We start from the raw sequence: 72,089 nt of genomic DNA, 5'->3' as shown, positions 1-72,089 counted from the left end.
AGAGCATGTAGCTATTTTCTGTGTTTTGTGAATTCAACTGCAATATTGGGGTGCGCCCCTGGAAGGCTGTAAATTTGTTGGAGCAATGTGCTCTGAAATTGGAATATTCCGTTTCTTGTCTAAAAATTGAGATTTTGCAAAGTTTTGTAAACTGGATCCGGTATCTCAGAATTTGTAAACTAAGGGCTTGAAGCCCCAAGTCTGTAAATTCCCTAATCTTGGGTTTTCCTATTTCTTTTTCAAGATTGCTATTTGTACCTGTTACTTTATTATTTCACCAAGTGAACAGTTTGTTAAGTTTGAGATTCGAAAAGAAATATAACCTATGTTAAAATTTTAAATTAATTTTTGATATCGTAGTTAGACCCATTCCACCCAGCACCTTCTTTCACCTCTTTCTGCTCCACGGATATCTCCGTAACATGTTGTAAGTGAGAATTTTTTTTACGTCGCACCGACAAGGATAGGTCTTATGCCGACAATGGGATAAGACAGGGCTAGAAGTAGGAAGGAAGCGCCCGTGGTATTGATTAAAGTACAGTCTCTGAATTTGCCTGGTGTTGTGATAGTACATATATCACACCCCAGAATTATATGTAGAAGTTATAGATATTATTGTCAGTATTCGATTTATTATTATTATTATTATTATTATTATTATTTCATTTGTATATTTTGCCATTTATATTGGTAAGCTGGAAGATATCCACATATGTAGGTATGAGTAATTTGTTTTGCACGAGTGGGAAAACATTGCTTTAATAACTCTGGTAATTTGAATGAGTCATATGGCTACCCCAGTGTGTGTTGTGATGTACTTGTGTCGGGAAATTCATGAGTCATGTATATATCCCAGCCTGATGAGATGAGCTTGTTGTTGTATTAGGAAAGTTTGGTGATTCATGGAATATACCCCAGAGTTTGTTATTGTCTTGGGAAGAAGAGGTAGTTCAGGGCTTGGTCTTGACTAGAGATCACTCATGATTGGTGGGCAAGCACCAATCCAGACGTATCATCTGAGAGGAGGGGGATGTTGATGTCTATAAAGGTTGATCATACGGCGGCAACCGGGGAGATTGTAAGAAACATTGTAAGGGTGATTGTAGAGGTGATTTTAAAGGAACGAGAAGGAAGATGACTACAACTACAACTACAACTGACGCACTGTACGGGTAGGAAGTGGTGCTGATACACGGTACTGGTGTGACACGGCTGCAATGGACTGGACTTCAAACGTTCGTGGAGCGTAGTCTTGTTATGTTTGTGGAAAGTGGCTGATTGTGGAGAGTGCTTGCGCATTAAGTATTGTAGCACTTGTGGCGGCCTAGCATTATATGTTGGTGAAAGCTATCTCAGACTTTCCATAATTTATGTTGAGGATCGACAGACGTGTGTATATATCTTTACAAGTGTTAAAATATGTGAACACAGTAGTACAAGGTACAGTATCTGTGTGATGTGATAACTGCCGATTATGAGAATCGGTAAGTCGAATTGATATAGAGACAGTGAAGGGTATTTATCTTCATACATGTACATTGTTCATCGGATCATCTACAAATGGTAGCTTAGTTCTCGCTTTCGTTTTCCCACGATTTTCATTATTATTATTGTTGTTGTTGTAAATATGGAGTCTTCCAGCAATATTTTATGTGTGTATTATATGTATAATGTTGTATGTTGATGAGGTGCTCATGCACGGAATTTGTTCAGAATATAGTTAGCTATTTTAGAATCAGTGTTATTGATGAACCTAGGTGCAGATCCTACCTAATTAGTCGTTTTCAGGAGGTTAGGTAAGTCCTGCAGCAGATGTACCAGTACGCAGCATTATGTACACGCCCTGGGATATAAAGTTTATCATGCTCTTATCTAAATTCGAGGGATCCATTCTGGTGAACTCTGGCGCCCATACTACGGACATTTCGGTTAATTATGCTTATTAATTTTATTAAGCTTTAGAGTAATTTTATTTATATATTTTTATTCATGATTTTAATTATTATTATCATCAAGAAAGTTACAGTGTGAAAATGGGAAACCACAGCTATAGGATAATACGAGAACTGGAAGAGATCCAAAGGAAAGCAGCACGATTTGTTCTTAGTGATTCCGATAAAAGATTAGTGTTACGACAATGTTGCAAACATTGTGCTGGGAAGACTTAGGAATAAGGAGAAGAGCTGCTCGAATAAACGGTATATTCCGAGCTGTCAATTGAGACATGAAGACAAACGAATAAGCCTGACTGGAGCTTTTAAAGGCAGGAAAGATAAAGTTGGAATTCAAGAATACACACTAGGGGAAATATAATTTTATAGAAAGTGAGATTAGGGATTGGATTAATTGATCAAGAGAAATGTCCCATAGATTTCCAAATTCTTTGAAATAATTTAAGAGAAGGCTAGGTAAACAACTGATAGGGAATCCGCCACCTGGGCGACGGTCCTAAATGCAGACCAATGACTGAAAATTCGATTTTTATTTAAATAGGTTTCTGACGCGACGACGGGCCGTAAAAAGGCAAAGGAATAATTAAGAACGTAGACAAATTCAAATATCCGGGGGAATGGATACAGGAAAACAGACAGGACAAAAAATAGAATAAGGCAGGAATTTGGAACTGGCATATAATCTGACACAAAACGTGTACAAGAAGTCAGTATCGATGAGAACGGAATTAAATCAGTACAATACCGTCGTTCCCCCTGTGGGTGGGGGCGATCGAATAACACCCACGGTATACCCTGTCTGTCGTAAGAGGAGACTAAAAGGTCCCCAGGGACTCCGAACTATGGAGCGTGGGTCGGCGACCACGGGGCCCTTAGCTGAGTCCTGGCATTGCTTCCACTTACTTGTGTGCCAGGCTCCTCACTTTCATCTATCGTATCCGATCTCTCTCGGTCAACTCTTATTCTTTTCCAATCCCGACGCTATTAGGTGTCCGAGGGCTAGGGAGTCTTTCATTTTCACGCCCTTCGTGGCCCTTGTCTTCCTTTGGCCGATATCTTCATTTTTCGAAGTGGCGGATCCCTTCCAATTTTTTCCCTCTGATTAGTGTTATATAGAGGATGGTTGCCTAGTTGCACTTCCTCTTAAAACAGTAATCACCCCCACCACCACCACAACCACCACAATACCGTCGCAAGGCCAGAAGCATCATACCATCCGAAACTCACAAGAGAAAAAGAGAAGCTGAAGAGATGAGAAAGAGTGGACAATCCTCTGAAGGATATTAGCCCTAGAAAATCGGGCGACACCTGGAACAATAGGCGAATGAGAGACTGGGTTTACAGACCAATGAACTTAGAGACGAAATCAGATAAATGCTCCTATTATTTTCCGGGTATGTCCTTCGTAGGATGAACTACAACAAGTTGACGACGAGGATCTGGGATTACACCTAGAAGGAAATGACAAAAGTCCAAGATGAACTAGGCCTAAATATAGAACACGTAGTCTAAATGACAGATGCATGTAGGCCTACTGCAGAATAATAGACACCTCAAAGAGTATAAGAAACTCGAAAAAGCCCTAACAGATCGACAGAGGGACGTCATGAGTCAGAGCATAACGAGAGAGGAAGCAGAGAAGCATATAAGTTAAACATGGTCCCCAGGAGGTCCAAACGATAATAATAAAATACGATTTCTACCGTGGACTTAATTCTAGTTGCTGGAGGACGTGAAAATTTGTCATCGAATTAACCCGGTGTCAGAGGGAGCTGAATAAGCCAGGTTTTAGTGTATCTGAAACTAAATTACGTCCTGATTTAAAACATATTGACATATTCCTCGCGGCCAGATTGAAAGACTTGTTTTGTCGATGGATGATAGCGATGTTGTACGTCATACGGTAGTCAAGAGTGATGAATGGAGATAAAAGAAGGTTTTGTGAAAGATGTAAGATGGTTACTCCAATAAATAACAATCAGTACAGCGACCTCTGGTGTTACCGAAGCGATGTTTACGGAGCTAATTGCGATTACTGGTGCTGTGTGGCCTACAGAGGGTCCGCCACCGTTTAGCTCTACACCAAGAAGCAATTTCCATACATTTGAGAGAAGAGTAAATCAAATTTGGCGGTTGGAGCTAAGCGCCTGGAGCGGCTCCTTTGATGTCTGCCGCCTTCAAGAAAGGCCGGTAATTTAGCTAATGAATTACCGCAGTACAGCCAGGGCCACAACTACTGCCACTTGAGCTGAACCGAGCCGCTAATTATTTCTATTCTCTTCCTGCCGGCGGGACTGAAGGACAATAGTGGTTCTCTTACTCCGTAAGTAAAGAGAGCAACAAATATTACACTAACTTGCTAAAAATGTAGCGTAACCAAAATATTTCTAGAACAAAGAATTCAGTCAGTGCGTGGTGACATGGTACAGGAACCCGTCAAAAACTGTACTTTCTACGCAGAAAATATTTATGAATACTGGACAAAAAAACTAGTCCTTTCACTTTACGACGACAACCACATCACCACTGGCATCACCATCATCACGAACAGTAAATTTTACAAGATTATTTTATTCGAAAATATTCTCGCAGCATTTATGTTTTTATTTTTTATGTTTTTACAATTGACTTTATGTCGCACCGACACAGATAAGTCTTTTGGCGAGAATGGGCTAGGAAAGGACTAGGAATGGGAAGGAAGCGGCCTTGGCCTTAATTAAAGTACAGGTGGTGGTGGTGGTGATTATTGTTTTAAGAGGAAGTACAACTAGGCAACCATCCTCTATATAACACTAATCAGAGGGAAAAATGGAAGGGGTCCAACACTTCGAAAAATGAAGGTATCGGCCAAAGGAAGTCAAGGGCTGCGAAGGGCATGAAAATGAAAGACTCCCTAGCCCTCGCAAACCTAATAGCGTCGGGGTCAGAAAAGAACAAGAGTTGACCAAGGGAGGTCGGATAGGATAGATGAAAGTGAGGAGCCTGGCACAAGTAAGTGGAAACAATGCCAGGACTCAGCTGAGGGCCCCGTGGTCGCCAACCCACGCTCCATATAATTAAAGTACATTTTCCTGGTGTGAAAGACTATCTTCAGGACTGCCAACTAACTATCTCCCGAATGCAAGCTCACAGCTGTGCGTCGCTAAACGCAAGGCCAAATCGCTCGGTCATTTATAGTTTGCCATGATGGCAAAGAGTATCCACAACATGCTGGATCTATAATAAACTCTCGATTCAACGGGCTTCGCATTTAACGGACATAATCCGACAAACATCCTGATAAAGAAAACACATCAATTAAATAATACGATGCTAAAAACAAGAGAAATAGATGAGTCAGAGAAAAGAAAATTCTGAGAAAGATCTGTGGGCCGTTGAAAACGAAGAAAGGAGAGATTAGGAGAACGAGGAATAAAAATCTATACAAGGACGAAGAAAACGATATGATCAGAAAGAGCAAAGATAGATCGCGATAACAGAATATAAGGTACACTGCAGCTGTCAGACGGTGGTGATTGGTGGTGGTGATTATTGTTTTAAGAGGAAGTACAACTAGGCAACCATCCTCTATATAACACTAATCAGAGGGAAAATATGGAAGGGATCCGACACTTCGAAAAATGAAGATATCGGCCAAAGGAAGACAAGGGCCACGAAGGGCGTGAAAATGAAAGACTCCCTAGCCCTCGCAAACCTAATAGCGTCGGGGTCGGAAAAGAACAAGAGTTGACCAAGGGAGGTCGGATAGCCCTTTCAGACCTGAAAGAAAACTGGAGGTCTGAATTTTTGTTTGTACGTCAAGAACTGACTAAAATGCTGCTCAATACACATATTAATAGTTTATTTTACAAAATAAAAACTAACATCCTAAAAACAGGACCCACACAATTGTGCGTATCAAAATTCAAAACCTCGTTGTATCACGTACGATGGTGTAGCTTCAAAATTTACGTTCACTAACCAATGTACACACTTCATTGAATATATTTCGGTATTCAGTAAAGCTTCTAGATTAATATAAACGCAGTAAATAAATACTTACTTTCGGCACTACTGCTTCCTGCCATCTCGCCGATCAATTGTGCTTTTTAAACTCTTCTTCCTTCGGCCTGGCGGTCAAGCGCATACTAAAATCAATTGAAATACATGCCACGTGTCCTGCACAATCACTGCAGTCCGGTGTAGCGCCGAAAAAAAACATCAAATACGGTCAGGGATAACTAAAATACGAACCCGCACAATTGTGCGTACTCGGTCTGAAAGGGATAGGATAGATGAAAGTGAGGAGCCTGGCACAAGTAAGTGGAAGCAATGCCAGGACTCAGCTAACGGCCCCGTGGTCGCCAACCCACGCTCCAAAGTTCAGAGCCCCTGGGGCCCCTTTTAGTCGCCTCTTACGACAGGCAGGGGATACCGTGAGTGTTATTCTACCGCCCCCACCCACAGGGGGAGCAGCTGCCAGAGAGTTGATACAAAACATCAAGGGCTTCCCGGAAAAGGAGAAAAGGATGACGCGTCCGGCCCCACGGTGTAGGGGGCAACGCGTCCGCCTGTCACCCGGTAGCCCTGGGTTTGATTCCCGGTCGGGTCAGGGTTTTTAAATTGTACATGATTAACGTCTGCATGGAAGAAGGGAGGAAACAGCAAAGTGAAAGGATGAAGAGGTATTGGAAAGCCGGAAAGGAAGCATGAAGATGACTTTGCGCAGTCCTTAGGTTGCCAAAACTGAGGAGAAGAAGAAGTAGCGATAGGCAGTATTTACAGTTTGCAACTTCGGATATATTCGCGAATATCTTCGTGATATTTCGTGCGCACTAGTTTGCGTGTGTCGATGTGCTTACTTTCGTAGCGTTCGGTAGCATAGCCTAATGTTGTATAATTTTAAGGGGCTGAAGACATTAGCTAATGGCTGAAGGCGAATTCGATTTTAGAGATTTTGAAACCTCTGACTTTCATGAAATTTTGAAGCAGACTGGTGAAAAGACCAGTGACAAGGACACTGATTGATGGCTAGACATGATAGAAGGTGATCCTGGCTAGCACATTCTAAATCAGGAGGAGATTCCTGAACACATTCTAAGGGGTGATCGAAGAGAAGAAGATAATGAAGGAACGGCTTCAGCTAGTCCGAAAATATTGGTGGTTAGGGAATATCATCATCATCATCATCATCATCTGTTTACCCTCCAGGGTCGGCTTTTCCCTCGGACACAGCGAGGGATCCCACCTCTACCGCTTCAAGGTCAGTGTCCTGGAGCTTCAGACGCTTGGTCGGGGGATACAACTGGTGAGAATGACCAGTACCTCGCCCAGGCGGCCTCACCTGCTATGCTGAACAGTGGCCTTGTGGAGGGATGGGAAGATTGGATGGGACAGGCAAGGAAGAGGGAAGGAAGCGGCCGTGGCCTTAAGTTAGGTACCATCCCGGCATTCGCCTGGAGGAGAAGTGGGGAACCACGGAAAACCACTTCCAGGATGGCTGAGGTGGGAATCGAACCCACCTCTACTCAGTTGACCTCCCGAGGCTGAGTGGACCCCGTTCCAGCCCTCGTACCACTTTTCAAATTTCGTGGCAGAGCCGGGAATCGAACCCGGGCCTCCGGGGGTGGCAGCTAATCACACTAAGGTTAGGGAATATATTGGCGACATTATCTCGTTTATGGGTGCCTCATCAGATCGAGAGATGAGTGCTTATATTGGGAACATGTTCGGTAATTTTTCATTATCAGGAAACAGTGTACAAGTGGAAAGTAACTGGTCTATTTTTTTAAAAGCCGAATCTGTAAAATGTATCCTATCTAAATTTTCCCCCATTAAAATTAATAATACTATTGAAGACCTATCATTGGTATCGGTATGACAAACACTGGTTACCTAATTATCACGGTGTCAGGTTTCTGCTCTCGAAAAATTGTTTACGCCTGTCAATCGGCGGCCCTGGGTTCGATTCCCGGCCGGGTCAGGGTTTTTAAATTGTACATGATTAATATCCATGGCCTGGGGTCTGGTGTTTGTGTCGTCCTCAATGTTCCTTTCCTCACATTCAACACACTACACTTCCGCAATTTCAAAATACAGGCAGGTTCGTAACATATGGTGCAAAGTAGAGGCAAAAGATCTTCTTAGGTCGATGCGCCGAATAAATAGCATTAAAAACTGATAGACCCCCAGCCCAAAAACATACCCACGTTATAATGCAGCATATGACACATAGAAGATATTTTCTGTCAGTGACGGCACTGTAAATTGAACAGACTAGTGATATTCAAACTTTTCGTTTGGCATTCCCCCAAAATACAATTGATTTACCTTCGTACAGCCGAAATATGTCCGGCTCCATCGCTAAATGGATAACATGGTTTGGTCATAGGGGTCCCGGGTTCGATTCCCGGCAGGGTCGGGAATTTTAACCATAACTGGTTAATTTCTCAGGACGGGGGCTGGGTGTTTGTGTCGTTTTCATCATCAGTTCATCCTCATCACGACGCGCAGGTCACCTACGGGAGTCAAATGGAAAGACCTGCACCTGGCGAGCCGAACATGTCCTCGGAGACTCCCGGCACTAAAAGCCATACCGTACGCCATTTTCTTCAGCCGATGTATGAGTATATTGTGGTTATACCAGAAATAAGAAATGATTGTTGTATGACAAATAATAATAATAATAATAATAATAATAATAATAATAATAATAATAATAATAATAATGCCTCAAGACAAACACTAACGGGCACAAAATCTAAAGTGAAATTTATGGGAGAAATTTCAGAACCCTTCGACATTCAAACAGGTGTGAGACAAGGTGATGGACTCTCTCCTATTCTGTTCAACGTCGTCCTAGACAAGGTTATGGAAGAATGGGAGAAGGAACTCAAGAAACGTGAATCTTGGAAACCGATCCGATTGGGCTTTCCCAAAAACCACCTCTACGTACCATACCTTGCATTTGCGGACGATCTGGCGATTTTAACAGAGGATGAGGAGACTGCCATCAAGCAGCTTGAGATACTTAAGGAATCTGCAGAAAAAGTGGGACTACAGATTTCATTTGAGAAAACTAAATTCTTCTGTTCAAAGACAGATATCACGAGCCTGAGAACAAAATACGGTAAAATCGACCGGGTCTCGTACTTTAAATACCTCGGAGAATTCATCGAACCGACAGGCCTTGAGAAGATCTCACAGCAAAACCGTCTCCAAAAAGTCAAGAAGGCATTAGGGTTAGTTCAAGACATCTACAACAAAAAATGCATGCCAAGACAGACAAAAATTCAGCATTACAACACAGTCATAAAACCAACAGTCCTTTACGCAAGTGAAACATTGCCACTTAACAGTAAACAAGAATTAGAAGAAATAAAAAAGCAAGAGAGGAAGATCATCAGGAAAATCCTAGGAGCAAGATATACCCAAGATGGTTACAGGCTACAATCAATCAAAACAACAGAAAAAGTTTCAAACATTGAAATTGACATTAAGAAAAGACGAATGATATTCTTTGGACACCTCACAAGATTACCAGAAAATCGACTGTCAAAAAGAATACTAAATTATGTTAGCTCACTTAAGAATTCAACACCTTGGCTGGACGAACTTTGAAAGGACCTCAAAAACGCAAACATATGTGCAACAGACATTTTAGAAAGAGACACCTTCAGACACAAAGTCAACAAGTGGGAAGTTACATCAGAGCAACCAAAGCAAAAACAGTGCAGACCGAAATGGTCGGAAGAACGTAAACAAGCCTTCTTAGAGAGAATGAAAGCCTATTGGAAGAACAAGAAGAACCCAAAGAAAGCTTGATTGAGTTGTTTGCTTAACGTCTTCCATTATTGGGAGAATACGCTAATAATAATAATAATAATAATAATAATAATAATAATAATAATAATAATAATAATAATTAGGTTATCCCGCTTGCACAAGGTCCCTGCGCGCACTGATGCATGAAAGAGTTGTGGCCGGGGATTTAAGGTCACATGCCCTTCCTGACAGCACGGGATTTTCAACTGAAAATTCCACCCCAGCGACACCAGGAATCAAACCACGATCGCCGGGGTGACAGGTAAGCATCTAACCCGCTAAACTACCCTGCTCCCCAATAATAATGTATTATGTATCACCGGGCGAGTTGGCCGTGCGATTAGGGGCGCGCAGCTGTGAGCTTGCATCCGGGAGATAGTGGGTTCTAATCCCACTGTCGGCAGTCCTGAAGACGGTTTTCCGGAATTTCCCATTTTCACACCAGGTAAATGCTGGGGCTGTACCTTAATTAAGGCCACGGCCGATACCTTCCAACTCCTAGGCCTTTCTTATCTCATCGTCGCTAAAGGACCTATCTGTGTCGGTGCGACGTAAAGCCACTAGCAAAAAATATTACATATCGTCACTGAACAAAGGAAACCTCGTAACTCTTCGGAGTAAAGTTGAGAGAACCCAAAACTGAGCGGTCAGCAATGGCCAGAGAACTGCTCCTGGCACTTTCATTGCGTAACGATAGCCCAATTATTCCACCATTCAAGTCTTCTGTTCCCTTCTCAGGCAACGCGGCAATCCTTCACGAGACAGATGGAGAAACGCGGTTTTCTCGCGAGTGGAATTTCGAGGATTTTTTGCCTAGCAACGATATAAATAAGTTTCGAGTATAATTATTAATGCAACAATAAGACTACCATCTATATATATAAAATAAGAGTTTTGTCTGTACATTGCTCAGAATTTGAAAAGAATGGTATTTCTGTCTCAGTCAAGTCCATAGAAACAAGAAAATGTATTTTTTACTTTTCCGTAATTTCTGTCTGTCTGTCTGTCTGTCTGTCTGTCTGTCTGTCTGTATGTATGTACACGCATCACGAGAAAACTGCTGAAGAGAATTTAATGAAAATCGGTATGTAAAGTCGGAGGATGAGCCGCTACAATCTAGGATATAAATAATTTTATTCACGCTGAGTGAAATGGTAGTTTAGGGGAAGGCCTTAAATTTAATTATCGAATATTTATATTATTAGCGGTCCTATCGATAAATACTATATAACTAAAGTTATATAGAATTCAATTTCCAGTCATTTATGTCTTATACATTTTTACCGTACCGGCTTTGATAACACAGATATTAATGAATTTGTATTTTTGTTGCTAAGTCCGTATCAACGCCGAGCCACGAGGAAATGGGTTAACAGAATTTAATGAAAACCGCTATATAGAGTCGGGGATAAGAAACTACAGTCCAGGCAGTAAATAATTTTATTTTCCCCGAGATGAAATGGTAGTTTAGGGGAAAGCGCCTAAAATTTAATTTTAAATACCGGTACCAATGTTATTGGTGCTATAGGAAAGTACGGTACTACATAACAAAAGTTGTAGACAATACAATTTCCGATCATTTATGTTTCATTCAGTTTTACTGTACCGACTATGATAAGTGTGGTACTTCAGAAGGCCTACAATATCCAAAGCGCTTAACACTGATCAACAATTACTTTACACTGACCATTGTTTGTTGTGATGTTCTTCGTTTCTTATGGTGCTGCTCAACTCCGATAGATGGGATTACTACTGCATACCGAGTATAACAGCCTGACTGAACATTGGCGGGAAATAGCTGGGGAGTTGGGAAACTTTCTTCTTTAGTATGCCATTCCTCTGGTTCATACATTTTCTGATACTGCAAGGAACGTAACACACTGGTTCGTCATAGCATTCACCAGTATTCAGTAATCGGGAGATAGTGGGTTCGAGCCCCACTGTCGGCAGCCCTGAAAATGGTTTTCCGTGGTTTCCCATTTTCACCAGGCAAATGCCGGGACTGTACCTTAATTAAGGCCACGGCCGCTTCCTTCAACTTCCTAGGCCTTTCCTAACCCATCGTCGCCATAACACATATCTGTGTCGGTGCGACGTAAAGCAAAAAATAAATAAATAAATAAATGTAAATAGCATCATAGCATTCGAGCTATTCAGTCCCTACTCTGAGGCACTGACTGGAATGAGTAGTGTGCATTTTTAACGGAATAATGACAGAGGAGTGTTCATGGCAGTCTGCGACCTGGTTGTTCCAGCTCTGGAACTTTGGACTCTTAGATCGGCACCGTAGTACTGTTCGTTGAAAGTGAGAAAGTGTGCGGTTTTTTATTTGATCGAGTATTTTATATGATAACATTGCTTTCAATCGCTAAATTCCTACTGACGTTTTTGTAATGACCTATGTTGAATTCAGTTAGGAAAACCACCAAGTCGGTCTTTCTGAGAATCCCGTTGCGAAGCACGGGTACATCAGCTAGTTGTACTAATAAACTGTTACTGAAGACAAAAGAAGTGAATGAGTGGATTTCGAAACAAAACATTAAAAAAGAGCAAAATAGCATGAGTAAGTATTTTTAAAGCAGTGTGTAGTGGTAGACAAAAACACTGAATCAAAACAAGATTTTATTGAAAACGAGCAGGTTCAACTCTTTTCTGAACTGCTCACTGGAAACAGTTGGAAGCTACGATAAATTTGTGTACCCCTTGTGATGACTCCGCATACTACACTTTGAATACGACCAAAAGAGACTGCTCATTCACTCAAGAAATGGGAAAACTGTGACAAGAAAACTAGACCAACTGATGACTGCTCTCTCCTCAGAAGAAGCAATTTAAACCCTAGGCTAACTGCTTCGAACTTAACTCGCGAATTGGACTCCTAGCAGATGAAAGGAAAGCCCACAAACCTCCAAAGAAACACCTTATAACAGGAGAAATGGCTAGAAAACGAAGTCTTAGGCATTACACACTAGAGCATTGGAATAACTTTTGAAGTGGACGTGCTGAGGATTCAATAAATGCACCAAGCGAGGAATGAGCGACACATTTCAATACATTTGAAATATAACGTAAAACACGCCGTGAAGGAGATTTTTGGAGGTATTCTAATAGGTGACATGGTAAAAAGTGACTTGACATTCAGAAATCTTACTTAAAAGGATATTGATCAAGCCAACCTACAGTACACTGGCATAGACATTATACTGTATAGGCTTTTGGGCTTATGCCGTGTCAAGAATATCAGGTGAAATTCTTTACGTTTCGCAGAGAACAGGGACACCGGCTATCAATAAGTAATACCTGGTTGCCAGCCATTAAGAATTTACGTAGGTAGTTCCCTTCCCTGTCCGTTCACTACTGTTATTTCGTCTCGGTGTTTTCCAAATCCCCGTACGTTCCTCATCGCCAGATGTTTAATTCCAGACATATGTCATACACCTGTCAATGTCATATCATATGTTACGTACACACGTTACGTGAACCGCTTAGTCTGTTTCTGATGGTTCGGTCAGCTTCCGCTTCGAACGCTAGCGTTGTGCCACGTCCTGGGAGCCATCTGGTGGCGAATGAACGTACCATTTCCACTTCTATTATAACGTCTAAATTCAAAGAGGCATTGTTTAAGAAGCCTTTCTCGTGGACAGTCGAGATTTCTTCTAATGGCGCAGAGCACGGTTCTCAGCGAAACGTTAAGAATTTCACCTTATTTTCTTGACACGGCATAAGCCCAAAAGCCTATACAGTATCATGTCTATAAGTACGGGGCGTGAAAGCATCAATGGCAATAGTACACTGGCATGTTTCATGTTTTAAGATCCATAACCATGATATTTAAATATACAGATGGAAAATCTTGCACACTGTTATGAATAGTGTGTTTATGAAGGCTTTGTTAAGACCAAATTGTTAAGAATAGTTAGCAATTAATAATAATAATAATAATAATAATAATAATAATAATAATAATAATAATTCGAGCTCATACCCATGGGTTAAAGAATATTGTTTTCAAGTTACATCAGTCTATTACACTTGCGTCAACGTCAGCTGACAAACTTATTACAAACGGATTTTAAACAACGTATTTTTTCGCACAATTTTTGCCTGTGTCACATTTAGCATAAGTTTGTGTGTTAATCAATACTCCTTGATTTTACATTATTTATTTTCAGTAACATCTGCTTCAGAATGGTGGAAAAGCTAATTTTTTCTTCTCTCGTAAAATTCGCATTTTACGACTTTTTATCTTTCGCATGTCAATGCCACAAATGTTAATTACAGTATCGTAAAGAAATATAGAACAAAAATTCGCCATGAGCTATTTTTGCTAACCGTAAGAGAGATACATCAAAATTTTGTTGTTGTTGTTGTTGTTATTTGCTTTACGTCGCACCGACACAGATAGGTCTTATGACGACGATGGGATAGGAAAGGCCTAGGAATGGGAAGGAAGAGGCCGTGACCTTAGTTAAGGTACAGCCCCAGCATTTGCCTGGTTTGAAAATGGGAAACCGCGGAAAACCATCTTCTGGGCTGCCGACAGTGGGGTTCGAACCCACTATCTCCCGGATGCGACCTCACAGCTGCGCGCCCCTAACCGTATGGCCAACTCGCCCGGCAATTCTGAAGAACACCCCTCCTGGTAAAATGTTTAGACACCTCAAAGCTACTTGACCTGTAATACCAAGTTCCATTAAAATCCGCCCATCCACTTTCCCCTGATGTTGTAACAGACACGGACAAGTATTAAACTGATCTTGACATAGGTCATTATAATGACGTCAACATTCTTGTCAGAATACAATATTAAATGACTGGAATATCACGGGTAAAAGCAACGCTATCATATGAAATGCTCGATCGAATGAAAAACGACATATTTTCTCACTTTTAACGAACAGTAGGCTACTATGCTGCCATTCTAGCAGTGCCAAGCTCAGAGCTGCAAAGACCAGGTCGCAGACAGCCGTGACCACTCCTCTGCTGTAGGGATCGAATAGCAGTACTGGAATACTATGATGAACCAGTGTGTTCCATGCCAGTAGTTATCAGAGGAATGACATGAAAAAAAAAAAAAAAAACAACATATAACTCCCCAACCACTTCACGCCAATGTTCAGGCAGGCTGTTTTACTCGGAACGCAGCAGTAATCCCATCAATGGGAGATGAGTGGCAGCAGAAGAGACACAGCACATCACAACAAACAATGGTCAATGTAATGTTACTGACGATCAATTTTGTGAGTTTTCTATATTGTACGCCTTCTCATTTAGTTTTCTTACGAGTCTGTGATATTAGGGCGTGCAGTGTAAAGGGAGGTCTTCTTTCATGACTCCTTTTTGTCTTGTTCTTCAAGCGATCGTTTCTTCACGAATTTTTCTTTTTATAATCATCTTCAAGAGGAGTGTGTGTGTGAGGATCTTCAAAATGCAGAAGTATTCTGTTAGCAGTATGTAAAGATTGTTGGTTACAAGGTTATTGTCCGGATAGAGGAGGTGTCAAATGCCAAAGAAGTATTAAAATTTACATATTATAACAATGACATTTACAATAAGATACAAAAGTTGAAAACTAGAAAAACGGCTGGAATTTTTTTTTTTTGCTAGGGGCTTTACGTCGCGCCGACACAGATAGGTCTTATGGCGACGATGGGATAGGAAAGGCCTAGGAGTTGGAAGGAAGCGGCCGTGGCATTAATTAAGGTACAGCCCCAGCATTTGCCTGGTGTGAAAATGGGAAACCACGGAAAACCATTTTCAGGGCTACCGATAGTGGGATTCGAACCTACTATCTCCCGGATGCAAGCTCACAGCCGCGCGCACGGCTGGAATTGATAAGATTTCTGGGGATGTATTAAAGACAATGGGTTAGGATATAGTACCATATCTGAAGTACTTATTTGATTATTGTTTACATGAAGGAGTTAAAACAATTGAATGGAGAGTTGCTATAGTAGCCCCTGTGTATAAAGGAAAGGGTGATAGACATAAAGCTGAAAATTACAGGCCAGCCAATTTGACATGCATTGCATGTAAGCCTTGGGAAAGCATTCTTTCTGATTATATTAGAAATGTTTGCGAACTTAATAACGGGTTCGATAGAAGGCAGTTCGAGTTAAGGAAAGCTTATTCCACCGAAGCTCAACTTGTAGGATTCCAGCAAGATATAGCAGATATCTTGGATTCAGGAGGTCAAATGGACTGTATAGCGTTTGACCTGCATAAAGCATTTGGAAGGTGGATCATGGGAGACTATTGGCAAAAATGAGTGCAATGTGACTAGAGAAAAGAGTGACTGAATGGGTTGCTATATTTCTAGAAAATAGATCTCAGAGAATTAGAGTAGACGAAGCTTTATCTGACCCTGTAATAATTAAGAGGGGAATTCCTCAAGGCAGTATTATTGGACCTTTATGTGTTCATATATAAGTAAATGATATGAGTAAAGAAGTGGAATCGGAGATAAGGCTTTTCGCAGATGATGTATAGAATAATAAATAAGTTACAAGATTGTGAGCGGCTGCAGGGTGACCTTGATAGTGTTGTGAGATGGACGGTGGGCAATGGTATGATGATAAACGGGGTTAAAAGTCAGGTTGTGAGTTTCACAAATAGGAAAAGTTCTCTCAGTTTTAATTACAGCGTTGATTGAGTGAAAGTTCCTTATGGGGATCACTGTAAGTATCTAGGTGTTAATATAAGGAAAGACCTTCATTGGGGTAGTCACATAAATGGGATTGTAAATAAAGGGTATAGATCTCTGCAGAGGTTATGAGGGTATTTAGGGGTTGTAGTAAGGATGTAAAGAGTAGGGCATATAAATCTCTGGTAAGACCCCAACTAGAGTATGGTTGCAGCACATGGGACCCTTACCAGGATTACTTAATTCAAGAACTGGAAAAAATCCAAACAAAAGCAACTCGATTTGTTCTGGGTGATTCCCGACAAAATAGTAGCGTTACAAAAATGTTGCAAAGTTTGGGTTGGAAGACTTGGGAGAAAGAAGACGAGCTGCTCGTCTAAGTGGTATGTTGCAAGCTGTCAGTGGAGAAATGGCGTGGATTGATATTTGTAGACGAATAAGTTTGAGTGGTGTCTTTAAAAGTAGGAAAGATCACAATATGAAGATAAAGTTGGAATTCAAGAGGACAAATTAGGGCAAATATTCGTTTATGGGAAGGGGGGTTAGGTATTGGAACAACTTACCAAGGTTGATGTTCAATACATGTCCAATTTCTTTGCAATAATTTAAGAAAAGGCTAGGAAAACAAACAGATAGGGAATATGCCACTAGGCGACTGTCCTAAATGCAGATCAGTATTGACTGACTGATTGATTGATTGATTGATTGATTGATTGATTGATTGATTGATTGATTGATTGATTGATTGATTGATTGATTGATTGATTGATTTCACTTCTTTTGTCGATATGGACCGACGCTGCCTGCTGTCAGTTCTTGATGGATACAGTACTTTTGCTTCCATCTCTTGGCACAAGCCAGAGCAAAGTGTAGCTTCCACTGAAGTCCCAGTCTCATCCATGGCTGTGACAATATGAAAGCTGCTGGGGTATGAGTGGTGCTGAGTAATGACATTCAGAGGACAACCAGTGCGTCTGAGTGTCATGAAAGGTAGGCCTATTGCTCATAGGGTTAGTTGTGCTACAATAGCACTGTCTAGTCCAGTGAGGAAAGCAATGGCAAACTACCTCACTCCTCGTCTTGCCTAGTATGCCTCATTTTGGTACTACCATTGGTTTTTGTGGTTTTCCTATAACTGCATAACCTTTGGTGGTGCTATTTGAGGATTCAACCAGCCTCTGGGCTGATGACCTAACAGACAGACATGGACCGACGATCACACGGTTTTACACTTTAAGACAAAGACAGAATCTATCGCCTGTTCACACGATTGCACAATATTACCATGTTACCAATGCTTGGCGTTGATACGGACTAAACAATAAAAGTCTAAATTCATGAGTTCTGGTACCATAGTCGGTACGGTAAAACTGTGTAAGACATAAATGTTCGGAAAGTGTATTCTCTGTAAGTTTTGTTACGTAGTACTTTCCGATACCATAGGTATTTAAACATTAAATTTTATGCGCCTTCCACTAAACTACCATTCCGTCCAGCGTGAAAGAAATTTTGTCATTGATGCTTTCACGGCCCATACTTATAGACATGATACTGTATAGGCTTTTGGGCTTATGCCGTGTCAAGAAAATAAGGTGAAATTCTTAACGTTTCGCAGAGAACTGTGCTCTGCGTCCTCAGAAGAAATCTCGACTGTCCACGAGAAAGGCTTCTTAAACAATGACACTTTGAATTTGGACCTGGTGGCGAATGAGCGTACCATTTCCAATTCTATTACAACGTCCAATTTCACTCAGCGTGAATTAAATTATTTATAGCCTAGTGCCTTTGTCCCCAATTTTCATTAAATCCTCTTCAACTATTTTCTCGTGATGCGCGTATTTACAGACAGACAGACAGACGGACAGACGGACACACAGACAGACAGACAGACAGACAGACAGACAGACAGACAGACAGACAGACAGACAGACAGACAGACAGACAGACAGACAGACAGACAGACAGACAGACAGACAGACAGACAGACAATTAAAAAGTGTATTTCCTTGTCATTGTGGACACGACCAATACAGAAATACCTTTCTTTTTAAATTCGATGCAATGTACGAAAAAGAACCCACTTATTTATATAGGCTATAGACGTCGGACTGAATGGCTCAGACAGATCGCTGGCTTTATGAGCCCAAGTTAACAGGTTCGATCTTAGCTCAGTCTGGTGGTATTTGAAGGTGATAAAATACATCAATCTCGTGTCGGTAGATATACCAACAAGTAAAAGAAATTCTGAAGGACTAAATTCCGCCACTTCGGCGTCTCCGAAAACCATAAAAGTAGTTATTGGGACGTAAAACCAATAATATTATTGTTATTTGCCTCCCGGTTCTCGTGGGTTTCAAAGGATAACCTTATGACGTAAATTTTCCAGATATGGCAACAATTAATTGATCACGAGAAAGGACTCATAATGGCCAAGCGCGGAAGACAAAAAGGAAATCTTCCGACAGTAAATTATAAACTGGAGTAATTCGCATTTTTGCTGAAGCCAGTTTCGCAGAACCCCTGACTCACACCAGCCTCTTCCTTGAAACAAGGTATTGTGCAACGCTGAATTTACGAGCGAACAGGTTGAGACCTACAGCCAATTTCCTGGAACAGCTCGTTATATGGAACTTTATTATAAAGTCCCTTTTGATGTTAGAGCTTGCCACTTCCGCTGACCATTTCTTATAGATAAGTGTTTATTTTCGAGTTAAACTGTGTTGATCTCCAGGTGAATTATAAGATGTAGAAAGGAAATATCTAACAAAAATATATTTTTTGGGAGAGACGTAAAACTTCATAGACCTTTTCCATTTCAAAATAATCATATTTAATTTAACTCTACAAAGTATCTTTTGAAATAGAAATTAAAAAAAGAAAGAAATCGGCGAAGGCAGTGAATTTTTAAAGACGTCAACATGTCTAGAATAACATATATATTTCATCATTTTGTTTAATTTATTATACACTAGCATGTACCCGCGGCTTCGCCCGCGTTTATTAATTCAGCAGTTAGGTGCAGAGAGGGATCCCACCTCTGCCGCCTCAAAGGCAGTGTCCTGGAGCGTGAGACTTTGGGTCGGGATACAACTGGGTTGGAGGACCAGTACCTCGCCCAGGCAGCCTCACCTGCTATGTTGAACAGAGTCCTTGTTGGGGGATGAGAAAATCGGAAGGGATAGACAAGGGAGAGGGAAGGAAGCGGCCGTGGCCTTAAGTTAGGTACCGTCCCGGCATTTGCCTGGAGGAAAAGTGGGCAACCACGGAAAACCACTTCGAGGATGGCTGAGAAGGGAATCGAACCCCCCTCTACTCAGTTGACCTCACGAGGCTGATTGGACCCCATTCCAGCACTCGTACCACTTTTCAAATTTCGTGGCAGAGACAGGAATCGAACGCGGGACTTCAGGGGTGGTAGCTAATCACGCTAACCACTATACTACAGAGGCGGCCTAGATGTTACCATTTATTTAAAAACACAATAAAATAGGCCTATTACGTTTATTAAGACACATCGTTTTTACATAAATTGCATGAATTACATTATTTTATTCTTAATTAGAGTACAGTATATTGTTTCTTGCAATGCTTAAGATACCGGGTTTGTGGATGGTACTAATAATATTAAAACAATACAGAAGACCATATTATATTGCAATTATTGGACCTTTATGTTTTCTTATATATAAATGATATGAGTAAAGAAGTGTAATCAGAGGTAAGGCTTTTTGCGGATGATGTTATTCCGTATAGAGTAATAAATAAGTTAGAAGATTGTGAGCAACTGCAATGTGACCTCGATACTATTACGAAATGGACAGCAGGCAATGGTATGATGACAAACGGGGTTAAGAGTCAGGTTGTGAGTTTCACAAATGAAAAAGCCTCTCAGATTTAATTACTGAATTGATGGGGTGAATCTTCACTTTGGGGATCATTGTAAGTAAGTTGTCTAGGTGTTAACCCTCGAGCACACGCGCCAGATCTTAGGACGCAGATAGACGCGTGGAGGTGCTTTCCGCCCCACATATCATTGTATTGTAAAATATGAATTACTGTATTAATTGGAGATTTTAAGATGGATTATGCAAGAATGACCCTTTCTGCGGGGATCCAGCCAGAAATGTACAAGAGCCGGGAGAGCACAGAAAAGTTATTTATACATTTCACTAGGAAATAAACTGACCTGGGGTGGATTCCACCCCATACGCGTGTGTTTGAGGGTTAATATAAGGAAATATCTTCATTGGGGTAATCGCATAAACGGGATTGTAAATGAAGGGTACAGATCTCTGCACATGGGTATGAGGGTGTTTAGGGGTCGTAGTAGGGATGTAAAAGAGAGGGCATATAAGTCTCTGGTAAGACCCCAACTAGAGTATGGTTCCAGCGTATGAGACCCTCAACAGCTATTACTTGATTCAAGAACTGGAAAAAATCCAAAGAAAAGCAGCTTGATTTGTTCTGGGTGATTTTTGACAAAAGAGTAAAGCAAAGCAAAGCAAAGCAAAGTCACCTCCGTACAGGCCATGAAGGCCTTTGGAGTGGTGGAATGTAAAGGCTTCCACTGTTCGTAACCTCGGCACTGGATGGGGTGGAGTGGTTAGCTCTACGCCCGGCCGCCTTTGCTCCCAGGAATTAACCTGGAACTCATTTTTGGTGTAGGCTGAGTAAACCTCAGGACCATATGCACCTCCGGAATTGGAAATCTCGTTTCTTAAATTTTACGACTTCCTGACGGGGATCGAAAAAAGAGTAGCGTTACAAAAATGTTGCAAAGTTTGGGCTGGGAAGAATTGGAAGAAAGAAGAAGAGCTGCTCGTCTAAGTGGTATGTTCTGAGCTGTATGCGGATAGATGGCGTGGAATGACATTAGTAGACGAATAAGTTTGAGTGACGTCTTTAAAAGTACGAAAGATCACGATATAAAGATAAAGTTGGAATTCAAGAGGACAAATTGGGGCAAATATTCGTTTATAGGAAGGGGAGTTAGGGATTGGCATAACTTACCAAGGGAGATGTTTCTTCAAAATCATTTAAGAAACGGCTAGGGAAACAACAGATGGGGAATCTGCCAACTGGGCAACTGCCCTAAATGCAGATTAGTAGTGATTGAATTGAAAAAAATAATTTTTGCGTGTAGAGCTTCCGAATACACTAAATCAAGTGTCCCTCCATTTGGAGCTAAGTTGTAGTGTGTTAGTCTTTCTACCTCTTGAACAAGCCAAGTACAGTTAACCACGAGAAGTACGGTTTCCGAAGATCTAGTCCTGCTGCTTAAGGCAATTGTCCTTGTGGCTTGTTGAAGCTCAAACGAACAGGGAACTACAGACATCTAAAGTGAAATGGTATAACCGAATGGATGATTTGAAGTGTTTCTAAACGTGTCGAAAGACGAAAACAGTGTCCTTGTGCGTGTTATCAAGCAGTGGAAGTGTTTGTTAAATAATAATTATGCCTTTGTGTTCCGTTCTGAGTTGTAGATCGGGATAGATTAATATACCCGGTGTTAGACACATCCCAGCGTGCCAAAAATCAAAAAAACAAAAAACAAAACGGATTTAATGACTTGAAGTGACGGTTCTTCTGAAGAGCAAAGGAAATCCGGAGCTCCGGAAATCACCTAAGTCTTCTCGCAAACTTTCAAAACCAGCGGTCACCTGCTGATGGTATTTTATTTTAAGCATCTTTAAAGCGCAGCACAATATTGTGACCGTTCACCATCATGCTATGGACATGTTAGGAGGTCTGGCTAATTATATGTGCCGTTTTCCGCAACATCCTGTGACATATAATGCAGTAGTTAGCATTCTGAATGTCGAACCGGGGTATGATTCGCGATACGCCAGCCCGAAGGAGCAGTTTTCTGCGATGTAACAAGAGAAGGATAGCGCAGTATTGCTAAACCTTGAAACCGCGCTCTCTTTCCGAGCGAGCGAGAAGGGAAGATAACGCTACGCACGGAGATGGAGGTTATTGGAGACTGGGCCGAATTAAGGTGTGTTAACCTTTGAAAAATAAATGCCCACTATAAATTCAACACGGCATTCATTAGTACCACTTCACCATAATTTAAGAAAAAGAGGAATAAGAAGAATACATCTATATGAAATAATTTTTCTAAATTTATAAATCAGGTCCCATTCGAACCAATGTATTTTATGCTGACTGTCAATGCATATAAATACAATACTTAAATAATGGATCAGTAATGACGCCTATCATACAGTAGTACGCAGATGAAAGGTGACTACTGAAATCTGACAACATGTGGGAAAAAGTGGGAGATATTGCATGATGAAACATGACGCGTGATTTTCCAAAAGGACGCTTTGAAAATTATGAATGACCTACTGATCGCTTTGGTTTCACATATGTTCAGTAGAAAGTAGAGGTCATAAGCTTTAATTCGACTGTTATCACGTCGTTCAAAGACTCCGATTACCGGACCGCCATTTTCAACAGAAACATAATTCATTTCCCCCCTGACCATTTGTCCGGAGGTTATAAGTATAACCAGGACCCAGGTACTGTATCTCATTCTCATCCGTGTAGCTGCAGTGGTAACACGTTACCTCATTGTCGTCTGTGTAGTTGCAGCTCAACACATTAGAAGTGGACCTGGATATCAGTGATTTGGATATCAGTGTACAAAGTGTTGTGCCATTGAAGAAACACATCACTGTGATGTAAATATTTTTACGGAATAAGCCGTGTGGTACAAGTTAATGCACATAATTGCCGAATAGAAGCCTTAATTTGGCATTTTAACATCACAATCGTTGAAGACAGTCAGTTATGACTTATGGTGCAATAACCAACGGAGGGCAAACGCTTCAGGTTATTTGGCGTGGTGAGACACTTAATTAATACATATAAATGTTAATTATCACCGCTCCTGAGCATTTAAGAACGAGTGACATTTTGTAAAAATTAAATAACTGTTCTTGACAAAATTAATATTCGCATCCTCCAGGGACATTCGTTGTGATAGTCTGTGTGACGGTCAGGGAATGAACAGTGATTTTTACAACTTATCACTACTTGCGTTAATCTATTTCAACTTAAGAGTGGATCTTGTTACAAGTAGGTCCCCTTTTTGAAAGTGCATAAACAGTATTTAATAATTCATTCTCCATTTTTCTGTGTGTTCGTGAGTGGTCGTCGAACCAAAGACTCGGAGCCTACAAGAGTCGCGCCTGAGTGCCTACGATCAGCTTTACAGGGAACGTCCAGAAATTCAACTGAAAAGACAACAGTTCGAGTCATGGATCGTCGTATGAAGAGGAATCGAGGACTACCAGGAACAAGAATATTCATCATGTTCGTATAAAGATCTATGATGTACTCTAGATGACAGCAAGCCTTACTCACCATGTGTTAAGTACATGCTTTTATATACCCTAAACACGAGAGATGCATGCCAGTAATAATTTTATTTTGTAAATATTATAATGTCATAATTAAACATTAAATGTGTAGAGAACATCATGCGCGTATGACTGGGAAATATTTATTATTATTAGTTAGAATTATCAAGTGATTTTTGATATTTAACAAAATTCATTTGCATGAATTATTATATAGGCTCCAAAGTTCTTAGCTTATATGAACTATCTTTGGGAAGAACGGCAAGTTAGCTAGACTTATATTTCTTCGTCTGGTAAAGATCTTCAGAGTAGTTTGGATATAAATTATACGTTTGTGATTCAGGTATTTGTAATCCTGGATAATATTAGACAATCATTGGAGTTGATCCAAACCGAGGTATAATTCATTTACAATTATATATGAAAATGTGAGAAGAATTAAATAGCCTGAAAAATGGAGTCTTCTCTGTGAATTAAATGAACGGATTGAGATACGATGGCTTGATATAAGAGGGCGAAGCAGTAACATGTCATGTTATTGGAGTGGTAAGGAATAATAAATAATTATAGCTGTTGTGATATACTGAATTGGGCTGAATATATAGCCAAATAACAAGTAATAAGAAATAATGGCTTTCAAGTGAGTGCATACTTGACAATAAGCCGAGATGATATGTAAGAAAAATGAAAGAAAGAGTGAAGGACGATTTATGGTGTCCGCAGCCTAGGGCTAGTTACGCAGCTGTTATAGTGATTGACAAGTTTATGGCCGGTCGACTGTAGACCGAGCGAACCCTTGCAGTTTCTAGCAAAGCGATGTTAACGGGCCAAGCTCTTTTCATTCGTCAGAGTAATCTCAATCCCATTCTAATTATACGTTGCGAGTAACACGGATAATTTCCTGATTTTGTGAAGGATGGATCCCTTCTCATGCTAGGTATTAAATTAGCCTCTGATTGGAGTCCAAAAATTTTTACCTTGGAAGCCGAAGCCTGTTGGTTCGAATGATGCTGGAGCGAAGATTTAACCAGATATTATGGCTTGGTTAAGCCATATCTTCAAGATGTGTTGTGTAAATATATTTGATATTTCTTATATGTATGTTTCTGTGTGTTTTATTATTTCCCAAAGTGTTCTATGGTGATGGGTTCGATTCCAGCTTTTTAAATATATAATTAGGTAAACCCAGGATACGCACATATATGTTCAACGTGTGTGTTCATCGTAAGTGTTCAATGTAAATATACATTTGTCGTGGTCAAATGGATCACATGTTCGATACTCGGCAATGCAATCTCGTGTGTATAACAGATGTGCTTATATTGTGTTATAATTTTATTTCTTTCTCTATCCAAATCATGACCAGTAAATAAAGGATACCTGGTTCTTACCCAGGAGGCTCGAGTTCGATCCCCGGTACCGGAACCATATTTAATATCCATTTGTGACGAGAGTTTAATAAATAAAGGATACCATTCAATATCCATTTTTTATATAAATAAATACACTCATATATAAGTGTATGTTGATCGAGTGAATTGATGTACGCCAAGAACTAATTATGCCAGGACCATTTCAAGAAAGGAAGGCATACAATGTATATAAATTGTGTCAGTTTAATTGTTTTCTTTTGCTCATATGTTGATACAGAACATTACTTGTGTGGTTCACATCAGTATAATAAAAAAGTTTAGAATATATACTTGAACGGAGATTCTTCTCATTTAACAAATATTAGCATATTCCTATCATCTTATAGAATCCTACTTTCATTATTTTAGATAGTGCCTATTTTATTTCTTTATCGGACATTCCACTACCCGTGTTCATCATCATCATCATCATCATCATCATCATCATCATCATCATCATCATCATCATCACCTGTTTACCCTCCAGGTTCGGCTTTTCCCTCGGACTCAGCGAGGGATCCCACCTCTACCGCCTCAAGGGCAGTGGCCTGGAGCTTCAGACTCTTGGTCGGGGATACTACTGGGGACAATGACCAGTACCTCGCCCAGGCGGCCTCACCTGCTATGTTGAACAGGGACCTTGTGGAGGGATGGGAAGATTGGAAGGGATAGGCAAGGAAGAGGGAAGGAAGCGGCCGTGGCCTTAAGTTAGGTAGCATCCCGGCATGCGCCCGGAGGAGAAGTGGGAAACCACGGAAAACCACTTCCAGGATGGCTGAGGTAGGAATCGAGCCCACCTCTACTCAGTTGACCTCCCGAGGCTGAGTGGACCCCGTTCCAGCCCTCGTACCACTTTTCAAATTTCGTGGCAGAGCCGGGAATCGAACCCGGACCTCCGGGGGTGGCAGCTAATCACACTAACCACTACACCACAGAGGCGGACACTACCCGTGTTGCTCTCCGAATTCAGCCGGTGATGCTATGAAAGTAGGGAGGATGAGGCTTCAAGCCTGGTAAGTGACTTCTGGCGGTACTCATCCAAATGTTCCATCTGTACATCTGTTTGTAAAACCAAATTAAGAAATATTGCCCTAATTATACTCAAGGTAAGCCTCATTTTGTTGCCCAATTAATGGGGCCAGTTTCATTTTTTTTTTATTTCGCCCGATGTGCTCAGTGTTGGTTCATACTTAGTTTTTGTGCGACGACATATGCCCTAACGGTTACAGTATTGCGTTTGGTTAAATACAAGAACAGCTGACAGAGGGATGCGGTGCGATTCGTCGCTGAAGCCTGCACTGGCACCTTGCAGTAGTGGAAACTCAAAGAGTGATGACTAGGGGTAGGGAGTTGAAGACTTTTAAATTGCCTAAGAATATCCAAGAACTGACAAAAAAGACGGAAAAATGCGATCCAAATTCACTAATAATTTTAGTTTTAATTGCATATTTAATGAAGGAATATCATCATCATCATCATCATCTGTTTACCCTCCAGGGTCGGTTTTTCCCTCGGACTTAGCGAGGGATCCCACCTCTACCGCCTCAAGGGCAGTGTCCTGGAGCTTCAGACTCTTGGTCGGGGGATACAACTGGGGAGTATGACCAGTACCTCGCCCAGGCGGCCTCACCTGCTAAGCTGAACAGGGGCCTTGTGGAGGGATGGGAAGATTGGAAGGGATAGGCAAGGAAGAGGGAAGGAAGCGGCCGTGGCCTTAAGTTAGGAACCATCCCGGCATTCGCCTGGAGGAGAAGTGGGAAACCACGGAAAACCACTTCCAGGATGGCTGAGGTGGGAATCGAACCCACCTCTACTCAGTTGACCTCCCGAGGCTGAGTGGACCCCGTTCCAGCCCTCGTACCACTTTTCAAATTTCGTGGCAGAGCCGGGAATCGAACCCGGACCTCCGGGGGTGGCAGCTAATCACGCTAACCACTACACCACAGAGGCGGCGAAATATTTTTTTTACAACTAAAATGAATTCAGGGAATCCACAACGGACATCCTGGAGGAAGAAACTGACGTTAGTAAAACTGAAATCATATTTTCCTTAATGACACTATAGAGTCTAAGAAATTGGAATTCGGAAACAGTTGCCTTTGCAGTATATCACAATAGTCATCTTCAGGTTCTTAGATGTAAAAACTCGTCGGTTTTCAGAGAGCACGTTGCGAAACATAGTTGTGAAACTTCTCTCCAGATCATACTTGTATCTAGTGAGATCTTCATCTTCAAAAACACTGACATCAAAATTTTCTCCTTTTAATATTTCCCATGTCTTGCACATACCCCTGGACTTTTAAGCAGGGGCTGCCTGACGGAGGCGGTAAAGGCGTGCTCGGTTCGCCCGGAAAGACGTGGGTTCGAATCCCCTTCAGGAAGTCGTAAAATTTAAGAAACGAGATTTCCACTTCCGGAGGTGCATATGGCCCTGAGGTTCACTCAGCCTACACCAAAAATGAGTACCAGGTTAATTCCTGGGGGCAAAGGCGGCCGGGCGTAGAGCTAACCACTCTACCCCATCACGTGCCGCGGTTAACAATGGTGGAAGCCTTTACTTTCCACTCCTCCAAGTGTCTTCATGGCCTGTACGGAGGTGACTTTGCTTTGGATTAAGCACTAATTTCATTTTTCACTTAATTTAATTTTCTCTCTTTTCAGATCTGGTGCGTATTTATTAGAGAAAAGATGTTTAAGAGGTGATGAGTGAACTAACGAGGATTCGAATTGAGAATGGGCAGTAAAAATGTAGTCGAAAGAAGTTGCAAAAAAAAAAAGCCGTTTATACCTAAAAGGAAGCCTAAACAAGGCTATAAGGGGCCAAACCATTCATTAAGCAGGCAATTAAGGCACATTACAGACGCTCACGTCACCTTCACACCCAAACCTCTCAACACTCACCCCCCACCATTCCAGATTTTCCAACATCGAACCCAGATCCACCTCATCCCCTGACTTCACTCCGCAACCCACCCCTCACACCTCTACTCTCTTGTATCTACTCCTCCTTAACCTACTCGCGACCCAGAACATGCCTCTCCCCCCAGCCATGCCCAGTAGACAACTTATCCTCCACTAAAGTTCCCGCCAAGCCAGTTCAACTCCTCGACAGTCCTCTCAGTACAATCCCCCCCTCCCCCCGCCCCCCCCCCAGATCTACCAACTGCAAAAGTCACGACGTTTCCAATAACCTCCCATATTCCTGATGCACAAAATTAGTAGCGTCATGCTACCCTGTGGTGCAGCAACATCGGCCGTGGTCACCATTTGGATGGGTGACCACAGAAGATTACTTCGCCCCTTACTTGCCTTGCCAACTCTCCCTCCCAATAAATTTCCTCTCACTTCGTCCTGCCCTGTACTTCCCTCTTCTCTCTTCTCTCTCTTCTTTCCTTTAAATTGCCCTCCGGGGCACAGGGCATATCCTGCCCAGTCATGAAAAGGAAGCTACAATAGACCACCACCATCAGCACGTCAAGCAGCGGGAAGATGTCATCACTCAGAAATAGCACTCAAAGCCCAAAACGAGGCTGACGGGCTAAAATACTCACGGAGTAGGCCCCGTCTGCTCCAAACGAGTCGGCTGCTACTACTAAGGGGCCAAAAAGACAAATAAAACCCGTGATTTTCTGGCATACAATGACCCAGAATGAACATATACTGTATTCAGCCCGGTCTTTGAACACTCCGAAAAAAATAAAATAAAAAATAACCTTGTTTCCTCAACCTCCGAGCCCTAGTGATGACGCTAGTTCTTCTACTCGTTCTAATAATATTCTCTCAATAACGAAATTTTTTTTGCAGTTGCTTTACGTCGCACTGTCACAGATAGATCTTATGGCGACGATGGGACAGGAAAGGGCTAGGAATGGAAGGAAGCGGCCGTAACCTTAATTAAGGTACAGCCCCAGCATTTGCCTGATGTGAAAATGGGATATCACGGAAAACCATCTTCAGGGCTGCCGACAGTGGGGTTTGAATCCACTATCTCCCGAATACTGGATACTGGCCGCACTTAAGCGACTGCAGCTATCGAGCTCGGTCGAAAAGTTTTTACCTGTCACCTTGGTTTTGACCTGGCTCAACATAAGTTTCTGCAAGGGAGTATACGTAACATATTGTAGAGATTTGAATGAATGATTTCCTTATCCAGGAGCTTGCTTGATTTTTCATACTCATTTGCCTCCCTGCTGCTGTTCCCTGGAGGAAGACGAACGGGGCAGCCAAGCCGAAAATTATGCGTGCCATTAAATGCAAACAAATGCTGCATAACAATCGCCATTACGAAGAAATATTACTACTGTCTTATTCTATGCAAAGGGAGGGCTGGTCTGACCGCCCGCAGGATTACTTGAGGAGAAGCCGGAGCTACGTTCAAGAACCTCTCGGACACGAGTCACAGTTGTCGAGGTTCCTTTTCTTTCCTTCAATAATAATAATAATAATAATAATAATAATAATAATAATAATAATAATAATAATAATAATAATAATAATAATAATAATAACCATCATCATCATCATCATCTACCGAGTGACTTGACTTGGCTATAAGGCCGCGGAGCTGTTAGTTTGCTTTTGAGGGATATTGGGTTCAAACCCCACCATCGGCTGCCCTGAAGATGGTTTTCTATGGATTCCCATTTTCCACAGTAGGCAAAAGCTGGCGCTGTACCTTAATTAGGGTCACTTCTTTCTCAGTCGCAGCGTTTTCCTCTCAGACTATGTGAGTTAGTAAAACGGTGAATCACTAGCAACAAAAATAAATCATGTTGTTGGTTATATTGTACGTCACTGTACGTACTTTCATGGTTTTCTGATTTGCCGAAGATTTTCTCGCAAACGTTGTGTCACCGGCACGAAGTTGGCGAATTCAAGCACCTTCAAATACCACCTGACTGAGCTGGAATCGAAAAGCTGATCTTGTGCTCAGAAAAGCAGCGGTCTACCAACTGAGTCACTCAGTCCTGTAATATGATGCCCATGATGTTGATGATGATGATGATGAGGACGATTTTTATTATTACGTAAAATAACCAACTGGATTCATTTCGTTTTCTTTTCAGCTTCCCTTCTTGCTTTCCAATAGTACTTCTTTATTTCACTGTGTTTTTCCATCCTCTCTTCTGTCCAGATGTTAGTTAGCCCGTTCTGTCTTTTCTTTCTCTTGGAAAACTTTGAAATATTGAATGGTATTGTATTGTATTACTCTGCTAAACGTTGTTCTGTTTTGTGTTACGTCTGCTCTTATTCCTGTTTCTGTCATAACTTTCTTTATACTTTATTGTTACGGGGATACCCGTGGAGCAGAAAGAGGTGAAAGAAGGTGCCGGGGTGAATGGGTCTATCTACAATATCAAAATTAATTTTAAAACTTGAACGGAAGGTTATATTTCTTCAAAACAAACAAACAAAAAAACAAACAAACAAATAAACAAACAAACAACAGCAACAACAACTCAACAAATAACAATATATCAGGTACAAAAGCAATCTTGAAACAAGACTAGGAAAGTCCAAGTTTAGTGACTTTTACAGATTCTGGGCTTCAAGCCCCCAGTTTTACAATTTTACAAATGGAAGTGGTATTATTTAGTTAAGGGCAGAAATCCCCTAATTCAAGAGCACTTGCTCCCAAAATCACAATATCTAGCCTCCCAGAGGCACTCGTTAATCTTACAAAAGCTTCGAAAAAGAGCAAATAGGCTCTCCGTATCTTACTACCCACTCAAGGCAACATTACATCAAAATTTACAAATCTCTGGCCTCTCAAGCCAGCCTTTACAAATTGAGCTTGCTTTCACAGGTATATTTAATACCCAACCTACTGGGCCTTCATGGAAAAGGAACAGGTTAGATAACTGGCCCAGACACAAAATGAATGGAGGCGTACACTGCGCTCCAAGATAATGCAAACATAAAAACCTACAGGGCTCTAGGCCGATGAAATAGGGGCTAATCCCAAGCTACTTGAGGTGGCGCGCATGGAAATCACTTTAACACATTATAGAAAAAAGGTTGAAAAATCGCAGGCACCTAAAATCAAGATGAAGGGGAGCTCGAGAGGGTAACTCACTCTCTATCTCCAATTTACAATTAAAGATTTTACGGATTTTTACATCAACCGAAAGAAAAGTTACATTTTAGAAAAGTATGGTTACATAGTTAAAGATTCGAACCTTCCCCTCGAATTAAACTGCGGAGGTAACAAGAAAGAATTAAGTTATGTGGCCATTACCTTATAGATGTTCTGCTGACCGAAGAAAAAAGGCCGCTCGCCTCCTGCTTAAACATACGCACTCAGAAAGAGGACGATCAATTGGCAAAGAAACGTGAAAAGCCACAGTTTATAAACCCTCAGGGAAGGTTCGAGATCATTCAAGACAAATCAAGAGACACCCTCTTAATTTCATTGGTTAAGTTCAAAAGTAACACTCAAAATCGAACAAGAAGCCTGTGATAGGTTGGAAATTAATTACAGAAATTTTCCATTGGCCAGATTCAAAACTGGCGGAAAGAAAAAGGAAGTATTGTCAACCCAAAAATAAATGAACATAGATCAGTTACAAAAACCTAGAAATACAAAATGTCTTTAAATTATAAGTTCTTTCACCTTGCACCAGGGTGCATGATCATAGATTTTGGTAGTGTCATCTGTAGAAAAATGTCCAAACTTCTTGACGTATAGCAAAACAAAACAAGGAGAAATTCAGTCAGTTTAGGAAACTGCACAATAACAACATTACTTAATATTTCAGTGGAGACATCTTCTGATTAAAGTTCCACCTTGTTGTGTTATTAGTTTCACTTTTGATTAATAGAGGAGTTCATTAAGGCGCTTATTTTGAATGCGCGGCGTTGAGGTGTACCTCCCGGTACACGTTGCATCCACTGATTACCATTATTACTCTTGTAAACATGATTAAAAATTTGTTTTGTGAGTCTGGCATTATCCATTCTCATTGTGTGACCAAATAACTTGACTGTCCTCTTCCTGTTCGTATCAGAAATTCTTTCAGTTTCTTTATTTTTGTAGAGGTCTGCATTCTTCGTGTGTCTGAACTTATCCATTTTCAATCTGCACACGTAACTGAGGACATAAAATAATACAAATACAAATACAAATAATAATAATAATAATAATAATAATAATAATAATAATAATAATAATAATAATAATAATAATAATGTCGAAGGAGTATTCCATTTGATTAGGGGCGCGCAACTGTGAACTTGCATTTCGGGAGATAGTGAGTTCGAACCCCACTGTTGGCAGCCCTGAAGATGATTTTCCATAGTTTCCCCATTTTCACACCAGGAAAATGCTGGGACTGTACCTTAATTTGTTTGCTAGTTGCTTTACGTCACACCGACACAGATAGGTATTATGGCGACGTTGGACAGGAAAGGGCTAGGAGTGGGAAGGAAGCGGCCGTGGACTTAATTAAGGTACAGCCCCAGCATTTGCCTGGTGTGAAAATGGGAAACCACGGAAAACAATTTTCAGGGCTGCCGACAGTGGGGTTCGAACCTACTATCTCCCGAATACTGGATACTGGCCGCACTTAAGCGACTGCAGCTATCGAGCTCGGTGTACCTTAATTAAGACCACGGCCGTTTCCTTCCCACTCTTAGCCCTTTCCTCTCCCGTCGTCACCATAAGACCTATCTGTGTCGGTGCGACTTGAAGCAACGAAAAAGTTAAAAAACAATAATGTAATAAAATACTTGTTTCCTTTCTCATCGTAATCAATGGAGTTTCCGCCATGTTTGCTACCTTTCCAATCTTAGCCTTTTGCCATCCTTGCGTCGCCGAAAGCCACCAGGAAAAATACAAGATAATCACCCGTGTGTCTTCTGCTACTGCGATGAAGGCCTGAGACGATGTCGTACCAATTTCGAAGCTCATTTCTTTCAGCTATAGGTTTAACGTCGCGCTAACACATCGAATGTTTTCGGCGGCGGAAGGTTGGGAAAGAGCTAGAAATTATAAATGAAGCTACAGCCCCAGTATTTGCCTAGTGTGAAAATGGAAAAACATGGAAAACCATCTTCAGGGCTGCTAACAGTGGGAATCGAACCCACCATCTCCCGAATGCAAATTCGAAACTACGCTACCCTAACCACATGGCCAGCTAGCAAGGTTTTCGATGCTCAGATTGTACTGTCATCTAGTAGCGAATGCGGAGCTCTACATTGATTGTTGTCAAGTCTCAGCTGTTAATTTTTTCCGATGGGCGTTGCTGAGAGCGCCATCAGAGATAATTTACATCGAACAAAATAAAACTGGAGTTATGTCCAATTATTATTATTATTATTATTATTATTATTATTATTATTATTATTATTATTATTATTATTAATCCGGGGATTCCGTTGTTCACAGATTGCTAAGGAGCTTGTGGGTCGATTGGCTGGACAAGGAATTAACTAGAGCAGAACTTAACACAACAAAATTTCGAAATTTTATTTCTTCCCTTTTTTCCTAGTTTAAAAATTGAAAATAAAAAATCTGAAACAATAACAACAATATTAATGAGCTGGTCAGTTCTAACAATATAGGGGACTTAGAAGTTCGAACATCAGGTACGAAAATTGAGATACTTATTAATTTGTTGATTTACGTAGAAAAGAGCTTTATTCTCTTGACAGGAACATCCGATCATGTACACAAGATACGAGTCTGCGCTCGAAATTTACCATAGTCCCGTCTCGCAGAGGCCTTAGTTTCTCATGGCGCACTGCAACTCCGCCTGACAACGTATCTGTTGTCCTCACATTAAAGTATTTATACACAGTTGCCCCGAAGTGGGCTTATCTATTGCTCAACAGTTATAGAGTTCACTGTTCCCAAATGGAACCAACACCAGGAGAATTTTACACTCTGAAAAGAATATACAGGGGCATAATAGCTCATGCTACGTGGCCTTAATGGTAAAAGGAAAAGGCTGCACATGACCGGCCATAAACAAAAGGCAAGGAGGCGAAACTCTTGCACTCCTTCAAGAAATTGTTAAACCCTAAGTGGGCTTATGGACCAATGATACAGAGGCTAATCCTATACTACACCGGGGCGACTAAATGATAAATATTAGTGCCAAAAGGATTTACGAAATTACGAGACTTTTGAAAACTTTATTCACCCCCTGCAAGGTTGAATGGGATACGGCAGTGGGTCAACTCTGTTCGTTCCCTTACATTACGTATTTCCCAGTAGGGAATAGAACAGAGTCGAAAATTATTTATTCAAACCACCAGATTTAGAAATTTAGATTAAATAAAAGAGGTTTACAACCTTCCCCTCCAACTATCCGCAGGAGCTATCACATATCTAAGAAAATTTTGCCATTACCTTGAGTCGCCGGGCCTTCCTCACGCAGGCCGCGCCCCTGCCTCCCTTCGGATACGCCGCACTCACAATCATTGGAGCAATTCAGACAATACGGCCCTAAGGCGCCCCGCTTTTATAGTACTTTAAGGGGAAGCGTTCAGAATTCTTTACTGATAGGCTGGATTCCTATACACACTCCCGGTTTTAATTGGCTGGAGGAAATATTTCCAAGTTTTTGATAGGTTGATTACAATCGAGGGGGAACCAGCTGAAGTGTTGACAACTTCGGAACATTAAAAACAACAATTCTCAAAACCAGGTTTATAAATATCGAAAATAAACACTTCTTTATGAAATAATTAGAGTTTATCCCACTAGAGGGAGCAAATAAACCGATGGTAGTGACATCTAACAGTTGAGGACTAAAGTTTCCTGTATTTCACAAGTTCAAGTTTTTACATAGGTGGCCTAAGAGAAGGCGTGCAGGTTAACTTTGCCATTTGCTTTACGTCGCACCGACACAGATACGTCTTTTGGCGACGATGGGATGGGAAAGGATAGGAATGGGAAGGAAGCGGCCGTAGCCTTAATTAAGGTACAGCCCCAGCATTTGCCTGGTGTGAAAATGGGAAACTACGGAAAACCATATTCAGGGCTGCCGACAGTGGGGTTCGAACCCACTATCTCCCGATTACTGGATACTGGCCACACTTAAGCGACTGCAGCTATCGAGCTCGGTCACAGGTTAACTAGCCGGGGAAGGTGTGCCCCTGGTACAATTATTATTATTATTATTATTATTATTATTATTATTATTATTATTATTATTATTATTATTATTATTTCTATGGGCACTTGTTGCGGATGGACAGAAACAGACTAACGAAGAGGATCTTTGAATTCTTCAGGAGGAGGAATACAGAGCTGAAATTGTTTTGAGAAGTGAGGATGGACTTGTCGAAGATGGGGGTTCCGGAAGATGATAAAATCATGCACAGAAATCGATTTAGACAACTCTTCAGACAGTTCCGCGGTTTCCAGAAGACAGAAGAACAGAAGAAGAAGGAAGTAGGAGTGAAGGCAAAGAAGGCTAAAAATAGAGCAAAGATTGTCAAACGTAGTCCATAGATGGCTAAAGCGAAGGAGAATTTTTTGTACATTATTATTATTATTATTATTATTATTATTATTATTATTATTATTATTATTATTATTATTCCATGAACAGATATGCACTCATAAACCTGTTTTGTGTTCATCTTTTGAACTTTTTAAAACAAAACCTTAATCAGTCCCCTCTCCACACAGATTTATCTTCTTCCAAGGCCCACCTTTCGAGAACAGACCACATTTTTCTATCTGCAGCACACAAAACTGAGGAGATACACGCGTTGGGTTATGATGTGCAACAGGGTCGAATTCAAAATCTGGGGATTATTTGCTGAACACACTACTATGGCTCAACTGAGGTCAATGATTGAAATAAGAAAACATGCTGGGTTTGCACACCAAATACAGTATGTATCGGGGACTCATGTCTTTTTATACCCGCCCCCCCCCCCTCTCGCCCCTCCACACACACACGCACACACACAGAAATAAGAGAAAAGAAAAAGAAATCAATAGAACGTAGAATGAGTCAAGACCAATAGTATAGAAGTGTATGAATTGTATTCAGACTGATAACACTAGGGCTGTGTTGTCGCCCCATTGTCCACCAGACTGAACTCCGCTCCTGTTCACTTTTGTTACAGGCAGACGTTTAACTAGCATTAATTCCCGTTCCGTTTCGACACGCACCTGCTATTAGCCGGCCATGGCGGCATCTCCACACAGGCTCCGTCTCCCTGACATTTCAATTGGTTTCACTTGCTGGACGTCACACATGAAGACCACCTGTCCTGCCCGCCTAGTGCCATGCCCACGCCAGAAGATCCTCCCAATTTCTTTACCTGGGGCAGTTGCTGTTACCAAGTGACAGGTTTAGAAGGACTTAACTTACATCTTAATTTTTTTGACAGGGTACAGGACAAGCTAAAGCTGAATAAGATTTGATTTGGAAATTTTTCAGTAAGTTGCGGGGGGTATTGAAGTATTGGAGTGTATGTTGAATCCTCAGCCCGAAGGCTGGTTGTATCCTCACCAGCTTCACTGAAGACGCGTACGAAGGAGTGTGGTAATTTTGGTTCCAGAGAAAATATTCCATATTTCGTTTGAGAACTTCTGGAATAAATAATGGTTTGTAGAAGGCTTTCATGATAGGCATTGCAACAACTATACAGAAGGACTTAGTCGAATTATTAATACACGACTCGTGTCTGCTATAATAATATCACGCACTATCTGGATTGCAAACAATGTCCGAAGTTTTAGTGTTAATCACTGACTGCTAAACTTAATCATATCTTGTAAATCCACTGCTCGTCTCTTTGATATAGGGAGATTTAAAAAAAGAATAGTTACGTACGCCACGGAAAGTGGTCATTTACGTTACGAGTGAGAAGTTTATGTCCGAGCCGCAGGCGAGCGTGGAATTTAGAAAGGGTAAATATAAACTTATCACCTTAGAGGCTGTTGCGTACAATTTTTTTTAATACGACGAATGTATTTATTTTAAATTAAAAATGAACTTAATTATAAATAATTTTGATTAATTGCGACCTATCAAGTTCGCCGTTCGGTTAGGGCCGCGCAGATTGAGCTTGAATTCAGGAGATAGTTGGTTCGAACCTCACTGTCGGCAGCCCTGAAGATGGTTTTCCGTGGTTTCCCATTTTCACAGCAGGTAAATGCTGGGGCTGTACCTTAATTAAGGCCATGGCAACTTCCTTCCCACTCCTAGGCCTTTCCTATCCGATCGTCCCCATAAGACCTATCTGTGTCGGTGCGACGTAAAGCAAGTTGTAAAAAAAGTAATATTAATAAAAAAATAAATAAATTTCCCGTACTCTTTTGAGTACGGGAAGAATATAATTACACCGGGCGAGTTGGCTGTGCGGTCAGGGACGCGTAGCTGTGCACTTGCATCCGGGAGGTGGTGGATTCGAATCCCACCGTCGGCAACCCTGAGATGGTTTTCCGTGGTCTCCCATTTTCATACCAGGTAAAAACTAGGGCTGTACCTTAATCAAGGAAATGGCCACTTCCTACCCAATTCTGACCCTTTCTTATCCTTGCGTCGTCGAAAACCTTTGATATGTTTGTGTGACGTTCTACCACAAGAAAAAAAAAAAAACAACAACCAACATTTGCATAAGGCTAATAGTAAAATAAATGCATAAAGTACAATAAAGTTCTACATCCATTTTAAACTGATACAAGTTAAAGCATAATGTATCTATTTTGCTTAATTAAGGTACAGCCTCATCATTTGCCTGGTGTGAAAATGGGAAACCACCAAAAACCATCTTCAGGGCTGCCGACAGTGGGGGTTCGAACCCACTATCTCCCGGATGCGAGCTCACAGCTGCGCGCTCCTAATCGCACGGCCAACTCGCCCGGTAGCATAATGTAGAAAAGTACATTTGTAATTATGCATAATAATAATAATAATAATAATTTTAATAATAATAACAATAATAATAATAGAAACACATATTTTTTACAACTTGCTTCAGGTCGCCCCGACACAGGTAGGTCTAATGCCGACGATAGGGTAGGAAAAGGCTAGGAGTGGGAAGGAAGCGGCCGTGGCCTTCATTAACGTGCAGCCCCAGCATTTGCCCGGTGTGAAAATAGAAAACCGCTGAAAACCATCTTCAGGGCTGCCGACAGAGAGGTTCGAACCCACTATCAACCGGATGAAAGCTTCCAGCGGCGCGCCCCTAACCGCACGGTCAACTCGCCTGGTTAAATATACAACATTAATTTAAGTCATGTTCATAAATTACTGACACTATTGAAGAAAATTATGAAGAAAAACCACTTGAAAATTCGTACTCTCATAATACAATTATAATGTGTTCACTGAAATAAATATGATGAACACAAACACTCCGTCCCCGAGACAGAAATTAACCATACACAGTTAAAAATCAACCTGGGGCCCTTTGAACCGAAGGCCTCGGCGCTGACCATTCAACCCAGGAGGTGGACCAACAGTTGATGCATGTGAGATTTTTGCAATAAGAAGCAAGACCCTGTGCTTCGGATTTCACAGAAAACGAGAGGTCCCTTGACTGTCTACCCCAGGGGCTCTGAACTTTGGAGCGTGGGTTGGCGACCACGGGGCCCTCAGCTGAGTCCTGGCATTGCTTCCACTTACTTGTGCCAGGCTCCTCACTTTCATCTATCCTATCCGACCTCCCTTGGTCAACTCTTGTTCTTTTCCGACCCCGACGCTATTAGGTTTGCGAGGGCTAGGGAGTCTTTCATTTTCACGCCCTTCGTGGCCCTTGTCTTCCTTTGGCCGACATCTTCATTTTTCGAAGTGTCGGATCCCTTCCATGTTTTCCCTCTGATTAGTGTTATATAGAGGATGGTTGCCTAGTTGTACTTCCTCTTAAAACAATAATCACCACCACCACCACCCTTGACTGTCTTACGGCTAGGAAAAAAGAAAGCTTACTTTTGTTAAGGGGGGAGACCTAGCTCAACACGGGGAAAATAGGCCAATATTCATTCGATTGTTATATATGCTACAAACGTTGTTGACAAATGCTGCACATAGCCCAGGATTGGCATGCTTAAGAGCAATCAGAAGCAACTTCAATAATGTCAAAATTCTAATTATAACATTTTAAAATAAAATGTTCAAAATTTCCCGCCTTTTTGACAATGTATCACGGTTTCCTTCATAACTCTCTTAGTGATTCACGGATAATTATGATTTTTTCAAGAGTTTCCTCCCATAATGTTGTACTACAATCTGTGCCTCATTCAGATCAATAGGATTTAAATTTGATTTTATACAACATTTTTATTTAAAAAGCTATTAATATTTCCTGGTGCTTGGAATAAAAACGCGACAAAAAAAAATCCAAATCACAGTCTATGTTAATGATTGAGGTTCATTTTGTAGCTGGAGTTGTGATACACTCTTTAAAAAAGGAAAAGTACGAAAATTCTTATAAACTTGGAATTTATAAGGGAAACAGTGATACACTGTTAAAAAGGCGGGAAATATTGAATATTTTATTTTAAAATATTAAAATTATTAAAATTCTTACATTACTAAAGTTGCTTCTGGTTGCCAGGAAGCACGCCAATACTGGGATATATGCAGTAATTGTCAACGACAATTGTAGCATATTTAACAATCGAATGAATATTAACCTATTTTTTCCTTTGTTAAGCTGGGTCTTCCCCCTTAAAAATAATCACTAACGTCCGACTGTGTGGTGTGGTGATTAGTGTGATTAGCTGCCACCCCTGGAGGCCCGCGTTCGATTCCCGACTTTGTCCACTCAGCCTCGGGAGGTCATCTCATTAAAGGGGGTTCGATTTCCCACCTCAGCCTTCCCGAAAGTGGTTTCCGTGGTTTTCCACTTCTTCTCCAGGCAAATGCCGGGATGGTACCTAACTTAAGTTCACGGCCGTTCCCTTCCCTCTTCCTTCTTTATCCCTTCCAATATTCCTATACCCCACAAGGCCCCTGTTCAGCATAGCAGGTGAGGACACCTGGGCGAGGTACGGGTCCTCCTGCCCAGTTGTATCCCCACCAAATGTCTCACGTTCCAGGTCACTGCCCTTGAGGCGGTAGAGGTGGGATAGGTTGAGTCCGGGGGAGGAATCAACCCTAGACGATAAGGTAAACTGATTAAATAATAATAATAATAATAATAATAATAATAATAATAATAATAATAATAATAATCAGTAACAACCTACAGTTTGATTTATACCTCTGTGAGATAAGTTCATATTTTAAAAGTAAAGTTAAGCCCATGCGTCTGTAAATCCTCCTAGTTCTAACATTACTATTGGCTCAGGTAAAATTCTGATGAAATTGCTGAAACAAGGCAGCACTTCTCCGCCCAGCGGGAGAGAAAACGATTTGCGAATGTAAGGAAGGCAATACAATGAAAGGTTTCTTCTGGGGCGGGCAGGTAATTGGCGTCAAATGTTGAGATTGGCGCCGTGACCGAGTGTTTGTTCTATTGAGTGAGACCCTCTGCTGAATGGGGCGAGAGGATGTCGTTGTGCCCTGACTGACACTGACTCTTGGTGAGAAAGGCTGAGCACATAAATCAGGGAACCTACCTGCATGTGGCTTTGTACTGTCTTTGCAGTACAATTAACAATAGAAAATACCTCACAAGTCGAAGAGTTTCTTTTATATCTCAATTTTGAGCCATTTTTATAGTTCTCTTACTTTGCTTATGCTTTCGACCAGGACAGACTGGGTTAGTGAGGGAGTAATTTCCAAAATATACGCAGTGGGGACCTGAATGGAACCTATAGCAACAAATCTATGTTGACCAGTTTGTTAACATATCGTTTCTGTGTTCATGACTCTGGCATTGAATTATAATGCTATCATTTCTCGTCTATATGATAAATTAAATGAGAAAGAACACACCTTAAGGGAAGATATCAACACAGTGGCAATAAATAACAGTGATACTTGTTTAAGGGTTCATTGTCGTAATTTTCTCTTAAGGGAAGTTTGGGGACCTCTCTCTTTTTCTCTCTCGCTGTCTCCCATATTGCCCAGATTCATCTCGGGTACAATGTAATGTTGCCAGTATACTATGTCTTCTGGTATAATATGGACTAGATCCAGTTTTTCTCAGTTTCATCTCTGGCTTTGAAAATAATGTGGAAGTGATTGAGATATGAGCGAAGCTAGCAAAGCAGTTCACTCCCTGAGGGTAGGGGACGCAGACGAAGAATATATTCAAGGTATCCCCTGCCTGTCGTAAGAGGCGACTAAAAGGGGTGACCGAGGACGACGAATTGTTACCGTGAAATTACGTGAGAAACACCATGGGTCGACGTTACTTGCAATTAGTACCATTTTGTGAAGAACACCATGGATCTGGGCGTTGCCTGTGATTAGTACCATCGTGTGCATCCCACCGTGGATTGGAGGTGTGTGTGGGGGGGGGGGGTGAGCTGGTGCGCGACTGCACAGGCAAACGTCCTTGCGGGAGAACGTGCCGTGAGCTGCCGTAAATTGTGTTCGTTCCCTGTACTCAGAATGTTAGCTGCCTCTGTGGATCAGTGGTAGAGTGTCGGCCTCCGGATCCCAAGACAGCGGGTTCAAACCCGGCAGAGGTAGTCGGATTTTTGAAGGGCGGAAAAAAAGTCCATTCGGCACTCCATGTCGTACGATGTCGACATGTAAAAGATCTCTGGTGACACATTTGGTGTTTACCCGACAAAATTAATTAAATCTCAGCCATAGACGCCCAAGAGGGTTTCGGTTTACTCGGTCGGGAAACTAGTGGGCCTAGAGTAAAACGGAACGTCGAAATTGACGAGCAGACAGTCAGATGGCGTCAAATTGAAATGTCTGCACACGGTAGCTGAGGCCATACGATTATTATTATTATTATTCAGAATGTTTATGCGTTACCTATGAGTTGTACCACTATGTGAGAAACGCTATGGGTCTACGTTGCCTGTGATTAGTACCACTAGCTGCCATTTCTTGATGGATACAGTACTTTTGTATCCATCTCTTAGCACAGGCCAGAGTAAAGTGTAGCTTCCACCGAAGTCCCAGTCTCATCCATGGCTGTGACAATATGGAACCTGCTGGGGTATGGGTGGTGCTGAGTAATAACATTCAGAGCACGACTAGTGCATCTGAGTGTTATGAAAGGTGTTGTTCATAGGGTCAGTCGTGCTGCAATAGCACTTTCTGACTCGGTGAGGAAAGCAATGGCAAACTACCTCACTCCTCGTCTTGCCTAGTACGCCTCATTTTGGTGCTGCCATTGGTTTTTGCGGTTTCCTTATAACCGCAGAACTTTTGGTGGTGCTACTTGATGATCCAACCAGCCTCTGGGCTGATGACCTAACAGACAGACATGTGAGGAATACCATGGGTTTGCGTTGCCTGTGATAAGTAACATTATTTGTGGAACACCATGGATCTGTGTTACTTGTGGGTGGTACCATAATAATGTGCGACACACCGTGGTTCTACATTACCTGTGATTAGTACCACTAAGTGAGGGACACCATGGGTCTCTGCTACCTGTAAGTAGTACCATTATGCGTGATATAACATGAGTCTGCACTACCTTTGATGAAGAACACCATGAGTTTACGTTCCCTGTAATTAGTACCACTATAGTCTACTTTACGAGCGATTAGTGCCGTTAGGAGGGGCCGGTCAGCTGGATTTTGGACCCATTTGGACAACAAGCATCCAAATATGATTTTGCTTTGGAAGCAGTCCCTTGTTCAATTTAAGTTCTTTTATGGGAAAGTGGGGCACTGCGGAACGGATCTACTGATTGTTGAAGTTCATAATCATTCTTCATCGTCGTCTTTTTGAATTCCAGTCAGTGGATGGATTTTAAAATTTCGATAATCCTATCATTCCTATCATTGTGGTTCATCATGTACCTTTAGGGGCCGATGACCAAGATGTTAGGCCCCTTTAAACAATAAACATAGTCATCGTCATGTTCATCATCATCATCATCATCATCATTAGTAACGCAGTTTCTGTAGTGAATAGTGTGAAAGTGTTACTCATAAGGTCGGCTTGTGTCTGAATTTTGGTGGTCACCGAGCGGGTTGGCCGTGATTTTAGGTGCGCGCAACTGTGAGCTTGCATTCGGTAGATATTGGTTCCGAACCCCGCTGTCGGCAGCCCTGAATATGGTTTGCCTTAGTTTCCCATTTTCACACCAGGAAAATAATGGGGCTGTACCTTAATTAAGGCCACGCTCGCTTTCTTCCCACGCCGAGACTTTTCCTATCCCTTAGACCCCATAAAACTTATCTGTGTCGTGCGACGTAAAGCAGATTTAAAAACATGGTAGGCTTGTTGGGGGCACAATGTGGGTTGGTGAGGAAAGCAACGGGAGACTAATTCACTCTTAATTAGTACACCGCTTCGGTGACACCTAGGCTATGGCGGTTGACGGTGGATCTGACGAGGATCCAATCAGCTTTGGACTCAGGATTCTATCTAAGTCGTGTTAAAATTTGTGAAACTGAATTCTAAGATGTGTTATGATGGCACAGTGTTGCTCATTCCAGTGATACCGAACATCATCATCATCATTAGTAACATAGTTCCTTATACAACCAGTCCCTGTAGTGAATAGTGTGAAAGTGTCATGGAACATGGTACTGGTTCAGAAAATGTTGTAATTTTCGAAATTCCATACATCATGTGACTTTGCCTTCTTCTTATTATTATTCTTAATCTACCGCTTTTTCACTCACCTATGGGGTCGCGGGTGCGAACTGTGTAGCATATGTGGATTTGGCCCTGTTTTACGACTGCATGCCCTTCGTGACGTCAACCCTATGTGGAGGGATGTATTGATTATTGCGTGTGTTTATGGTGGTTGATAGTGTGGTTTTGTGTTTGAATATGAAGAGGAGAGTGTTGGAGCAAACACAAACACCCAATCCCCGAGTCAGAAGAATTGATCAGTCACTATTAAAATCCCAGACCCGACCGGAAATCGAACCCGGGACCCTCTGAACTGAAGGCCTGAACGGGACTATTTAGCCAAGAAGTGGGATCAAGCGATTTCTGCCTTAATTGACCAAGTTCTAGCACAATGATCCCGTTTTCTCTTCCGTAAGATTCTCTGTTCAGTTATATACACATCATGGAACGGTAGGCTATTTACTTTCAGAAGTCGATATAAAATAATTTAAGAAATTCTCACAGTTTCAAGCCCGTATGAGTTTTCCGTAAGGCTCGTAGGGTAATTGTTATGTTAGCATCATCTTGTAACTCTGAGAGATCTTTCTAATGATGCCCCACATAAACGGTTGTATTACCGGTTTTTCAGTCCGACTTGTTGGCTGAATGGTCAGCGTACTGGCCTTCGGTTCAGAGGGTCCCGGGTTCGATTCCCGGCCGGGTCGGGGATTTTAACCTTCATTGGTTAATTCCATTGGCCCGGGGGCTGGGTGTTTGTGCTGTCCCCAACATCCCTGCAACTCACACACCACACGTAACACTATCCTCCACCACAACAACACGCAGTTACCTACACATGGCAGATGCCGCCCACCCTCATCGGAGGGTCTGCCTTACAAGGGCTGCACTCGGCTAGAAATAGCCACACGAAATTATAAATTATTATATCGGTTTTTCAAAAAGATCCAATTTCAGATTTTTGGCCTTTTTTCATTGTGTTTTTCTTTTGAGATTGGGACCATTTTGTTGTGTGAATATAAGGTATCAATCTTTGGGCATCTTAACCACCCTCATATGTATTTTGGTTTTGGGGTAATTAATCGCAAACTAAATCATATACCCTCAAAGACGTCCTTTTTTAAAGTCATCCTCCTCACCCTTGTCATGTTTTCTCTCGCGCTTCACATTTCCAAACAAATTGTATTTCAACCACACGGATCGGATCTTTAGTTCTAGAGCTCTAAGCCCGAATGTCAGCACATGATTATGTTACACTAAGGTTCGAATGCATATAGTTGTGTAGACATTGTCTCGTCAAAAAACATATGTCTTTCCTATCTGATATTTAACTACCAGGCTGAGTGGCTCAGATGGTTATGGCGCTGGCTTTCTGAGCTCAGTTGACAGGTGCGATCCATGCTCCGTCCGGTGGTCTTTGAAGCTGCTCAAATACCTCAACCCCGAGTCGGTAGATTTACCGGCACGTAAAAGAACTCCTGCGGGATAAAATCCCGGCCACTCGGCGTCCAGGAAAACCGTACAAGTAGTAGGACATAAAACTAATAATATCATTAGGCTTACTGATATTATTTGACCACTTAAAACAACAATAACCGTCAATTTTCTGTCTAAGCTCCCTTGGATAGCTCTTATTTTCTTCCAAATCGAAATTAGGGCCTTTCATGATGTCTTTCATTTTAACGATTTTTTCATTCACTGATACCTTCATTCCTCGAAGTGTCGGACCGATGGACTTTCTCCTATTATTATGTTTTTAAAACGTATTGACGACTTAGGGTAACACTAACATTTAATTTATTTTTCTTTGTACGGATCTTCCTGTGTGTCCGGTAATCCTTCATGCGTTCTCTGGCCTTCTTCCGTTGTTCTTCTGTCCAGGCTCTTCCGGTCCTTTTACTTCTTCTAGAAAATCTTCCAGTTTGTTTACACTGTTCCTAAAATTCAGTCTTACATTTGGACTTCTGAGATGTTTAACATTTCTATTTTTCGAATTTCCTTAAAATCCATGCTATATTGGTCTTCTTTTTCCAGAAGTAATCAAATATCTTTGGTAAGTCTATTTCCGTCCATTCTACATAAATGTCCGAGAAACGCCAGCCTCCTCCAGTTGATGGTCTCTGAGATTCTCTCTACCTATTATTATTATTATTATTATTATTATTATTATTATTATTATTATTATACTCATCAAGTGGTGCGTGGTTTACGTGACGTAGCGCTCAGCTTGAATCCGGGAGATAGTGGGTTCGAGCCGCATTGTCGGCAGCCCTGAAGATGGTTTTCAGTGCTTTCCCATTTTTTGCTATTTTTTTACGTTCCACCGACACAGATAGGTCTTATGGTGACGATGGGATAGGAAAAGCCTAGAAGTGAGAAGGAAACGGCCGTGGCCTTAATTAAGGTACAGCCCCAGCATTTGCCTGGTGTGAAAATGGGAAACCACGGAAAATCATCTTCGCTGATAGTGGGGTTCGAACCCCTTTCCAATTTTCACACCATGCAAATGCTGGGGCTGTACCTTAATTAAGATCACGGTCGCTTCCTTCCCACTCATAGCCCTTTCCGATCCCATCGTCACCATAAGACCTACAGTACCTGGCCACTTTATTAGACTCAACATAAATATCTTCATTTTTCTAAAAAGATGTTATATTAACATAATTTTAATGGAATATTACACATTCACTAATGGATAGCATTACAGTATGTTTAATTTGCGATGTCATACCCAGTTTTAAGACTGAAATTCTAATATTTAGTCAGTCCACCCTTAGCTTTTATGACTGCTTGCACCCTGCCAAGGTTCTTAAACACTACTAAAGGTTGGGCCCAACGCGAAACGAGCTGCTATTGGTTAACGAAATGACGTCACAGAAGGAGCAAAGCAGCCAAGCCCATAGCGCGCAGTTCAGTAGGAATCTCATAATACCAGCAAACATTACAGTTTCTAAGAACTAATTGCACACCAGACACAAAGTTTACTGCTGTTATAAGATTGAAAGAAAGTACAGCATAGTAAGTTTCATTATTTCTGTTACGAATAAGACGTAAATGTAATGTGACGGCACACTGACCAACGCTCGAAATTTATTAACAAATCCAAGTTCCTCTACTTAGTTTGAGGAAGGCTACGTGCTCTCAAATCTGTCAACATAAATATTTAGAGATACGAAATGTTTGTAATATTAAATGTTGACAGCAGAACTTCCGTAATGGAACTACTGCATGTTAACACACGATATATGACTCACTTCCGCAGATATCGAGTTTAAAGCTTAACAAATATTATAACAGCAGCAGAAGTAAGTTCATATTCGAAACCTTGCATAGATATTCCTACTTTTTAAAATTAAATAAGAAAGAACAGGAAAAACACTTAATTAGAACACAGTCCTACCTGTGAGATCAGATGTCATGAAGTGATTGCTTTTGAAGATAAAATCCACTGCCGTGCCTTTCGCCGATGAGCTGCTATGGATTTTTCAGTCCTTGCCCGAATGTTCATTTGTCGTATGCGTATAAATGTTCTCGTCCTAACATACATTTTTACTATTTCTGGTGGTACAGCGGGGAATTTACTGCTAATTATTTGACACACTTTGCGTATAATATTATGTATGCGTGACAGTTCAGCACGTCCGTGAAAATTAACTCAAATTTCTTTACTTGGTTTAGCCATTCTTCCGGTGGAACGAGTAGACCTCCCCGAGATAACACTTCTATCCATCCCACAGAGGCTGTACCAGAAGATATGGAAAGCATTTCCCCAGTGGGATTTCCCATTGACCTATCATATTTTCTTCCACGGTAGGCGATGTAGCCGGCGAGGTACCGAAATCCCTCTGCTGAACAATCAGGTGTCGGTGTAGATTGCGGTGAATCATTAACGGCACGATTTTCTATCGCAATGTCCCGAATTTCTGTCTCACCTTCAATCATGCGTAATGCTTCAGACATATCCGGCAGTAAATCTACAAGTTTAGATGTCAGTATCACATTATCAGTTTCTGAAATCACTGCAGCTTTATTGGATAACGGAATATTTTCTGAGTTCGAGCCCAGAAGTAACAGTCTCAATCTAAATTTCACCTCGGTTGGTAGCGGATGTTCATAGAAATTCCAGAGTCCTCTTATCTGAGAAAATAAATTTTCCAGACAGTCTTGGTTTAATCGAGCAATCAAAATGTACTTTATGTTGAGATATTGGAGGTCACTAAAAAGGCCAAATAATGAACGGATGGTCGTAATAAAACCTTTCTGAAATGGGAGCAATTGACTCGATTTACCAACACAGAAATTTCCCACGCAGATATATACACTACAATTATACTATGAACACAGAAATTTCATTCCAGCTACTATTACACTCTTCACGCAACTGACGAAAAGAAAATAACTGCACGAAAATACAGTAGGCCACTATATAAACCAATAGCAATATACGGAAAGAAACTAAGTATAGATATTACTTGGAAATCCTTTCTTTATAAGGCAGACAGCGATAAACAACGAAATAAGATACACGTGCGGTTGTATGCTACACAGTCACGGTGCTCCTTTGATGACGTCACGCGCAGGACGAGAGAAAACTAACATCTACTGCGCAGCCAATCTGGGCCACCCGTGCACCCTGCGAGGCATACTTGCAATGCAAGATGAAGCTGCTGCTGACAACTTTTCATTGTGGTTCCAATGAAATATGATCTTTTCAAGAAGTTGAAGCTTGGTAGTGATACACTCTTTACCAATTTCACGTTTCAGACATTGCCACACATTCTCAATCGGGTTCAATTCGGGTGAATTACCAGGCCAATCCAAAAGAGGAATTTCTTTCTCTTTCAGAAAAGCTTTAATAGATTTTGCTGTGTGGCATGGAGCCCCATCTTGCATGAAAGTCTTGTTTTCACCTTCACTAAACCAGTCCTTCAATTGCGGGATCAGTCTCTTTTCAAGTATTTGTCTGTACTGATCCTGACGCATTATACCCTCCACAATCTGAAGACGTCCCATTCCCTTTCCACTTATCACTGACCAAATCATGACCTTGGTAGGATGTTTTACTGTTTTCTGGACGCAGTTCTTCTCATACTTTTCACTAGACAATCTTCTTACAAACCGGGATTTCTCGCTTAACACCTCAAAAGTTGATTCATCACTGAAGCAAACCTAGAAATTAAGATGATGTGTATGAAATTTAAAGTTGTAAATACTCGTTGGAATTTTCCTAGTTAAAACATCATTTGTTAAGGAATTTAAATAAGGAACTTACCCTTTTCCAGTCTTCTGCTGTGAAATGTTGGCGTTTTCTTGCCTACTGTAGCCTCCGTTTCATCATTCGCTCAGTAAGTTTGGCTTTCTTAGCTGGTCGACAACATCGGTACCCCAAGCTGCAAGTATGTCGACGCACTGTTCTCTCAGAAACCTTGATACCACTGTTATTCAGTTCTTGGGTTATAGTAGCATAAGATGCCCTTCTGTTTCCTTTCACAATTTTGACGAGCACACGTTCTGCTCTTGGAGTCAGAATTTTCTTCCTACCACATTTCCCTCTTCTGTTCTTCGGGTAATCTCTCCCAGTTTTATTTGTATTGCTTATATGGCACACAGAAATCTGTGATATTCCTGAATGGGCAGCAATTTCCCGTTGTGTCAGATTTCCATGCTGCAAAAGTCCCTTCACAAACTCAATTTTGCGAGGAGAAAGGTCCTGAGACTTCCCCATAACCTGTTATCAAGAAATTGTTTGATTTCCCAAGTAACAAATTTAAAACCACTGCTACCTCATAAAGTTCCTGTTATCAACACAGATTTAGCGTAAATATATAAAATACAGCAAGACAAACTGTGAAAGTTAATTATCAGTAAACCAAACACACATCTGACACAAAAACCGCAGGACTTATTACCTCATATGTTTACGGCATGGTAGGTACTAAGTTAATAAAGTAAAAAAGGCGGGAATTTGTAAAGATAATAAGTTCCAAAACTCACATTATTATCAACTATACCATGTCCTACAATGCAAGTATCAACAATGAGTCTGCTGTCACATAAATCCAAGAATTAGGGTGTCAAATGAAAATAATTGCTAAAAAGGTACTTGAATCTAATAAAGTGGCCAGGTACTGTATCTGTGTCGGTGCAACGTAAAACAAATTGTAATAAAAATAATTGGTTATGGCGTCGATGGGATAGGAAAGGCCTAGGAGTGGGAAGAAAGCGACCATTACAGCCCCAGCATTTGCCTGCTGTGAAAATGGGAAATCACTGAATACCATCTTCAGGGCTGCCGAAAACGAGGCTCGAACCCACTATCTCCTGGATGCAAGCTCACAGCTGCGCTCCCCCCAACCGCACGGCCAATTAATTATATTATTATTTCATATAATTATATTAAAAGAGTTTACTAAAAACAGCTTTGGCAAATCAGTCCGTCCGTCCGTTCTGCTGGACCGATTTGTTTCATTTTTGTTTTATTCTTTCCGAAATTACCTGCCGATGAATCAGGAGGCATTGCTAGGTCTCTAAGTTCAGCCATCTTTTAGTAATCATAAAATCAAATAATTATATAACTGCAGGTGAAGGCTTACTCTAACTGCAATATATTCTGTAGTTAGCAGATTTCAAAGAGACTAACACTTTCATTTCTGTTCTGATATATTGATTTTCATCCTTAGTAATGTCTTTGCGTGGATCCATGTTTGTTTACTACCTGTCAAGCCAGAGAGTATACACTTCCTCTGATCACATAAGAATACTATTCCCTGCTAGATGCTCTTTGATTCTCTAACTTTTCCCAGCTTTCAAATATATTCAACAGATGCAGAGCGTTCCTAATATCTTACATACTGCCAAGAGAAAAAAGTCTACATACAAACAGATCCCATGCCTTAAGCCATTATCTGGGAACTCCTATCGAATGATAACCTAGCTGCACTAGAAAAAATATCTCTACCTGGCAGAGGAACGCTCCTTCGAGACTAACTTACGAGCTCACAAGACAACCGTTCTATAAAAACTGTGATTGCCTTCTACGACACAATACCAAGCTTTACATCAAGAACTATAGGATAAAAAAGCGAATATATGAATAGGTTTTTACCAAGTAGACGGCATGATGACATCAGAATGGATGAATTCTGATTACGAACCTCACACCGGTGAAAGTCTTATAGGGCTTATGGTTCCAATCTATAGCTAGCTTCAGGTAGTTCCAGTCCTAATTTTTAGATGGCGCTGGAGGTCGTTCACAACGTGTAGATATTTGTAGGAAGGTTCTGTAGATGGCAGGCAAGTGAAAAGAGCGATTTTTGTAATTAAAGGCTGTTTGCCTCGTAGTGAAGTATTTTAAGTCTAACCTTAATCAGTGGACCCTTCTGACAAAGAATCAGTCTTATAACATCAAGTATTATGGAGATAATATTGCTCGATTGAATTGAATCCGACTTTACCCAATCGATTAACCTTGTTCGAACTAATATCGATTTTAAGCGATAGTTCCCATGATGGTACAGTATTTGTTTTGTTTGAATTCACGTGCCCATATGCCTGTGCTTTAAATCTCTGTTCCTTGTGCTTGCTTATTAGAAATATATCTTCTTCAGTCCTCCTGAAATCCTGTATTTCCTGTTTGAGTACACCTCAGGGGCTGAAAGCTGAATGGTTCTATTAATGTATTTCCTGTCTCAGTGCACTTAAGTCCGTTATTTTTATTTTCATGTGGTACTTCGATACTGATGTGATACCCATATCTTGCGTATGCTATGCTCTGCTGTCTTGCTTTTGAAGGAATTTATTATTCGTCCTAATATCAGCTTTGTGATAATGTGTCAATCATCCATTTCAAGGTAAAGCTATTTTATTGTGTGAAGTTATGCTCTCAATAACATAGTATGCCGTACGAACTAGGGGTATCAGATGATTATCATTATTTAGGACATAGCAAGTGCTTAAAATAAAAATATATGAATTATAATGTATTGAGGCAGGACCTAGTGTTTACACTGCACTATGTCTTCTGGTATGGGCTAGAGCAATTTCGTTACTTTCATTGATTTGTCTCTGTCTTATCTTTGGCTTTGACAATATGAAAGTGACTGAGGTATGAGTGATGCTCGTAATGCCATTCCTTGTGCAGCCAGTCCCTGCTAAGAAAGGTTTGAAAATGTTGCTCATAGGGCTGGTTGGTGCATGCATTTCAGTGGGCTTGGCAGACTGATATGTAATAGCAACGTCTGGGTCGGTGAGGAAAGCAACGGGAAACTACCTCACTCCTCATTTCCCTAGTACGCCTCTCCAGTGATGCCAAGGCCATCTATGACAGCTGATGGCGGAGCTGTTGAGGATCCAACCAGCCTTAGGCCTGAAGACACATACATACATACATACATACATACATACATACATACATACATACTGTGCCCTTTTCAAGGCAACAACTGCGGTGGATTTCTTCCTTCTTCTGTGCGCCAGCTGCTCCCGTAATAGATGACATTTTAATGATACTCACCGCTGCATGTAGACTCTTCTTCCTCAGTCGTGGACCGTCCGGATATCCCCGAAGATAGGCCACCCGTCGATCAGGGAGTGAGGAAATGAAAAGATGGGGTAAACTAACTATAAATGACTGTACCCAAAGACTGAATTAAAATTTAAATAACAAACTGATTTATTGAATAAAGTGCAAAGTGCCAAAAAATGAAAGTAAACTAAACTGGAGAAAAGTGTAAACAAAGTGAAATAAATGAGACTAAGAAAATTAAAGATTGAGGATCTGCCTTACAATAACTCAAATGTCTGCCTAATAAAACTGACTGAAAGTCGATCAAAATAATTATGTTCCAGATTATGTTGACACTGTCTTCAAGACGATGACGTGAATAAATTAAAAACTCTGGTCAGAAAATACCATCACATTTGAAGTACAAAATTGTATTACGTAGAAAATGTCTCTCAAAACTAATTAATGTAGTTGAATGATTAACTAATTAATTAATTACGTCATCAAATCATCACTGACGCAGAGGTGTTATCAAGTCTTTAAAACATGTGGCTTAGTTGGGAAACACCGAGCTTAAAATAATCGTGAATTGCGCTAACCATGTGTAACAAGTAAGGAATAAATCAAAGAAAACAGCCATGAACATCGTACACCATTTACCACATAACCACTGTCTTATTCAAACACCTCGTGATTAAAAGAAAGAAATTATTGAAACATGAACCTGAGTGTTACAACCACTCATCAAATTATTTAAACTTCACTTGCATGACTGTGATAGCCTGGACTTCTTGAAATAATCCAAATGATTAGGCCAAGTGCCTCATGTTTACATTCCAAATGAAAGCGATCCTTGTACATTAAAATTTACTTAATTTGCCGCTGACTGTATTTCATTATGAATTCATATTGGTGGTACCACCACTGGATGGAGGCAGATGCCATCTTATTTACCCCATTCATTTGCGGCAGTTATTACACAATTGGTTTATTAAAGATCGCTTCATTTCCTAATTTAAAATGTAGTGGAATTTTAAAAGTTTGGTAATTACTGAATGCCTGGTATGAGCATACCACTACTATGGTTTTGACTGTGACCTAATTGATGATCCGTTATCCTAACACATGAAATCTTATTTACATAATTAAAGCTGTTAATGGAGAAACACTGCTCCAACCAAAAGGAAAATACAGAAATCAAACTAACCTAACTACACCTATCTATTTACATCAAATCAAATGCAAATAATTCACATACGATCACATCCTACCAATAAACGGTAATAAAGGGTACACTCAGAAAGAGTAACAAATAAACAAAACTAGATCCCAACCATGCTGCCTATTGAAAATTAATAAGGATGAAATGCGCAAAAATGTCGGAGCTTACAGGAAAATTTTACCCCGCTACGAGTAGCAAAAAATATTGTGAATTTGACGGCAATCTCTAACCTCTGATGACAAATGTCTGGCCATGATACTATTTAACCTTTATGGACAATAATCACTGCTATTCCATGTCATCCATGACACTACATGACTATTCAAAAATGCACACTGATTCGTCGCTCTGCTCACATTTACTACGGCTAGCATGAACTGGCCTATTTGCCGAACATCTACTTCCCTGGAATTATTTGACACAAATACAGGCTTCTGCCCACAATCATAACCCATGTCGTAACATATTTAACACTCTTGGTTAAATTATTCATCTCTCAATTCTATTTACTCATCATTAATCTCGACGTAGTACTTCATAATACGGCCTCGCTCGTATCCGGCGGGCGAAATATCTGTCGTGCACATTTCTATTTCTTACGACAGTTCATGACATGGTCCAAATATCATATTTCCATTATCAACGTAGATCATCAGGGATATTCCTTACTTAGCTCGATCTCTAGATCATTCTCTGCTTCACATGTCACAAAATATCAGAACTGACTCATCAATGGCTTCCTGGCACTAACTGTTTACTAAAATGACGAGATTGCTCCTCAAAACACAACTATTGAAGAATATGTAACCGCAACTACACAGAAATAAATACTCGTGTCCACCCAAAATCGTCGCAAAATACACGGGATAAGAACTACCGGAAACGGTCATCTGAAGGATGATTCCACAACATTAAAACAAGCTGAATGCGCAAAATAGCAAAATAAGCATTAAAATCAACAAGGCGGCGTCTACAAGATCACAACTCCAACAGAAATATCACTCAAAACCCACGATATAATAACATGATTATTACTATAATTATAAATCGGCATTACACTCATTGAGATCAAATGATATAGCATCCTAAACTGTCAAAGTGACATACTACAGAATAATCCATAACAATACGCAAACACATCTACATAAAGGAAATGCGCAAATAACCCTAGCTGAAAGTGCAACATATTATTATTATTATTATTATTATTATTATTATTATTATTATCATAATGATTATTAAAATGTGAATTATTTACAATCCTACCTAACAGTCTAAGCTACATTGATCATCGATTAGGCACGGTCCTACATATTTATTTACATTATTTATTGATGCTCATACCTGGGTGATGGAGGCATGTTGGTTCACCCTCCGGGCTCGGTCATGGTGAATTAGAATTCCATCTTGAAGCTGATGTGGTATTCCAAATTTTCACACACGCAAATTTGACACATTTTTATCATGCCGTTACACACGCTTACATTAACATAAACACTCGCATTTTCTCGCACTCCAGTGAAGATTAGACGATAGCGCTGCATAGACTCCTGTCGTGAAGACGGAAGTTCCTGTCCGCTACCTGCCTGGAAATCACCTGCTGGTCTGCACACCCTCTCTCAGTTTTTTTGTTTACCTAGTGGCTGGCCGGTTATTCACCTCTTCGGAACATAACAGTTTGCTCAAGGTCTCTACCACTGCGGCCTTCATTAAAGAAAAGTCATTCTCCTCCCTGTCTGCCTTAACTAGTTTCTCCCCGCAAACATCTCGCTTGCCAAAACAGTTTATTATAAGTGGTACAAGCAAGCTAAAGTACAGTTTCCAATTATGTGGAGAAATTTATGCTGATCGTCCTCCCAAAATGAAGAATAAAATAGCTTTCCAACAAATGACAAACTACCCGTGGATTAGAGAGGTTTTATGCAGCTAGGCTGAAAACATGGACTTGTCCCTCTCGATTCGTAATGTGAGTTCATCTAAGCCAAGTGTTGAAAGTGTAGCTGTTGCCTGTCATCTCTGCATAAATTCAAAGTAAAGTAAAGTTTCTTAAAGTGTCCATTTCTAAAATGTTACTCTCCCAAGTAAAATACATGGCTCACTCGGAATGCCAACAAGTGTCTCTGATCGCTTTCTTACCAGCCAAAAGTAAAGCTCAAAGCTGACTAACTGAATTAGCTGACATACTCTAAACACACTGAAGATTCAACTAACCCACGAATACAGGATACACAGTGAAACACAGAGTCACACCATCACACTGTCACAGAGACTGAAGATTCAACTACCCTGCTCGCTGCTTATGTAATGAGTTCTCCCCCCACCTTGAAAATAGTTCTGTGGAAGGGATGTGGCGTAGTGATCTAGCCCTTGGGAGCGCTTTATCATACATCCGTAGGTTAAAGTTTCAAAATTTATGTACACAATCTTCCTAATTTCGGTCTGACTTACTTGTTATATTGCGCCGTGGGAAACGATCACAGGATAATTCACACGACGGCGCGCGTCACCGGCGTTATTTTCTTCCAGCGAATGGCTCCTTCCCGCCAGGACACTTCATTTCCTGGGCGATACTACACTTCCGTGTGAAGTTAAAATTTTATTAATTAGCCAATAATTAACCACACCTTCGCACTGATAAATTTTCAAATATTATTAAGAAGTCAGGACACTGTTTTTCACCACTACACCGGGCTTCAGATAGCGAAATACTGACTGTAGATTCCCGCTATGACAGGACATTCAAATTTAGAATTTTGTGATTGGCTGAGACTTTCGCGCTCTTCGCAGAGTGGATGCTTCCATTTCCTCCCGAGGGTTGGTGGGTGCTATCGTTGTCTCATTGTTCTGCAAAGTAGGTCAGGCCTCAACGCGTGATTTTCTCGTGGGAAACAAGTAGAAAGTCGCCACTCCTAGGCGGTATCATAAAATTTATTGGATGCAGTACTCAGGGCGGTTTACAAGTTGCTCGTGCTCTAAGAAGAGTTTCGTGGATTTTCCTTGCCGACAGCCTGGCGCCAGAAAGTTCCTTTGTGACTGCTAGCTCTCACAGCCTACTGTAGTATTCGATATGCGAAATATTCAACTTTTAATTTGTAAATTAATTACGTAAATTCGCTTATGGGTGCAATACATACATACATACATACATAATGTATTAGGAATGGAAATAGTAGAACTGGATTATAATCGTCATAGTAGGTGAGAGGGTGTGGTGAAGGAGGGGGAATATGATAGAAGGTGGAGGGATGGAGGGGTTGTGGTGAGCATAACCGGATGGGCGTCACTACGGCGGAAGTCACTTCTCTGCGCTATCTGTTGATAATAACAGTAAGGTATTGCACAAAATGCGCATTCCGGCGCAATCTCCGATTGTGGACTGAAACTACAAGGGGCCATCTATATTGGAACCGAAATTTATTATTGACTTTCATGTCTATCCTATTATAGCCTCTTTGCTACGAATTGCGGCGTATCATAACGCGCTTCTTAATGGCTGTTCATAAAACCATTGAAAAGGGCAGGCAAAACAATATGACTACGAGAGGCATAAAGACGAGTTATCTGACCTATTTATAACGAATGCTGCGGAGTAGCACGGGCCCTCTAGTTATTATTATTATTATTATTATCATTATTATTATTATTATTAGCATTATTATTATATTATTATTATCATTATTATTATTATTATTAACATTATTATTATTATTATTAACATTATTATTATTATTATTATTATTATTAACATTATTATTATTATTATTATTATTATTATCATCATCATCATCATCTGTTTACCCTCCAGGTTCGGTTTTTCCCTCGGACTTAGCGAGGGATCCCACCTCTACCGCCTCAAGGGCAGTGTCCTGGAGCTTCAGACTCTTGGTCGGGGGATACAACTGGGGAATATGACCAGTACCTCGCCCAGGCGGCCTCACCTGCTATGCTGAACAGGGGCCTTGTGGAGTGATGGGAAAATTGGAAGGGATAGGCAAGGAAGAGGGAAGGAAGCGGCCGTGGCCTTAAGTTAGGTACCATCCCGGCATTCGCCTGGAGGAGAAGTGGGAAACCACGGAAAACCACTTCCAGGATGGCTGAGGTGGGAATCGAACCCACCTCTACACAGTTGACCTCCCGAGGCTGAGTGGACCCCGTTCCAGCCCTCGTACCACTTTTCAAATTTCGTGGCAGAGCCGGGAATCGAACCCGGGCCTCCGGGGGAGGCAGCTAATCACGCTAACCACTACACCACCGAGGCGGACATTATTATTATTATTATTATTATTATTATTATTATTATTATTATTATTATTATTATTATTATTATTTGAAGCAAAATATAACCACATGTTTGACTTCGTGAAGTGGTAGCCCTATACGTACTCCTCGCCGCCATCTCTGTTGCAGTCGGGGTACACGGACAGCCCGCGGCTCATCTTATAATCATGTCACTAACACAAGGTTCTCTGCTTAACTAACAGTTTCATGTACCATTACTAGCTGCATAATTTCACGTCAAGGAGTTCTTCTTGGAAGTAATTATGCTAACTTATGTTGTGCATGTTACGCTGACCTGAGACTCTCTTTTCTATCACTGGAATTGAGGAAGAAAAAGCTGGTCCGCAAATGGGCGAGAAATCATCATCTTCACGACTATTTGCAGTTGCAAACATCTCATTTGAAACGTTATTGAAATTGTTAACTTTAAGCCCGAAAGCTAATGTGTACACCTCTTTAAACTGCAATGTGGTCTGACCTTACTCCTATACCGGCGTAATATAACGTCTTTACCATGATCTCCAATTAAGGTACAGCGCCATAATAATGATAATGTCGGGGTGAGTGGCTCAGACGGTTGAGGCGCTGGTGTTCTGACCCCAACTTGGCAGGTTCGATCCTGGCTCAGTCCTGTGGTATTTGAAGGTGTTCAAATACGTCAGCCTCGTGTCGGTAGATTTACTGGCAGGTAAAAAGAACTCCTGCGGGACTAAATTCCGGCACCTCGGCGTCTCCGAAAACCGTAAAAGAAGTTAGTGGGACGTAAAGCAAATAATAATAATAATAATAATAATAATAATAATAATAATAATAATAATAATAATAATAACTAGTTGCTATTTTTTTTGCTAGGGGCTTTACGTCGCACCGACACAGATAGGTCTTATGGCGACGATGGGATAGGAAAGGCCTAGGAGTTGGAAGGAAGCGGCCATGGCCTTAATTAAGGTACAGCCCCAGCATTTGCCTGGTGTGAAAATGGGAAACCACGGAAAACCATCTTCAGGGCTGCCGATAGTGGGATTCGAACCTACTATCTCCCGGATGAAAGCTCACAGCCGCGCGCCTCTACGCGCACGGCCAACTCGCCCGGTAATAACTAGTTGATACCCGGCGTGCGCTGATACGCCTCAATAAATGAAACGTGTTTTTAATTAATATTATTCTATTTTATACAATTTTTATTAACATTTTTCATTACTTTTTGGTTGTTTTGTTATTTATATTTTTTTTCTCATTACATTTACTTGTAATTTCATTTACAAAATAAAGAGAGAGAATCCACAAGGGATAGCTGCCCTAGAACAAGGGGTACCGTACGGTAACAGCATCAAATAGATAATAATTTTCGCACTATTTATCTTAGAATAAAATGAGCTTATATATATATTTAATTTAATTTTGAATTTCCCCTTTTGTAGCCCTAGCTATCCCCGATCAGGAGAACTTCATTATTTTCTGTACACATACCGTACAAATGATGATTTACCATTGCCAAAGAATATCGCAAAACATCTAAACAAATATCTTTTAGATACGAAACGGGAATACCAAAACGAAGGAAGAAATTCATTGAAAATTTTGTGACAGATCCTCGCGCACCGAAGAGTAACCCAATCACTTCCCAGCAACTGGCGGGTATGTGATACTTTTCTTCAAAGTACTTAAAACGGGGTTCGTAGTGTCTCTTCTTTTCAGAATCAACTTCTTTGGCCTGTGAACTGTTACTCTCAAACCTTATTGTTGGATCAATAACAACACCGATGTTTCTGTTCCGGTCAATCGCGACAATGTCTGCACGTTTACTGGATTGCATCGCAAGAGATACAGTGCACTTCTTCAAAGACTTCAAATATGTTCCATTTTTTACATTCTTATGTCTATTAATTTGATCAAACTATTTCTATTTGCTTACATAAACGGCGATTTATTTGCATGATACATGATGTTCACTGCAACGCGAGTGGATACATGACATTATTTGTTTTCCCATCTGATGCGAAAATGAACAGATTCTTTGGCAATGAGTTGCCTAGTTACATAAACCTACTAGCAAGAACGGTACTTCATAAAACCTGGCGGCGTGTTTCCAAATAACAGGCAATGAGGTGCCTAGTTACTTGAACCTCCTGGTAGGAAAGGTACTTCATAAAACATGGCGGCGTGTTCTCATCCTTCTTGAGGAGCATATTTCCAAAACGTCCTTTCTCCACATTTTCAGGAAATTGAATTATGGGTACATTGATAATGTCCATCTCTTTCTCCGTGGAATGGTGATGAGCTTTTTAGGCAGAATGTGCTTTTTATAAGCATAAAACACGGTTAAATATGAGCTATGTTTCCAAAGAGTCTCTTCTCCACAGCAATATGGCTGAGTGGAGTGCATCACAATGATGTTTACAATATGTCTCTTCTCCTCTATACTGTATAACAAGGACTGCCATTGTTGTTTCAAAGTTGTCTCATCCTCCAATACAACTAGATATATAGGCAATGCAAAACGAGCATTTTATACAACTTATTTGCAAATATGGTGATAACTGTGTAGTGGTAACATTGTTGCATGACTATGAGATTCAGGAAAACAATTGAACTACAGGTTATGGTGTAATAATACATTCAACTCCTTGTACTTCGTGTGCGTTTTTTGCTAAGTTATTGTGCTTTTACGCATATTGTTTGGTATATTTAATAAGTTTGGACATACTTTTTGTCAGGTGTTTACTGTTACATTCGTTTCTACGCAAAATAATGGCAGAAAAACAGTCAAATGAAGATAGTGTGAAAAACAGTGGAGTAGTTCCTGCTCCCTTGAGAAAAGGGAGAAAACGTACTGGGAATGAGGAGAAGTGGAGAAAAAATGTTAAGAAACGAAAACTCTATGCTCAGAAGAGACTACCACAGATGCCGAAGTGTACGCATGTCAGCAGTATTTTGAAGTGTAAAGAGTTATCTATGCAGGATGTTCAAATGTATTTCCAAAACGTCTCTTATCCTTTTTATATTTCCAAAATGTCCCTTCACCAACTCATTCGTATTCATATCTAATTAACGGTATGGTATTAAATGCATTCTTTGATTGTGGGGGATTATGGAATGTATAAACATTATCTGGAAGAATGTTTGAGAGAGTCAAACTCAAAATTACATTTTCTGTTCGTTTTTTCTCCGTTCTGTAAAACAGAAGCTGCTGGAGAAAGGACGTTTTGGAAAAATGCTCCTCAATACAACATTTCTTACCGGACTATCATAATACAGAGTAAGCCGCTGTCGCCTACCGGCAATCTACCAAGGTCGATCCAAATCTTGATGTGGCTTTTTAATTCCTAAGGAATTACATAAAATAAACACATATCCGTTGATTTTTCAAGGCATGCAAGATTTTTCCTGTACTATTGAGAGGATCTGGAAGATTTTGGTACAAACCGCACTATTTAACTCCCTCTGGTTTAAGAGCTTGAGTTTTGTGGAACATACATGTTAGCATTTTATATATACAGTAGATAGACAGATAATTGGAAATACACACCTCCACCCGTTAACGAAAACTCTTTATACAAGCTTCTATTGGGAGAAGTCATAACAGATGTCACGCTCAGCAACAATAGGCCAGATATGTTACTAATCGATAAATCAAAAAGATCCGCACTCCTTATAGAAATTACTTCCCCAAACACTTCCAGTCTACAAACAATAGCCACAAAGATATTAAAATACTCAAAACTATCAATAGAAATACGACGCCTTTGGAAACTAGAATCAGTCATCACAGTTCCAGTAGTAAGATCATGTACTAGTGTTATTCTGAAAAGCTTGCACACCTCTCTGGCCGCATTAAACCTGCATCATCACACTTACGTCGAACTGCAGAAAGCCATCCTCCTGAGCACCTGCCACATTGTGAGAAAGTTTCTAGTTACACCAAGCAACATGAAGATCCAGGCCGCAGTTCCGGTATTACTGAAGGACAGATTCCCAAAACAGGAAGATAAAAAGGTGTTTAGGGACATCATCTGTGCATATTTGTTGTATATGTGTATGTTGTAATTATTTCTGTTGCATATATATGTAGGTATCTGTACAGTTTCCTAACCAAGAGGGTGACTCCTTGCTTAGGCCGAGTCAGATCATTATGTTCCAGGCACAAGCCGAGCCTTCCTAAATGGGTGTAATAATAATAATAATAATAATAATAATAATAATAATAATAATAATAATAATAATAATAATAATAATGGGTTCGAATCGCACCGTTCGCGTTGGCAGCCCTGAAGATGGTTATCCAAGGTTTCCCATGTCACACCAGGCAAATGCTGGGGCTGTACTTTAATTGAACCCACGGCCTCTGTCTTCCCCATCCTTCCGTCGCCGAAAACCTTCGATGTGTAAGTGCGCTGTTAAATAAGTAGCAAAGAAACGTAAAGAAATAATAATAGCCTTTTCGGTGGGTCGTAGGTGGAGTTTTCCACAAATGATTCTAAGATCACGGTTCGATTACGCTCAAAGTAGTCGATTTGTGAAGGGGGTGGAGAGGAGGAAGATCTTAACTCTTTATCTTATTATGTTGGTATGTTACGTACTTCTGGTGGCGCAATTAGCTTCTACCCAATGAGATAAATTTATCAGCCTCAGAAACCATCCAGTAGACTTCTATCTTAACTGCTAGACGGCAAATTGTCGGAACATTAAAACAGATACACAAACTAGGGGCGTCTGCTGACCATAAATGAAGGTTGTGCTGTTCAGAATAGACATGACGTAATCACTCCTTAAAATATATATTTCGAGCGATACTGGACGTGTACTGTTTTTGTATACAGTGACCACCAAACGCTATAAGAATCAGGGACGAATGTGATAGAAGAAAAAAAATGAAAATAAAGTGAAAAAATGAACTGTAAGTTGATAGAATAATATAACAGAGCTGAAAATGGAAAGTAAAGTAAAGTGTGTAGTGGATTCGGTAGCCCTAAAATTGGTTTCCCGTGGTTTCCCATTTTCAAAGCAGGCAAATGCTGGGGGCTGTACCTTAATTATAGCCACGGCCGCTTTCTTCCCACTTTATTCCTTTCCTCTCCTATGTCGTCATAAGACCTAACTGTGTTGGTGTGACGTCAAGCAACTTGTAAAAAAAGTGTGTAGCAGATGACCTTCCTGTTTGCTTCGCACGCACATACGATGAAAGAAATATCTTAATTGGAACGAAAATGCTGTTATCACCTCCCATTCCGAAGGCTAGCGCACACTGAGCCATCTAGTGACGAACGAGAGCACCGCTTACTCGGTAAAGTATTCTTAAATTCAAACCTTCATTATTAGTGTTACGGAGATATCCGTGGTAGGTAGAGGTGAAAGAAGGTGCGGGTGTGAATGGGTTTCAAGCTACGAAATTAACGTGCAATGTAAAATTAATTTAAAATTTAACTAGGTTATATTTTCTTTTCAAAAACAAGAGATAACAATCATAACAGGTACAGAGTAGCAAAAAAGTAGGTACAATATTACTGGATTCGGGCTCAGTGCCCTTACTTCATAACTCTTGGGCAATCAGCCCCGCCTTACTCCAAAAAAAAAAAAATTTAGCCAAGGGGCAGAAAACCCCATTCATGCCCAGGAGCACTGGCTCCAAACATTACACATAAAGCCTGCACGAGGCATACAGAAACAAATTTCAAAGAGCGATCCGCTCTCAAAATTGTAAGCCTATCACAAGGCCACACCAAACTCTACCTTCAAGCTGTCCTCTAAGGACGTATTCACAGGGGTAAAATACCCAACCTACGGAGGTCTATTACATGAAAAGAAGGTTGATTACATGACCTCTAAAATAACAATTTGAGAGGAGGCGATCTTGCACTCTTAATACACTTTGTTTTTAAAACCTAATCTGGCTCTGGGCCGCTAACGCAAGGGCTAATCCCCTACTACAGAGGTGACTTAGAGAAGAACACTTTACATTACATAAACGAAGAATAGTTTGAGAAAATAAGTTCACCTCAAAACAAATGTGAGTGGGAGCTCGAGAGGGTTAGCACTCTCTATCCCAATATGTAGCTTTACAAGAAAAAGATGAAAAGAGTAATTACATTTTAGGAAAAGGTTACATGATGGAAATGCTTCGAACCCGCCGCGAGTGTTAAACTGCCGACCTAGCAAGAAAAGAAGTTATTAATAGGCCATTACCTGGTGTTGAACGGCTGAAGAAGAAAGAGGCGCTTCACGCCTCCTGCTATGTACTTAATACACTGAAAGATGGAACAGAAGTGGCCCGGAGACCCCAAAATCAGCAGTTTATATACTCTCGCGGAAGTTTCTAGGCGTTAGGGGAATGAAAACACCCGCCCACAATGTTTTTATTGGATAGGACCCCGCAACAGATACAAGTTGGGGGAAGATACACCAGATTGGTCAGAAATTACTAAAAGAAATTCGGGATTGGATAAATCTAAAACAAGGGGAAAAAGAGGGGTATACAGCCAACTTAAACAATAACAGAAAGAAATTTAACAAGAAACAAACTTTTGAAATAAAAATTTCTCCAACAAAATAGTTCTTTGACTCCGCACTAGGGTGCGCTATTGTTGATCTTCAGTAGTGTCCTCTAGAAGAGAAAGTTCACACTTCTTACTTCCAGCGAAACAAAAACACATCAAAAGTGACACAGTTCAAAAACTCAAAATTTTCCACGTGGTGACATCTTCTGAGAAAGTAGAGAATTAATAGAATAGATAAAGTTCAACCTTCCTCCAGAAGAGGAGTTTCAACTGGCGCAACTTTTAAATAAACGGTGTAGAGGTGTACCGCCCGGTACAGACCTCCCCCCCCAAAAGTTCCTCCAGGGGTGACACATGAAATCAGTTTGAAACAAAGTCCAAGTAATGATGTTGATACGAAGATAGATAGCAGAAGCATTTACAAGATTTCTTAATTCAGTTTCAAAATGTTGTTGTTGCAGGTGAATGAAAGTCTTTATGTTTGTAGAATTTGAATTTCTGAAGATAAACTTTTAATACTTAAAGGTGAAGAAAAATTTTGCAATGTCCACCAAATATTGTTGTTGAATTCCCAAGTGTAGTGATTGCTTATGGTGACTGTCCATGTAGTTGATGTAGATTGAGTCGGATGGCCAGACCGGCCGTTGCAGCTTGCGTCCAACGGAGGCCGCTCGGACCCCTCAAGTACCCTGAGATACCGCTCGCCCGCACTATGAGGGGAGCAGAGGTGTTGAAGTACGCCGCGCCCGCGGTGAACAGATACAGGCTGCGGGCATGTAGCAGGTCGTGCGCCGCACATCAGCCTTGGCCGGGAGGAGAGCTCCGGCTCGCCGTGCACATGTCGTCCTCGCTGGAGAGGAGGGGGCCCATCCCCCTCCCCAGTCGCTGCACGGCGCTGCGCGGCTGCGGGGGCGCTGAAACATATAAGCTAGGCGGCAGAATTGTGTTGGACAATCATCTTCTTTGAGGGTACAGGCTTGTGGAGAGGTTGAGGGGCCAGCGGCGTGTAGATATCCATGGCATTTACTATTATGAAGCCACAGTGTAAGGTTGAGCAGGAGACGGGAGCGTGGTAATGGCCGTGGCAAGAACAGGATGGCAGTTTAACGGGTCGGGGCAGGTTTTACACAAGGCTTACATCTAAAACCAAAATATTACAGAAGGGGCAGAATGCCTTAAAAGTGAAACTCAAAAAAAAAAAAAATATATAACCTTCATATCCTTTCAAAATAGTATGAAGCAAGTTAACACAGAAATTACACCGGTTTCACCTGGGACAGGTGAACTCTAAATATCCTCTCGGTGGCTGGATTACTTAGCAATAAGGTAACCGGCGTAAGAAAATCGAGAATGATACAAGGCCCATGAAATCTGGGGGCAAGCTTGCCCGCGGGAACAAAATTTTTGACCATAACCTGGTCACCTACCTTCAAAGTGGTGGGTCTCCGTCCACGATCATACCTTTCCCTAACCTTTTCATGAGATACTTTAAGATTAGCTTTAGCCTTCTTCCAAAGATCTTTAATGTTGTCCGGATCTATTGTCTCGGGCAGAATGTCATTCAGAGACCAGAGGTTAGAGAGCGGCGTGTTGGGAACGAACTTAAACATCAAAGAAGCTGGAGTAAATTTGTGTGATTCATGAACCGCCGAATTCAAAGCAAAAGCTAACCAATGCAGGGACGTGTCCCACCTAGAATGATCTTCATGATGATAGGCAATAAGTGCGGACCTGAGATTACGGTTAACCCGTTCAGCCAGAGATGGTTGAGGGTAATAAGCAGATGTAGTTACATGAGAGATGGACAAGTCAAAACAGAATTTACGAAACAGATTTGATGTAAAAGCTTTAGCATTATCAGATACAATGTATTGGCACGGACCAAAAGAAGCAAAAATAGAATTTAGGCAAGTAATGGTGGACTGAGCGGTAGCCAGCTTAGTCGGAAATAACCAAGAAAATCTAGTAAAGCCATCTACGCACACAAAGATGAACTTGTTAGCATTACCCTTTGACTGGGGGAAGGGTCCAACATAATCGATATACAGGCGTTCCATGGGGCGCGACGCTTGATGCGAAGACAAAAGGCCTACCTTGGTGGACATGGTGGGTTTACTAAGCAAACAAGATTTACAAGCTTTTACAAGTTCACGGATTTCACCGTCCATACCTTTCCAAATGAACATTTCCCGAATCTTTTCACGGGTTTTAAAGATTCCAAGATGCCCTCCCAATGGGGTCTCATGATAATACTTAAAGATCATAGGTACCAGAACAGCTGGAACGACAACTTTCATCATCTTGTCATGCCTCGAAGGGCAACATAAAACACCATTCCTCAGAACATAAGGGACAACATGTTCCCCAGAAGAAAGGGTTTCCATTATCGGAGCCAGCGTCGGATCTTCACGTTGGTACTTCTCAATATCTCTAAAGAGCATGGGAGCATCTGTTAAGATGGCATTAACCTCAGATAGTATGGACTCGGAAGGTGATGAACTGTCGACAGGTTCATGGGTCTCGACGTCGTTAGAAAACATACGGCTGAGTCCATCAGCAACAACATTTTCAGTACCTCTGATATGTCGTACATCGAATTGGAAGGCAGAAATACGGATGGCCCAACGGGCTATACGACCAGTACGACGCGGCCTACCTAAGACCCAGCTTAAGGCTTGATTATCTGTCTCCAAGTCGAATTTGACATGTTCCAGATAGAGACGGAACTTTTCTAAGGCAAATAAAACTGCCAAACCTTCAAGCTCATATATGGAGTACTTTGCTTCTTGAGCCGAGAGAGTCCTAGATGCATAGGCGATGGGGCGCCTCCCTAGTTCAGTCTCTTGAAGAAGGACTGCAGCTACCGCCGACGACGACGCGTCGGTTTGGACGATGAATTTCTTCGAGAAATCAGGCATAGCAAGTACAGGGGCATTACAGAGAGCTAATTTAAGGTCTTCAAAAGCGGCTTGTTGAGACGGTCCCCACTCGAATTTGATGCCTTTCCTACGGAGAAGGTTTAAGGGCGCCGCTCTATTAGCAAAATTAGGAATGAACTTCCTGAAGAAATTCACCATGCCAATGAACCTGGCGATACCTTTAATGTCCTTGGGAGGTTTAAAATCACGGATGGCCTGTGTTCTAGAATGATCGACTGCTACACCATCAGGTGACACAATATGCCCTAGGAATGACATAGAGGGCTTAGCAAAGGCAACCTTGGACAACTTAACAGTTAACCCAGCCTTACGAAGGCGATTGAGAACTTCTCGCAAATGATCTAGATGTTCTTCAAAGGTTTCGGAAAATACGACGACATCATCCAAGTAGTGATATAAGTACTCAAATTTGATGTCGGAAAAGACCCTATCTAGTAGCCTAGTGAGCACAGCTGCCCCCGTGGGGAGCCCGAAAGGCACGCGGTTGTATTCATATAAATTCCAGTCCGTGGCAAACGCTGTAAGATGTTTAGACTCTTCGGCAAGGGGAATTTGATTATAGGCCTGATTCAAGTCCAAGATGGTGAAGAACTTGGCCTTACGAAACCATGAAAAGCAAGAATGAAGGTCGGGAAGGGGCACAGATTGCAACACCACCTTCCGATTGAGAGCCCTGTAATCAATGACAGGCCTGAAGCCTCCTTGGGGTTTCGGGACTAGAAAAATAGGCGAAGAATACGCTGACTTAGAGGGCCTAATAATACCATCCTTCAACATCTGATCGATGATTTCTTTCAGACCCTTCATTTTAGGTGGAGATAGCCTATACGGTGGACAACGGACAGGAATCGAATCCGTGACCTCAATTTTGTATTCAATAAGGTCAGTAACACCAAGAGTATCAGAGAACACCTCGGGAAACGACTGACACAGTTTCCGAATACTATCAGCCTGCTCCTCAGGTAGATGTCTAAGGTCTAACAACATCTCATCCTGGGTAGGCGAAATAGATGAACATGATACAGAATTACACTTTAACAAGGGAATTCTACAATTGGACGCAAATTTGAATGTGCACGACCTACTCTGGAGATCGAGCACAAGACCAGTGTGAGAAATGAAGTCCGCTCCCAATATGATGGGGCAAGACAAACGCTTGGCCACAAACAATTTGATCTTCCATGTAAATTTAAAAACCCGAATTTTGACATGTAAGGAACCTAGAATTTCTAATGGAGATGAATTAGCCGAAACATATTTAACAGGAGATGAGTCATAGTCAGGGAGTTTACAAACAGATTTCAATTTAGAATACCAATCAGCCGAAATAATGGAACAAACACTGCCTGAATCTAAGAGAGCTGTTATAGGCTCGTTATTTAACTCAATCTTAAGAAAAGGAACAGGTGCGGGGGTATCCGCCGCAATCCTAAGACACTCTTTAGGGCATTCAAAAGATGAATTTGAAGGCTGGTCGTTCTCTGCATTTACAACCTGTTTACTAGGGGCTAAGTCTCGGGAAGATGGATTAGTCGGCTCAGCCGACGCCACTAGTCACTTTTTATTATTGGCATAGCTGGAATTTGCACCAGAAGTTGAGCAGGAGGGGGTGCTATTTGAGTTTGGGCAATTCTTGGCGATATGTGAGAAGGCCCCACACTTAAAACAGCCTTGTGAGGACCCTGCTCCATTCCTTGTCCCACTTGACTTGATCAGAGGACACTTATTCCGCAGATGGTCAGGCGACCCGCAAGCATAACATTTACGGGGATTGACTGGTCGGCGAGGTGGAGGCCGAGTGTTACTAAAGGAAGGCGGGGGTTCTTTCGCGACACGCAAAGAATCGGCGTATCTAACTCCTTCCGCTGAGACGGCCAATGCTTCAAGTTCAGAGAAGGTTTGCGGACACGCCGCGAAACACAAATATGACCTGTAGGATGGCGAGATACCTTCTACAATAGCCTGCACAATCTGATCTTCAGGAAAGTGCAGAGCAAACACCCTAGTGTAGAATTTGATATCTTGAATGAAATCAGCCAAGTTTTCATCCAAGCGCTGTACACGGTAATAGTACTTCTGAATCAGGGAGGACCTGGCCCTAGCCGGGATGAAGTTAGCTAGCAAATGGGCATGGAAATCCTCAATAGATGATTGCTCGGCAATGGCTCTTACGATTTTATCAGAGAGAATACCAATAGCATACGGATAGATAATTTACAAAATTTGACATGGCGAAAGAGAAAAAACAAGAGCATGATCCTGAAATTCCACTAGAAATCTTAAAAATGAAATTACATCACTGGTGGAGTTGACGGAAAACTTAGAGATACCTCTAAGCAACATTGCCAATGGATGAGGCAAGCTACTGAACCCAGGTGACATAGTCGTTAAAGGTTTCAATGCCAAAGAAGTTAATTCAGAGCGGATGTTACCCAATGACGCACGGCGTTCAGATTCGTTGTTCGATGGGGCAGAGATAGTTTGAGCAGCAACGGTTATCCTATTGACTTCTCCCTGAGGAGGCTCTTCCTCGTTACCTACATTCACCGTGGCGGGTTGATCAGTTTTGGGAGGAACTTCGCCGGTTAGCAATTGAGTGACCTTATTAGACAATTCAGAAATAGTTTCAAGGAGCGTATTAGCGTCCTTCCTCTGAACGTCATTCACCTTTAGAGACAACAGATCATTAACTCTATTTGCAAAGTGATACAGCCTGCCTTGCACACGCTTAATTTGATTAGGAGACGGATCGTTTTCATCAAAAAAGCTGACTACAGATGCTAGCCCAGTAATATTCTCGACGATCGTGGAAAGAGAGTCATCAATTTCTTTCTCTCCCAAATTGGGGATGGAAATGGGCAAATCAAGGGACTCTCTAAGCTTGTTGGTGTCGATTGCAACCGTGCCTCCAGATTGCACATTTCTGATAGTTAACTCGTATATCAACTCCTCTTTGCGCAAGTAGTTAAGGAGGAGAACATCGCGAGGGCCGGGCATGATGACAGAACAATTTTGAAAAACTCAAAAAATTCCAGCAACTGAGAAAATTATTAGAGTTCGAATCAAAGCAATGTTTAGCCGTCAAAAGGGGCTAAATTGAGACCCATTCAACCACGCTCTGCTACCACTTGTTACGGAGATATCCGTGGTAGGTAGAGGTGAAAGAAGGTGCGGGTGTGAATGGGTTTCAAGCTACGAAATTAACGTACAATGTAAAATTAATTTAAAATTTAACTAGGTTATATTTTCTTTTCAAAAACAAGAGATAACAATCATAACAGGTACAGAGTAGCAAAAAAGTAGGTACAATATTACTGGATTCGGGCTCAGTGCCCTTACTTCATAACTCTTGGGCAATCAGCCCCGCCTTACTCCAAAAAAAAAAAATTTAGCCAAGGGGCAGAAAACCCCATTCATGCCCAGGAGCACTGGCTCCAAACATTACACATAAAGCCTGCACGAGGCATACAGAAACAAATTTCAAAGAGCGATCCGCTCTCAAAATTGTAAGCCTATCACAAGGCCACACCAAACTCTACCTTCAAGCTGTCCTCTAAGGACGTATTCACAGGGGTAAAATACCCAACCTACGGAGGTCTATTACATGAAAAGAAGGTTGATTACATGACCTCTAAAATAACAATTTGAGAGGAGGCGATCTTGCACTCTTAATACACTTTGTTTTTAAAACCTAATCTGGCTCTGGGCCGCTAACGCAAGGGCTAATCCCCTACTACAGAGGTGACTTAGAGAAGAACACTTTACATTACATAAACGAAGAATAGTTTGAGAAAATAAGTTCACCTCAAAACAAATGTGAGTGGGAGCTCGAGAGGGTTAGCACTCTCTATCCCAATATGTAGCTTTACAAGAAAAAGATGAAAAGAGTAATTACATTTTAGGAAAAGGTTACATGATGGAAATGCTTCGAACCCGCCGCGAGTGTTAAACTGCCGACCTAGCAAGAAAAGAAGTTATTAATAGGCCATTACCTGGTGTTGAACGGCTGAAGAAGAAAGAGGCGCTTCACGCCTCCTGCTATGTACTTAATACACTGAAAGATGGAACAGAAGTGGCCCGGAGACCCCAAAATCAGCAGTTTATATACTCTCGCGGAAGTTTCTAGGCGTTAGGGGAATGAAAACACCCGCCCACAATGTTTTTATTGGATAGGACCCCGCAACAGATACAAGTTGGGGGAAGATACACCAGATTGGTCAGAAATTACTAAAAGAAATTCGGGATTGGATAAATCTAAAACAAGGGGAAAAAGAGGGGTATACAGCCAACTTAAACAATAACAGAAAGAAATTTAACAAGAAACAAACTTTTGAAATAAAAATTTCTCCAACAAAATAGTTCTTTGACTCCGCACTAGGGTGCGCTATTGTTGATCTTCAGTAGTGTCCTCTAGAAGAGAAAGTTCACACTTCTTACTTCCAGCGAAACAAAAACACATCAAAAGTGACACAGTTCAAAAACTCAAAATTTTCCACGTGGTGACATCTTCTGAGAAAGTAGAGAATTAATAGAATAGATAAAGTTCAACCTTCCTCCAGAAGAGGAGTTTCAACTGGCGCAACTTTTAAATAAACGGTGTAGAGGTGTACCGCCCGGTACAATTAGAAAAGGCGTGCTCGTGAGCAGAGGAGAATTTATTCTGAAGACTCGGAGCAGAGTTCTCTGCGAAACGTAAAGAATTTCATCTTGTTTCTGACACGGCAAAAGCACGAAAGCTTAGTATAATGGCTGCAATATTTACTCTGATAGCACTGGTTTATTCTGCTGTATCGTGCATTGTTTCTCTAGGAGTTCCATATAGTATTTTCGATCCCGTAAGT

Source organism: Anabrus simplex, chromosome 4 (genome assembly GCF_040414725.1).
Source record: "Anabrus simplex isolate iqAnaSimp1 chromosome 4, ASM4041472v1, whole genome shotgun sequence".
Taxonomy (NCBI): domain Eukaryota; kingdom Metazoa; phylum Arthropoda; class Insecta; order Orthoptera; family Tettigoniidae; genus Anabrus; species Anabrus simplex.
This window is presented reverse-complemented; position numbering follows the sequence as displayed.